At 44.1% G+C, this 72,089-nt stretch overlaps 1 protein-coding gene across 1 annotated transcript; it reads left to right on the forward strand.

Annotated features, from left to right (window-relative positions):
- Positions 1-1,416: 1,416 nt before the first annotated feature.
- On the forward strand, positions 1,417-39,766 carry p3h1 (prolyl 3-hydroxylase 1). The gene is made up of 15 exons (XM_048561252.2): positions 1,417-2,015; positions 8,375-8,527; positions 8,726-8,915; positions 11,840-11,971; positions 12,569-12,708; positions 15,087-15,176; positions 17,546-17,598; positions 18,952-19,073; positions 25,000-25,127; positions 26,288-26,383; positions 28,665-28,815; positions 31,069-31,186; positions 34,784-34,859; positions 35,471-35,611; positions 36,564-39,766. Exons 1-15 carry the CDS (start codon positions 1,569-1,571, stop codon positions 36,867-36,869), a joined length of 2,343 nt encoding a protein of 780 aa, XP_048417209.1. The 5' UTR covers positions 1,417-1,568; the 3' UTR covers positions 36,870-39,766.
- Positions 39,767-72,089: the final 32,323 nt, after the last annotated feature.

A 72,089-nucleotide genomic window follows, 5' to 3' on the forward strand; every position in this document is an offset into this window, starting at 1 on the left:
CAAGGAATGAAAAGCCATTTGGGGAAACCAAGCGGAGGCTTGGGGACCGCTTTGCGGAACACCTCCGCTCAGTTCGCAACAAACAACTGCACCTCCCAGTCGCCAACCATTTCCACTCCCCCTCCCATTCTCTAGATGACATGTCCATCATGGGCCTCCTGCAGTGCCACAATGATGCCACCCGAAGGTTGCAGGATCAGCAACTCATATTCCGCCTGGGAACCCTGCAGCCATATGGTATCAATGTGGACTTCACCAGTTTCAAAATCTCCCCTTCCCCTACTGCATCCCTAAACCACCCCAGTTCGTCCCCTCCCCCCACTGCACCACACAACCAGCCCAGCTCTTCCCCCCCACCCACTGCATCCCAAAACCAGTCCAACCTGTCTCTGCCTCCCTAACCGGTTCTTCCTCTCACCCATCCCTTCCTCCCACCCCAAGCCGCACCCCCATCTACCTACTAACCTCATCCCACCTCCTTGACCTGTCCGTCTTCCCTGGACTGACTTATCCCCTCCCTACCTCCCCACCTATACTCTCTCCACCTATCTTCTTTACTCTCCATCTTCGGTCCGCCTCCCCCTCTCTCCCTATTTATTCCAGTTCCCTCTCCCCATCCCCCTCTCTGATGAAGGGTCTAGGCCCGAAACGTCAGCTTTTGTGCTCCTGAGATGCTGCTTGGCCTGCTGTGTTCATCCAGCCTCACATTTTATTATCATGAAAAGCCACATGTATGTTTCAGTGGAGGCTCTCATCAAACTTTTAGGGTCAAAATGTTACATGGAAATATTTAAGGTTATTTGAAGTGGACAGAAGAGTCCAGTTTCTTCCACCCTTCTTGCAACAATGGGATTAAGAGATATGAATCCCTGCTTTATTTGTAAATTTTTTTTTGCACACACTTGAACTCCCACTATTGCCAGGTCAGCTAAAAAGAAAACTGAGTAGCTTACTGTGAAGGAGAGCAAAGGAATCTCCTGGCATCTAATGTACAGGAACTTAAGTTTTGAATAAAACAGGCTTGATTCCTTTAAATCAACTTAAAACTTTAAAAGCGCATTTACGATTGTGAAATATCCTGAGGCTGAGGGAATCTGACAGCAAGGGAGCATTCAGGGACAAGGGATATGGGAGACAACCAGAGAGATAGCTCTTAATGAGATCTGCAAAAGTGTATTGAAACGCTGAACCCTTTTCCTCTTCTAGCCCCCTAGCTCCGAACTCAGACCTTGAGTTTAGTTCAAGTTCTCTGAAGTGAGTCCTTGTTTCTCCACATTTCAAGAGATTCCATCACAAACCCGCCCCTCAAGCTTAACACTGACCGTATTACATGAACATTCTGTGTTGAAAGAATTTGTGAGCAGTTGTGACTGGCTACTGGGAGGAGACAGGTCTAGGCTCCACCTTCAGGGAGGAAGCTCTCTCTCCAGTTCAAATTTCATCTGAAACTCTGTTCCTCACAAGGCTGCAGTGCCTATGACTCTCTCTCTCTCTCTGTCTCTGTCTCTGTCTCTCCACCCCCACTTCTCCTGCTCTCTCTTTCTCTCTCTCTCTCTCTTTCCACAGACATGGCCCCCTGGCTCTCTTGGCCCATCTCCCTCACCCTCATCCTAGTCACTGGGAGCTGGGCCGAAAAGCAGGAGCAAGGCCAGGCCCCACTGGAACCATATGACCGTCTGTTCAGTGCTGCAGTGGAGGCATATTACCGCAACGACTGGCAAGGGGTCATCATCAACATGGAACGGGCCCTGCAGAACCAAGTAAACCTGCGGCAGATTAAGGTCCATTGCTGGACCCACTGCAACAACAAGACAAGGTTTGCCATCTCAAGCAGCGGGCAGGACTTCTTCTTCGACACTAATTTCTTCAACACTGTGCTAAAGAAGGCCGACTGCCTGAAACAGTGTGAGGAAAACAAGCTGGGGCCTTACTCCATGCATCAGATCTCTGAGGAGATGCTGCTAGAGTTCCAGAAGAGGACCCCTTACAATTACCTGCAAATGGCATATTTCAAGGTAATGTTAACCAGCATTGTCCAAGATGTTTTCAAAAGCATTGATGTCTCACTTTCTGGGATTGGTGCTGATTTATGCAGCCATTTTTCAATAACTGGTCATCTTGACCCATAGCCTAATGTAACAATTCCACCTTGTTTCTGAAATCCCACAACTATATCTTAAAGGTTTCCGCCGAACAACTCACCCTTTGCTCCTTCCTTCAATTTTAGCAGGAAATTATACATTCTTGTCCTCAATAGTGAGAGCTCCTGGTGTTGGGTGGAATGCAGGTTATATTTCCACATTTCTCTGTACTAATGCAGCAAGGTCTGTTTTAACAGTATGAAGGTTTTTAAAGAGAACTGGTTGCATTAGTACAGAGAAATGCAGGTTACATCTGTTACCAACTCCTCCAGCTTTTAAAAACGCCTTCAAGTTGAGTTGGAAGTTGTCACAGTAATGAAACCCAAATGTTTTCGGATACCCTGCCCAGCAGATTTAAGAAATAACTTATAGGCTAAAGTATGTTATTAATTTTATGCAGGTTCACTAATGGCCACTCAATGCTGAATGTCAAGCAAGAGAGAGTTCTCCTGCTCTGTGTTCTTATTTCCACTCCACAGATTATACAAAATGTTTTCAGTCCTGTTGTACCGCATAGGTTTGTGTCAGGTTCGATTCAAATGTCTGAGCTGCCACTGAACTTTGGCTGTCGTGGACACTAACATCTTATTCTTTTACAACTTGCTTGGTTTAGCATTGATAGCGGGTGCATTGTGTGGCTAGCCCCGGCCTCACTGTGTGCTCTTGATAGGTTTAGTCTGTTTTAATTGTGCCTTAGTGGAGAACTGCAGCTGGGGGCCTCTGTCCCACCCTGGCTCCCTCCCTCCCCCAGCCAAGCCCATTATTAGCCTGAGTGCCACGTAGAAGCTGCCTCTCAGTTGTAACTCTCTCTTACTGCCTGCAGCTTCCCTTCTGTAGTTTGCAAGTTCATTGTAAAATCCTACTAAACTTTGCACAACCCTTGACTCTATGTCTGAAAACAAACAGCTTCTATCTCCTGTTGTCAGGCCAGTTGTTGTACATTTCTTTAACAAGCTGGAATTTTATCGGCTTCCTTCTCCTGTTTAACGCATTGTTTTCCCTCACTTTCTTTTACACGGTCCTCAAATTCTTTATCAACTCCATCTGTTCTTCTCCCAGCTTTAAGAAATCGTGCCCTAACATAGAAAACTCCCACAAACTACTGTTGTATTCCCCGGAATTTTGAAGAGTTAAAGGACTGTTTGAATAAAAGTTCTCAAGTGCAGATTGAGATAAAGTATTTTTACAATCTTAGGGAATGTGAATTTAGGGCCATTGCAAAAAAAACAGTAAAGTCAAACCTTTCAGGAATGACATCAGGAAACCCAAAAGGTGGTAGATGGTTGAAATTTGCTTTCACAAATGGTTATTAACATGAAGCCAATCGTTCAATTTATGTCTGAGACTGAACAGATTTTTGTGAAAGTGAGGATATTATGGCTTATGAATTTGAGAAACTTCTCAGCCATGATTGAATGGTGGAGCTGATTCGATGGGCTGAATGGCCTAATTTCTGCTCCCATGTCTTATGGTCGTGTGAGGCAAAGGTATAGGAGCAGAGCCACAGGCCAGCCACAATCTAATTGAATGACTGACCAGGCTAGGGAGGTTAAGAACGATCCTATTCTCGTGCTCCTTCCAGTTATTTTAAAAATGATGTTGACTGAGGAATGATTATTAACCACGGCAGTTGGAGCACTTCCCTACACAGCTTCATAGTTACACATTGGGATCTGAACGAGAGACTTGGTCTCACAACCCTCTGAGGAAGTAAGAGAGCACCTTCGCCCCAGCTGATATCACCTTCAATTGCAGGAGCAAGTTACTATAGGTCTGCGCTGAAAACAAAGGGTGCTGGAAATCACAGCAGGGGCTGCTTCCACAGAGACAGAACCAGCTAATGCTCTGAGTCTGGATGACTCTTCATCAGAGCTTGCAACATTAGCTTGCTCTCTGTCCACGGATGCTGCCTGGCCTGCTGTGATTTCCAGCACTTGCTCAGTTGTTCTCAGTCACTTGCAATCATAGCAGTTACATTTATGTTATTTTTTTCTCCTTCAATTCCAAAGCTGCAAATTTGTTACAACATATCGCTGGGCATTTCTTTGGCTTCTTAATGTTGAAACATTTGAGCTTAACACACAGAAAGGATATGTATATAGATGTCCCCTAACATTTCAAGCCTATTTAATAAGTAAAACTACCCTTGACAGCTGATTGCAGTGTTCCGATGTCCATGGTTCAATCCCTGGTTTCCCTGTTGATGTCAGTGCCCTCAGGTTCCTGATGCCAGCTGGAAAGTCTTCTCTATGTGGGCACTGGTTCAAAATCGGGCTCCAGCTGTGATGTTTCCCTGTGGGTGAGTAATAGAGCAGTTTAGGGTCTTCACTGAAGGATGTGAGTTAGAGCAGCAACCTGAGGGAGAATTAACCCGAACCCTTAAGAGGGCTGGAAAGACCAGGAAGAGAGTGACGAATAGCCAGCTCTGTACCTGAGTGGGTCAGAAGAGATTTGTGATGGTGGCCATTTGCAATACAGACTGAATGAAAACAGGGCCCAGCACAGAAGTTTGAACTAACCAGTAGCCATCAAGGTGAAGATATGGGTGAAAGGTCAGTGATAATGGGAACTGCAGATGCTGGAGAATCCAAGATAACAAAGTGTGGAGCTGGATGAACACAGCAGGCCAAGCAGCATCTCAGGAGCACAAAAGCTGATGTTTCGGGCCTAGACCCTTCATCTGATGAAGGTTCCAGGCCCGAAACGTCAGCTTTTGTGCTCCTGAGATGCTGCTTGGCCTGCTGTGTTCATCCAGCTCCACACTTTGTTATCTTGGGTGAAAGGTCAGCCAGGTTTTGTTTCTGCCCTTGTCAGTAGTCCCTTCTGGGACAAATACTTTGTAGCAACCTTGCGAATCTAGGGGAATGTTAAGACACTCAACTAGAGAAAAGGCATCTGTTATCTCCCACAGGCTCTTCAGGTGCCAGGGCAGGTGTCAGAACGAGAGCCTCTTGGACTTCAGACTGCCTGCACCAACTGTTATGCAGCAAGGCACAGACACTCAGCCAGGCTGGGCATTGCCCCCAGCAGCAGGAACCTGTCCAGAGCCACCATAACTTAAACATTTCATTGTGGAAATTAGAAGTGTCCAGACAGAAGCATTAGTAAGAAATGAAACAGCAACGACACTGCGCATTCCTGTACTGTCCTAAAACTGTTCCATGTCCTAACAGAACATGAAATAGACAAGCTATGCCACTGAGTCGCATAAAGAAACATTCGGAGCAAAGCCTCCAGCTCAGGTCATTGGGTGAATGGTAGTTTTTGATCTAACAGTTTCATGCAAAGGGTATGCAACTGTGTGGTATTGATTGCACAGGAAAATTCCAACAATTCCAGCTACTTGGAACAAAAGCAAGGTTAAGGAAGGACATTTTAAGGAGTGTCTTAAGGGAAGACAGAGAAATAGAGAGGCAAACATACTTAAGGATTGGATTCCCGAGCATGGGATCTATGTAGCTGAAGACATGTTCATCAACGTTGGAGCCAAGAAAATCATAAATGTGCAAGAGGCTGGAATTGGAGGCACATACAGAGGTTTGTACAACTGGAAGAGGTTACAGAGAAAGGGACACTCATATGGGACTTAGATTGTTAAAGTAGTCATGAAAGCCAAGTAATGAATTGTTCCCTAAGCTGCTGACAAAATATATCCTTCTCTATTCTTCTATTCTTCTTTGTAATGATCTGTAGTTTCAATCAGAGCTATATAGTACAGTCTGGAAGCATGGGATTTGATCCTAGTTTGGAGAGGTCCCGGGTACTTAACACGTTGGAAATATTATATTTGGTGCATAACCTGGTGAGTTTACTACTGTCCTGCAGTGGTGTCATTTCAGTTACAAGGAATATACTCTATGGATGCTAACTTAAAACATTGTCAAGATGCCTGAGTGGTCAGCATCTTCCTGAGAAGTCAATTCCACACAGTTGCATGCCCCTTTCATGAGCAGTTTCATCAAAACCTACTGTTCATCCTCTGCCCTGAACTGCAGTCTTTGCTGCCAATTATAGAACACAGCTGCATCAGCATATCAAGCTTCAAGTGGCCCCTGCTAAGATAGAGTCCGAGACATGCTACAATATGGTGATGATACAAGAATATAAGAGGATTAGAAACAGGAGCGGGAGCAGGCCATCTGGTTCCTTGGGCCTGCTCTGCCATTCAGTAAGATCATGGCTGATCTTTTCTTGGACTCAGCTTTACTTATTTGCCCAGTCACCATGAACTTCAATTCCTTTACTATTCAAAAATCTATCTATCTTTGCCTTAAAAACATTCAACGAGGTAGCCTCAGCTACTTCACTGTACAGGGAATTCCACAGATTTATAGCCTTTTGGGTGAAGAAGATCCTCCTCAAATCTGCTCCCCCTTATTTTAAGGCTATGCTCTCTAGTTCTGGTTTCATCCACCAGTAGGAACAGCTTCCCTGCTTCTATCTTATCTATTACCTTCATAATTTAAGTGTTTCGATATTAGATGCCCCCCTTATTTTACTAACTTCCAATGAGTACAGTCCTAGTCTACTCCATCTCTCCTCATCAGCCAACCCTCCCAATTCCAGAATCAACCTAGTGAACCTTCACTTCATCTCCTGTAGTGCCAGCACACCCTTTCTCAATTAAGGAGAACAAAAATGCGCACTGATATCATGAGCATGTCTCTGAAAAGGATACTGCATACAAGCTGCGGAACATAACGCAGCAAAGTTCACTGCAGGTCAGGCCATGGATCAACAGGAGCCTTAGGCCTAAATACAATATAAATCTTGTCAGGAGTCAAGATAAGATTCCAGGCTGCTCTACAGCACACTATAATCTCTCACTGTTCTGCAAATGATTCAAATCAAGCGTAAACATGTTGAGTACAAACCTTTGGTCACTTTTTGGAATGAAGTTTAAATTGCCAAATATTCATTAGTAGTAAGTAAGAATTAGCCCATTATAATGTCAATCCAGAAGCCCTGTCCCCCAAATTCTCTCTGCTTCTTTACTGCCCAATTTACATTTAGAAGGTTCCTTGAATCCCACATCTTCAACCAATCCCTCAGACAGTGACTCATCGACATGGGAGTTTGTCTGTGCTTGATGGGCTAAACTTCTTCTCAACTGTAATCTTTCTATGATGTGTGCTGCATTTTCCTCTGTCCCCCACATGTTTGATACTAAAGGTGCTACAGAATGGCAAATTCTGTTTTTTCTGTATCCTGGGAATCTAAAGCTCCTTAAAGACATCGCTTGAAGCATGAGACTAACGTGCATGTCTAAAATCCCAATGGTTTTTCTCTTTTCTCCTCCTGCTATCACTGGTTGCTTACCAGAAAACTCTCCTTGCCTCTGGCGATCCCAAATAGCCAGCAATCATTTGTGAACATCAGCAATGAGAGTTACCACAGGGATCATCTGCGCAGAGCTCAATCCTGAGGTTGCCTGGCATGGGAAAACCTCTGTGGATAACCTCCATTTACTTTCCGAAACCAGGAATGTGGAATCCAATCAGAGAATGTCTTCCATCGCATCTATTAAGAAGGAACTTACTCTTTATCTTAGAGTCATAGCGTCATATAGCATAGAAACAGACCCTTCAGACAAACCACTCCACGTTGACTAAACTACTCCTGCCTGCCTGAACTTGTCCCATGTCACTCCAAGCCTTTCCTATTCATGTACTTATCCAATTGTCTTTTAAATGTTGTAACTGTACATACATCCACTACTTTCTCCAGCAGTTCGTTCCACACATGAACCACTCTCTCTGTATAAAAAGGTTGCTGGTCATTTCCTTTTTAAGTCTCTCTCATCCCTAAATCCGCAGAGGGCAATTGAATCGGCTTACATTGCTGCAGGTCTGGAGTCACACGTAGGCCAGACCAGGTAAGCATGGCAGATTTCTGTCCCTAAAGGATATTCGTGACCTGGATGGGTTTGTATAACATTGATCGCTATCATTTTTAAATTGATTCAAATTTCACTGTCAGTCATAATGGGATTTTAACCTTAGTCCCCAGAACATTGGCCTGGATGACTAGCTCAGTGGCCCATTAGAGTCCTGCTTTCTGAGCCCACTGTACTAGGCTGGGGATCACAGCAGGACATTCCTGGCTGTGAACCAAACATTGAGAACTATTTATCAGATCATCTTCTACTGAAAAACCTTACCCTAAATGACTTGCTGCATACTGTTTTCTACGATGCCCTTATGATGCTGTGTAAAATGAGGTTTGTGTTACAGATTAAAATGTTAGATAAAGCTGTTGCTGCTGCTTACACCTTCTACGTGGTGAACCCGGAGCACCTGGAGATGAGGCAGAATCTGGAATATTACAAGATGATGGCTGGCGTGAAGGATTCCGACTTCAGGGACTTGGAAGCCAAACCCCACATGGTAATAACTTGCAACTGACCCAACGTTACAACTGGCATTCTTTGTATCAGCACTAGTGCTCAGAGCTCTATGCCCGCAATGTACTGTACAATTAGAAATCAGACTCATATACAGGAACCCAAAGGCAGGCATATCTTGTGCGTGCTTTAGATTCTATTGATATTCTGTTGATCCCAGTTCTGTTGCCTCATTTCTCAGGATGTTTTCCGCACAGGAGTCCGATATTACACAGACGAGCAGTTTGAACCAGCAATTGAGTTTTTAGAAAATGCTCTGGTGGAATATTTCAAGGCAGACATGGAGTGTCGTGCTCTCTGTGAGGGCCCATACAACTTTGATGGTTACAGTTACATGGAATACAATGCAGACCTGTTTCAGGCTATAACAGGTAAGACTTTTATTTCACTCGGCAACAGTAAGAACTGCCGATGCTGAAGTCAGAGATAACACAATGTGGAGCTGGAGGAACACAGCAGGCCAGGCAGCATCAGAGGCGCAGGGAAGCTGAGGTTTCGGGTTGGGACCCTTCGTCAGAAATGGGGCCGGGCGAAGGGAGCTGGGAAATAAATATCGCGAGGAGGGGCGGGGCCGGGGGAGGGTAGGTGGGATGGTGATAGGTGAATGCAGGTAGGGGATAGTGGGGACTGGTCGGTGGGAAGTGGAGGGCGAATAGGTGGGAGAGAAGATGGACAGGTTGTGTCAGGTGAAGGAGGCAGGGGTGAGAGGGAGGATTGGGTGTAGGCTGTGGTCGGAGGTGGGGAGATTTTAAAACTGGTGAATTCAGTGTTAAGGCCATTGGGCTGCAGGCTCCTGAGGTGGAATGTGAGGTGTTGTTCCTCCAATTTGCCTGTGGTGTCATGGTGGCACTGGAAGAGGCCCAGGATGGTCATGTCACCTAGGAAGTGGGAAGGGGAGTTAAAATTATTGGCGACTGGTAGGTGTTGTTGATTATCACATATAGAGCGCAGGTGCTCCATGAATCAGTCCCTGACTCCCCGGTTGGTCTCACTGATGTAGAGGAGGCCACATTGGGAGCAGCAGATGCAACAGACCACATTGACGGACGTCCAGATGAACCTCTGTGTAATATGAAAAGGAGGTGAGGGGACAGGCGTAGGGGCAGGTGTAGCATTTCCTGTGGTTACAGGGAAAGGTGCCGGGGGTGCGGGCGGGGGGTTAGCGGGGAGTGTGGAGTGGACAAGGGAGTTGCAGCGAGTGCAGTCCCCACTAAAGGTAGATAGGGGTGGGGATGGAAATATGTCTTTGGGTGTGGAGTTGTATTGTAGATGACAGAAGTGGTGGAGAACGATACATTGGATGCGGAAGTTGGTGTGGTGATATGTCACATATCACGCTACCAACTTTTGCATCCAGAGCATCATCCACCACCAACCTCACCAGAGGAGCAACACCTCATATTCCGCCTCGGGAGCTTACAGCCTAATGGCCTGAACGTGGGCTTTAAAAACTACCCACCCCCCCGGCCTCATCCCACGTCCAAACTTACCTCTCATCCCCGCCTTCGTGGCCTGGCACAACCTGTCCATCTTCTCTCCCACCTCTCTGCCCTCCACATGCCATCAACCAATCGCCACTATCGCCTGCCTGCATCCACCTATCACCATCCCACCTACCTTCCCCCCGCCCCACCCCACCTCCCACTATTTATTTCCCAGCTCCCTTGCCCCAGCCCCATTTCTGAGGAAGGGTCCCAATCCGAAACGTTCACTTTCCTGCTCCTTTGATGCTGCCTGGCCTGCTGTGTTCCTCCAGCTCCACACTGCGTTGCCACTTTCATTTCATTCCCTCTATGGTCCAGGAACCCTTCGTTAGCTGTTCCAATGTCAGTTCATTTGGTAACACTCATTCCTGTGAATCAGTGGGTTCTGGTTCTACAGGTAAAAAGACAGTAGAGTGGGACTAACTGGATACCTATTTCACTAGAATTGTCATGATGGACTGAATAGCCTCTTCTGTAATGCAGCTGTGACAGATTTGGATAATGTCTCCATTCACCAGCCTGGCATTCACGAACAAACATTGAATAAGAGCTGATGTAATTGTGTTTGGAAAGCTGGATCAGATGGTGGTAAATCAGCAAGTGCTGCTCTGTTGGAGGTGACACCTTACAGCTGAGTGGCGAAACCGAGGTCTTTGCCCACCTTGGACGAGAATTTAAAGGATCACATGGCTGTATTTCAAGAGGACTGCTACTGTTTTCCTGGGTGTCCTAGTCAATCTGTATACCACAACCAACATCACTTATAACAAAAATCTCACCGTTATCACATTGCTGGTTGTGGGAGCTTGCTGTGCACAGTTGCGTCATTACTTCAATCTTTATATTTGTACACAATGGTGGAGTTCCACACAATGGAATCCAACTTCCATTTTCTGAAGAAGGGTCCTGACCTGAAACGTCAGCTTTCCTGCTCCTATGATGCTGCTGGGCCTGCTGTGTTCATCCAGCTTCACACCGTGTTATCTCAGATTTTCCAGCATCAGCAGTTCCTACTATCTCTATTTTTGGAATCCAGGTCACTGATGTAATCATAAAAATCTCTCCAGGTCATTTGGCCCATCAAGACCACAACGCCCTCTCCAAAAACATGCCACCCAGACCCACCCGCTTGTCTATCCTATCCTTGTAACCCTTACATTTCTCATGGCTAACCCAGCTAGCTTGCATATCCCTGGGCCATATGGGCAATTTAGCATGGCCAATCCACCTTATCTGGATATCTTTGGACTGAGGAAGGAAACCAGAACACTTAGAGGTCATGGAGAATGTGCAAACTCCCTACAGATAGCAGCCCAAGGGTGGAATTGAACCCAAGGTCCTGGCACTATGAGGCAGCTGTGCTAACTGCTGAGCCACGATAAGTAATAGATTCTCAAGCAAAGATTTTTGAACTTAGTGCAGGGTACAAACTGAATCAGGATTTTCTTGGGTCTGCGTGGCTCAGTGGAGAGCCCAAAACAATGGCTTTGAAGGATGCGAGTGAAATTTGCCCTCTGAGGTGGGGGTAGCCTCTTTTCTTGATAGGGCATGGGTAGGTGTTGTGAATGATAACTGTTTTTGAAGCATCCAATGTTGTCACTCACCATTCCTGCTTGGGATTTCAGTGTTGATACGGGATGTGGCCACAATTTCATGTACAGAATTGTACCAAATCTCCCCAAAGATTGGTGAAAAGTGTGTGAATATCTCTGGAGCAATCTACTGTTTCAGATTGGTAGAGATATCAATTGGTGCTTTGGAAGACTAATGTGTACATCTTACTTGCAAGTGCTATCCACTTTCACTTTCAGATCACTACATTCAGGTGCTCAACTGCAAACAGAACTGTGTGACAGAGCTGGCGAGTCGGCCTGACAGAGAAACACCCATCGATGACTTCCTGCCTTCCCATTTTGACTACCTTCAATTTGCATATTACAACAGTGAGTATCTAGGGTCCTCTGTAATACAGCTTAAAGGGACAGCGTCACCTCGCTAGGTGCAGGGGAGGGAGAAGGAGTTACCTTTGTGGCAAGTTGGGCTGTAGAAAGTTTCCACTTTCAAACGGTTGAAGTGTTGCCAATCCTGATGTTGTGGCTAAATTAAACACATCTGTCATCAATGAAAATGCCAGAAAACCAGACACCATGATTAAAAAAAACTGCATTGACATTTTATTAAATTTTATGATTAAAAAATATGTAGGTCTACAAGCAAAAAGACAGTGGAGCGGGACTATTGGATAGCTATTTCACTAGTACTGGTATGATGGGCCGAATAGCCTCTTTCTGTAATGCAGCTGTGACAGATTTAGATAATATTTGCATTTACCAGCTTAAAGTTCATGAACAAGCATTGAATAAGAACTGATCTAACTGTGTTTGGAAAGCTGGATCAGATGGTGGCAAACATTTTCTGTTTTACTGTTTACATAAAAGGAAAGGTTTGTTGAGTTTAACTATCTTCCTTTTCCATTTAAAACATTGATTCTCATTCTGGAAGCTGAGCTCTGAGCAACTTTATATCTGTTCCAATTCCAGCTGAAGACTACTCCAAGGCTATTGAATGTGCCAAAACCTATTTGCTTTTCTACCCCAATGACGAAGTAATGAACCAGAACCTACAGTATTACCAGGCAGTACTGGGAGAAGAACAGGCCGCATCTCTTGGCCACAGAGAGGTAGATCTGTTCTAGATATCGAGACTTCAGTATCTTGCTTAGATTAAATTAACTTTTCAACTAACAAACAAAAGCCAGTAGCATTTATATAGCACTGTTTACAACCACAGGATTGAGAGCTTTTCATTCCTCTCCCTCCCCAGTAGGGGCCTTCAAGAGTCTTCCAAACAAATTCTGACATCTTGGGCGGACCATTTGGCCTGACTAGTCGATGCTGGCATATTTTAGCATGTCCTTATTAATTCTAATTTCACCCTGTGTCCCAATCCTTTATCCCCTGTCTTCTGATGTATTTTAGGTGGGAGGTTCTAGGCAGGTACCCTGTGGAGATGGGCGACCGTCTCACTGTCAGTATGTGTGTTCCCACTCCCCAGCCCAGCTTGGTACTTTCTAAGCAGGACATCCGGACACCCAAAATAGACAGCGTTTATAAATTGAATTCCTGGATACCCCCTGAGTTGTGGCTGACCTTTGGAGTGTACGTGTGTGTATGTGTGTGTGTGGGTGTGTGTGTGAGTGTGTGTTGGTGGGGTAGGGTTCACTGCGGGATGTATGGGCTTAGGCAAACAGCACAGCAGAAATGCTAACTAGGACCAGAAGGTGTCACCTCCACATGCTAGCTCAGGGCAAATGATGGGCTTTTCCAGTGACAACACCTTGCCCTCACCAACCCCGCCACCCCCCCACCCCACCCAAAAATTCATATCACCTAGGGATCAGTGTTGGAAAGCTCTGGTGCACAAAAACAGAAATTGCTGGAAAACAACTCAGCAGGTTTGAAAGCAATTGTGGAGAGAAATCAGAGCTAATGTTTTGGGCCAAACAGTCACAGAATTGTACAGCACTAAAACAGACCCGTCAGTCTAAGTTGTTTATAGCAACTAGATATTCTAATTTAATCCCTGGCAACATCCTTTAAAGTCTTTTCTGCACCCTTTGAAGTTTAACATCTTCCCTTTATTCATTCATGGGATGAGAGCGTCGCTAGCTTGGCTGCATTTATTGCCCAGAGGGCAGTTAAGAGTCAAACACATTGCTGTAGTTCTGGTGTCACTTGTAGGCCAGGCCAGGGAAGGATGGCAGTTTCCCTCCCTAAAGGGTATTAGTGAACCAAGTGGGCTTTTCCTGACAATCAACAATGGATTCATGGTCATCATTAGATTCTTAATTCCAGATATTTATGGAATTCAAATTCCACCATCTGCTGTGGCGGGATTCAATCCCATATCCTGGGAATATTATCTGGGTCTCTGGATTAATTGTCCAGTGATAATACCACTAGGCCATCACCTCCCCTCCGTTACCAGGGTGACTAGAATTGAATGCGATATTCCTGCAGCAGCCTAATCAATGTCCTGAGGTAACACGGTGTAGAGTTGGATGAACACAGCGGGCCAAGCAGCATCAGAGGAGCAGGAAGGCTGACATTTCGGGCCTAGACCCTTCTTCAGAAGGGCACAGATCTCGCAGGTCCACTATGTTTTAATCTGATCTGGCAATTTCTGATCATTCCTGACGGAATATTCAGGCGTACATCAACAACTCATTGCTGGAGAAGGAGTTGCTGTATTTTGCCAAGGACATCTTTGGAGTTACCTTTATAGATCCAGTGAGTGACCCTTTTTCATTTTCTGAAGAAGGGTTTAGGCTCAAAACATCAGCTTTCCTGCTCCTCTGATGCTGCTTGGCCTGCTGTGTTCATCCAGCTCTACACCTTGTTATCTCAGATTTTCCAGCATCTGCAGATCCTACTATCTCCCTAACCAATGTCTTGCACAGCCGCAACATGGGATCCCAATTCCTATACTCAATGCACTGACCAATAAAGGCAAATGCCTTTTTCACAACCCTGACTACCTTCGACTTCACTTTCAAGGAACTATGAACCTACGCCCTCATGTCTATTTGTTCAGTAACATTCCCCAGGACCCAACCACTAAGTGTATAAGTCCTGCTCTGGTTTGCCTCACTGAAATGTAACACCTCAGATTTATCTAAATTAAATTCCATCTGCCACTCCTTGGCCTATTGGCCCATCTGATCAAGGTACTGTTGGACTCTGACATAACTCTCTTCACTGTCTACTACTTCACCAATTTTGGTGTCATTTGCAAACTTATAAACAATTCCTCTGCAGGGCCCGAAATGTTAACACTGATTTCCCTCCACAGATGCTTTCAGATCTGCCAAGTTTTTCCTTCAAATTTGGTTTTTGTTTCTGAATTCCAATGTTTCTTTTGATGCTTTATTTAGTAATGTTTTGGATCTTTGCATTCTCTGTGATGGCTGCTCTTGGAAATGTCATCACGTTCTTGCATAGATCTTGCAGGTGCTCTATGTTTTAATCTGATCTGACAATTTCTGGTCATTCTTGACAGAATATCCAGGTGTACATCAACAACTCATTGCTGGAGAAGGAGCTGCTGTATTTTGCCAATGAGATCTTTGGTATTACCTTTATAGATCCGGTGAGTATCCAGCCTGCTGCTTTGGCATATTGTGGGAGAAAAACAATTAGAACAGGATAAGGCCATTCAGCCCATAAAGCCTGCTCTGCCATGAATCTGAACATAGCTGATCATTTGCCTCAAAGCCACTTTCTCTAATTATCTCTCTATTCCTTAATGAATCTCCAGAAAGCTATAGACTTCTATTTTGAACCTGCTTAATGATTGAGCTTCCACAGTCCCTTGGGGTAGACCATTCCAAAGATTCACCACCTTCCTAGTGAAGAACTTCCATCTCATTGCAGTCTTCAGTTGCCAACTCCTTATTCTGAGAACATGCCTCTGATTTTAAATCTACCAGGGGAACGATCCTATCTTTCACATTCACGCTGTCTCACCCTGAACGTATGTTACACATTTCAACGAGATCACCTCTCATTCTTCAAAACTCTAGAGAACATGGGTCTAGTTTGGTTTCTAGGGCGATTGCAGATCTGCAAATGCTTCCCCATCAGTCTTGAATGCAGATTGTTCTCAAAATACACTGATACTTTAAGACAATGAGGACACTTGTCTGTCAGTCAATTCTATATTCATTAGCTGACAATGACACTTCTGTAAATAAGTTGGAGCAGAGTAAGTAAGATTTGAGAGATTAATGCATGGTTCTAAGGCTGATTTGGAAAAGATTCATGGTGCATTGGCACCAAAATTGGGGTAAGTGGGAACTGTAACATTAGAATGGCTTTTGCCTGAATTGTGCTCTGACCAGTGTTTCATGTGAGTGCATAACAAAGGCAGTAGAAGGGACTTAAATTAAACAGTGGCAAGAAGGCATCATGTGAGAGGAGATGTGGCAATGAGGTATAGCTGAGTAATGAATTGGAAACAGTTAAGGAGTGTGGTAGAAAGAGACAAGTATGACAGTAAGTGTCCAGTGCCCTTAGTAATGCAATCCAAAGGGGTGATGTGTGTCTAGGAAATGGATAATGGAAAACCAGAAATGGTGGAGCCGTATTTTGTGATCAGAGATAATGGGAACTGCAGATGCTGGAGAAACCAAGATAACAAAGTGTGGAGCTGGATGAACACAGCAGGCCAAGCAGCATCTCAGGAGCACAAAAGCTGATGTTTCAGGCCTAGACCCTTCATCAGAGCCGTATTTTGTGTCTGTTTTCATGATTGAAAATCTTGCAAAATTACTTCCACAACTGAAAGATGAATGGGAAAGTGGAATTTAAAACAATTACAATCAGCAGGAAAAATGTACTGTGAAAACCATTAGATTTAAAGTCTAACAAATCTCCAGGATCTGATGACTGGCATCAGAGGGTCTTAAAGGATTTGGCAGCGCAGCAAATAAATTTTTCTGAGTCTTATCTTGCAAAGCTCCATTGTTTCTGTAGGTGAAAGGAGAATGTTTTAAGAAGTTCATGAGGGGCAATGCTTTTACACAGAGAGGGGTTCATGTGTGGAATGAATTTCCAGAGGAAGTGGATTGGCAAGTTTAGGCGATGGCAAGTCAGGTAGAGAGGGGTAAGGTTTCATCCAGGTGAATTGTACCTGCTCCTCAGGAATTCATTATCAAACTATTGAATTGCCTTTTGAGCGAAATTGCAATTAGGTTACTTTTACCAGACAACCTACCAGTGTTTTTTTCTAAGCAGCCACTGGGATTGGCCAATTTTCAGGAATGTTAACCATAGGGTGATCATAGCACTGGATCACTTATTAATTTGAACACAGAGATTGGTAGGCTTTGATTAACAGTTGGATAAATAGAGGGAAAATGGAGTTAGGTCTGAGATCAGGCATGGCATCATCGACTGGTGACACAGTGCGAAGAGGTTGAATGACGCTCTCCTGTTCCACTTTCCTTTGAGAGAAAAACAGTGGGAGGCAGATATTAGAGAAGCAGCTTAATACTGGGGGAGGGGAGACGTGGTGGGAACGAAATAATGATTTTGGCCCATAATATAATGCTGGAGTTTTGAAGCCAATAGTGGTGAAATGAGATGCACCTCCCAAACACATGATTTACGTATACAAGGACAAGAGGACCAAATATATGGGTAAACTACCATCAGCCAGACCATCAAGACATCAAACACCTTCCAGATTTGAAAATATATCGCCTGTTTCTTCACAAATGTCAGTTCAAAATCCTGAAGCTCCGCCTCTAACTGCACTGTGGATGTCCTACACCACAATGACTATAACAGCTCACCATCCACTATCTCCGAGGCAATTCCTGTTAGCCTAGCAACATTCATAGCCTGTGAAAGAATTAATAGACAAGAGCAATGTGTAAAAGTGAGATCATTTTATATCACCTGACCCCAGCATCTCCAATGGTTCACTTCCAATGAACTTCTTTTTGTTCGTTTTAGGACAAGTGGACGCCTGAGGACGTGATGCCAGTTAAACTCAAAGAGAAGCAAAAGTAAGATTTAAAGTTGCACCTCAAGTCCAGTTGTAATTGTTGATTAAGTCCAGATCAGAAACCTGAGTTGCAGTTTGGTCCTATCCTGCTAAACGATCCTCATCATCAGACATCTTGCCCATTTTCCTCAGTTCAGAACCCAAGATGCTTTCCCTTGAGTTGTTATACGGTGGCCCCTCAGCGGTAACTGATGCTAGAAATGAGTGTAAGGAAGATCAGGGCAATGCTGGTGTTTGACACAGGGATAGTTCATTTTCTTTGGTAAAGGCAACTGAGGTAGTTCCTTATCTGACATTCAGTCTCCTTAATAGGATCCAGCCTTTCAGAAGGAGAAAGATGGGGAAATATAGTAAACTAAAAGTTCTTGGATAGACTCCTTCTACATTGGCCGCAAAAATAAGTCAAATGAAGAGCAGCTAGGGTTTTGAATGGCTAAAATACATCTGTCTGGGAGCTTGACCAACCAACTGTTGGTTCCTGAAAGGGCTGAAGTGACAAACATATGCCTGTAATGCATCGTAATTCTGAGCAGTTTACCTTGATTTGGGCAGGGATCTGGTTCAGAGCTAGATGTTACTCCAATGATGCTACTCCCCTTGTCTTTTGCCCTGGTTTCTTGGTAGCACACAGAAGGGAGGGCCCTATTTTCAGGCCATAGCCTAAGCCAGGCTAGCTGATATCATGTTTTGAGAAGATTTGTAGCTCAGGTTGAGGTTCTGGATGTGAGTTTGCTCGCTGAGCTGGAAGGTTAGTTTTCAGACGTTTCGTCACCATTCTAGGTAACATCGTCAGTGAGCCTCCGACGAAGCGCTGGTGTTATGTCCCGCTTTCTATTTATCTGGTTAGGTTTCCTTGGGTTGGTGATGTCATTTCCTGTTCTTTTTCTCAGAAGAGGAACAGGAAATGACATCACCAACCCAAGGAAACCTAACCAGATAAATAGAAAGCGGGACATAACACCAGCGCTTCGTCGGAGGCTCACTGATGATGTTACCTAGAATGGTGACGAAACGTCTGAAAACTAACCTTCCAGCTCAGCGAGCAAACTCACATCCATAGCTGATATCATCTTGACAGATGGTAAGACTTTGCAGTCCCTGGGCTACAGCGTGGGATTTAAGACGCAGTCTGGTCTTCCTGGAAAATGCTAATGTGTGGAAGTTAGGATAGGAAAGCTCTACACCCAACGATAATATCCACAGCTCAATCTCAAAATTCTCACCTTGAGCATTTGAATGTCAAAGCCAAAGTTACTGCAACATGAATCACTATCTCCAGAAGTGGAAAGAGGGATAATTTTTTAAGTATTTTCTCACAATTCATTTGTGAAAAAAAATGCAACTTTGGAAACAGGGTGGAACGAGAGACTGCAGCTCGCATCAGCAAAGAAATTGGAAACCTGATGAAAGAGATTGAACACCTGGTTGATGAGAAAACCAAGGAATCATCTGAGATTGTGAAGATGGTGAGAGAAGGTATGGGCACCGTGTTGATCAGATTTAGTCTTTGGTGATGGTTTTGCTTCTAGTGTCTAGTTAGCATCATTTCACTAACAGCCAGCTACCCTATAATTGGTGAAATTGTGGTTGTGTCCCTATAATTTACACTCAAAGCACAATCAATGACCAGTAAGAATTGGACCTTATCTGTCTAAGACAGAGAAGATTCCTCTTGCCAAGAATGCCCAATGCCTCTAACCTAGCTTCATTGTGGATCTCTGCCAATCAAACTTTCTCTCACATCAAAACCATTTTCAGAGACTTATAGAGTTGTAGGGATGTACAGCATGGAAACAAACCCTTTGGCCCAACTTGTCCATAGTGATAAGACATCGTAAATTAATCCAGTCACATTTGCCAGCATTTGGTCCAAATTCCTCTAAGTCCTTTTCATGTACCCATCCAGATGCCTTTTAAATGTTGTAATTGTACCAGCCTGAAGGGTGCCTCTCCCGCCCAAACTCCATTCCCCTTCAAAACCCCACTTACCTCCCTATATTTGCTCTCTCCGTGTCCTGATCGTGGTTAAAGTACAGATCCATAGATTCGAGCAATTTTTTTTTTTATTCATTCATGGAATGTGGAGGGCTGAGGCCAGGACTGCATTTATTGCCCATCTCTAATAACCCAGAGGACAGTTAAGAGTCAGCCACATTGCCGTGAGTCTGGAGTCACATATAGTCCAGACCAGATAAAGACAGCAGATTTCCTTTCCGAAAGGATGTTAGTGAACCAGATGTATTTTCTTCCAACAGGTGGCAGTGGATTCATGGCCATCGTTATACTCTTAGTTCCACATTTTTAAAAAAAATTGAATTCAAATTCCACCATCTGCCACGGCAGGAGCTGAACCCAGGTTCCCGGAATGTGAGCTAAGTTTCTAGATTAATAGTCTAGTAATAATGCCATGAGGCTATTGCCTCCCTATTCCAACTCACAGGCATCCTCTCAAATGGTCCTTTCTCACGTGTGATGCTAGATAATGGACAGCAATGTAGGACTTTGGGGGGGTGGCACGGTGGTGGCATCTGCAGTCATCTTGAGTCCACATGAATACACGTGTCATCTATTTTGCCTCTAGTTATTTCTGCTGCTATACAGACCTCTGAGTGATAGCAACTTCTAGTGCAGGAGGGCGATGCACTGTGAATGCATCTGTATGCCAGTTGGCTTAGATGGACCCTCCAAGCAGCCGTGCAGCTTATGGTGAACATTGCTTCTTGTTTGGTCAAAGGGTGATTTTGTGGTCTGGTGCTTACAACAAAGAGCCACAATGCCAAGGTTCATGGATGTGAGAATTAGTGCTAAAATACTGTAGCAGTGCTGAGCTAAAAGGTCATTTGGTAGCACAGAACCTGAGAATTGGGTTGGACAGCATTTGCTAAATAATCCAGAGTGTGTTAGGAATTATGCCAACAAAGAATTTAAGATTGTCAGCTGTGCTTGGAGTGTGGCGCTGACATTTGTATGCAATCTACATATATTAATACATGGCCCCCTGCTCTTTGTAAACAGAAAGGGCATGAATACACGTTGCTCCTGTCTCAATTCAACAAAACAAGTGACAGCCATTGAGGTAACAAGGTGTAGGGCTGGATGAACACAGCAGGCCAGGCAGCATCAGAGGAGCAGGAAAGCTAATGTTTCAGGCCTGGAAAGGATCTAGGCCCGAAACCTCAGCTTTCCTGCCTCTCTGATGCTGCCTGGCCTGCTGTGTTCATCCATCCCTACACCTTGTTAACTCAGAATCTTCAGCATCGGCAGTTCCTGCTACCTCTAAGTGACAGCCATTCTCAGGTTCATTTTTCAGAGTGATGCTTTGAGCAATTTGCCTGGTTCAAAGTTTAAATGAAGCTTTTCAGTTAACTGTCAGCAATCATCTAACTGGTGCATTCTCTATGACATCACCTCTACTGATGAGAGCCCACTTTTTTAAGAGATGTATGATGGCATGCAGACCTCACTGGTTCGACCAACAATTATTGCCCATCCCATGCTGCCTGTGGGAATAAAGTGGTGAACTGCCATTTTGAATGGCTGCAGTATATTTGCCATTGTTAGACTCACAGTGCTGTTAGGGAAGGAGTTACATCATTTTGAAGGACAGCAATGTATTTCCACATCTCAGGATGATGTGCAGTTTGGAGGGGAACTTACAGGCAGTGGTGTTCGCATGCCCCTGCTGCTTTGCCCAAGTAGATGGCAGTGGTCATGTGTTTGGAAGGTGCTGTCTAAAGATAAAAAAAACTTTTGCAGAGAATCATGCTGATAGTACACAATGTTGATAGTGTGCTATTGAGTGAGGGCATGCCTGTGAATGTCAAGGGGCAATGGTTAGATTCTGTCATTGTCTAACATTTGTACTGTGCAGACATTACTTGTTACTTATCAGTCCAAGGCTGGATGTTGTCCAGCTCATGCTGCATCTTTACATGGACTGCTTCAAAATCCGAAGATTTGTGAATGGTGCTGAGCTTTGTAGTATCATCAGCAAATATCCCCATATGGCTTCTGTGCTTGTGATGGAGGGAAGGTCACTGATGAAGCAGTCAAAGGTGGTTAGACCTAGGACATTGCCCTGAGAAACTCTTGCAAAAATGGTGTGGACCTTCAGAAATCAAAATCATCTTTTTTTGTGCCAAGTATAACTCAGTCCAGTAGAGAGTATTCTCTTTGATTCCCATTAAATCCAGTTTGGGCTCCTTGATGTTATACTTGATCACCTGCTATCTTGATTTCAAAGGCTCTCATGGCCCCTCTGAAGGTAAGTTCTTCTGTTTGTTTGAACAGACTGTCTTAAGGCCAGAGCCGAATGACTCTGGCAGCATGCAAACTGGATGTCAGTGAGCAGGCCTTGATAAGCAAGTGTTATTTGGTAAGATCCTTTGATCACCCCCTCCATCACTTTACTGATGATCGAGAGTAGACTGAGGAAGTAATTGGCCAAATTGAATTTGTCCTCCTTTTTGTGTACAGGATACAGCTGGGTAATTTTCCACCTTGTCAAATAACATTGTAGCTCTGTTGGAGCAGCATTGTGATGGACACAGCTAATTCTGAAGCACATATCTTTGGTACTGTAGCCAGAATATTGTTGGGGCACATTGCCTTTGCAGTGCCCCATGTATTTTGTATCAGCCAATTAGCACTCTCTTCTTATATAGATTTAAAAGGTAGCTTATCTTTTAAATTGGTAATTCTCATGAATTTTCCTGATTTGGAAATTATGCAACATGAAAAGCTTCAACAAAATAAGAGATAGTAAGAAGTGGAGTCAGAGATAACACAGTGTGGTGCTGGAGGAACACAACAGGCCAGGCAGCATCAGAGGAACAGGAAAGCTGACATTTCAGGTCGGGACGCTTCTTCAGAAATGGGCCCAGAGAAGGGTCCCGACCCAAAACATCAACTTTCCTGCTCCTCTAATGCTGCCTGGCCTTCAACAAAATGAGCTTTTTTTTCAGTAATACTATCTTTGTGTTGGTAGTGGTCTTGCCTCTGAATCGGAAGGTTTAGGGGATCAAGGCCCGCCCTGAGTTTTTATCATACATTCCTAATGTGACACTGATGGGCAATGCTGAGGGGAGTGTCGCATAGTCTGAAGTGTCAGCTTTCAGTGGAGAAGTAAAACCAAGGCCCCATCTATATCCTGAAAATGAATGAAAAAAATTCCAAGACACTAAAGTGCTCAGGTACATAATTCTTTGAAGATTGCATCAGATGTAGACAGGGTGGTTAAGAAGACATTTAGCATGCTTCCCTTCATTGCTCAGACCTTTGCGTATAGGAGTTGGGACACCAAGTTGAGGTCGTATAGGATGTTGGTAAAGCCTCTTCTGCAGTTCTTGTCACCCTGTTATAATAGGAAGAATATTATTAGAATGGAGAGGGTTCAGAAAAGATGTACCGGGATATTGCTGGAATGGAGGGTTTGAGTTATAAAGAAAGGCTGGATAGGCGGGGACGTATTTCATTGGAACGTAGGAGGTTGAGTGGTGACCTTGTTGAAGTTTATAAAATTACAAGGGGCATAGATAAGGTGAATAGCAAAGATCTTTTCCCTACGTTGGGGGAGTTCACAGAAAAGGGAACATATTTTTAAGATGAGAGGAGGGAAGTTATAAAAAACAGATGGGTTCAGCTTTGTCACACAGAGAGTGGTTTGTGTGTGGAATGAACTTCCAGAGGAAGTGGTGGATGTGGGTACAGTTACAATATCTAAAAGACATTGGATAAGAACATGAATAAGAAATGTTCAGAGAGATATGGGCCAAATGCAGGCAGGTGGGATTTGTTTAGTCTGTGATTATGGTTGGCATGGGCTGCTTGGATCAAAAGGTCTGTTTTTGGGCTATATGACTTTATGACTATTTTGAAGAAGGAAAATTCCCCTAGACTCTGAGCCAATATTTATTCTCAATCAGTGTTATCTCATGATTTACTTGATAAATTATCTTGTTACTGCTTGTGGAAGCTTGCTTTTTTGTCCTGTCTCTCTGCGTTCTTACGTTAACGCACATCAGCATTCTTGGGCCATGACGAGCAGTGGAAACAAGGGAATGTCATCTCCCGTAATTCTCCTCCAAACACTCAGGCTTTGAAATATGCCACCGGTCCTTTGCTGGGTCAAAATCCTGGAATGCGCCCCCCCCCGCCCCCAACAGCATTGTAGATCAGCCTTCAGCACATGGCCTGCAGCAAAAAGGCAGCTCCCCACCATTTTCTTAAGGGCAACTAGGGATGAGGCAAAAAATGTTGATCAAGCCAGCAGCACACACATCCAGTGAATGAATTTTTAAGAAAGTAAAGTTGGTCGTACTGAGCTCATAAGAGATGCTAAATAAGTACATCTTTTCTTTAATGCTTCCTTTCTCTCTGTTATTACAGATTCATGCAGTTTGGGGAGCAGGTGACCATGAAATCAGTCCTAATGTGAAAAATCTTATGAGCATTTAGAGCAAATCTTACTGTGTCAGGACAGGGGGTGCTGCTGTTTAATCTGTAGCAATCACAAAACAAGCTCAAGTCAGGGGTTTTACTATGTTCCCAATGTCACTTTGTTTTGCTTCTGTTTTAAATTGACTAACACCCATGTTCTACAACATTTATATGGACAGTTCTAGCTAAAGCATCTATAACTTGTTGAGGTGCTAGTTTTGATTGTGAAAACTTATACATGGAAATGATTGACAGATGGGTGTTGAAGATTGAGAGTCCGGGGACTGTTGTTATTCCCTTTAGCAGCTTTTTTTTCTGTTATGGGATTGATATTGGAAAGAAAGGCTGTTGAGTCATTACATTTGGAAGCAAACAGTGCTTGCAGGGGTGGCACAGTGGCTCAGTGGTTAGCACTGCTGCCTTATGGCACCAGGGACCTGGGTTGGATTCCATCCTTGGGCGACTGTGTGGAGTTTGCATATTCTCCCTGTGTCTGTGTGGGTTTCCTCCGGGTGCTCCAGTTTCCTCCCACAGTCCAAGGATGTTCAGGTTAGGATGGATTGGTCATGTTAAATTGCCTGTAGAGTCCTGGGGGGTGCAGCTTAGATGGATTAGCCATGCGAAATAGAGGGTTATAGGGAAAGGGTGAGGGGGCGTGGGTCTGGATGGGCTGCTGTTCAGTGTTGGTGGGGATTCGATGGGCCTGCTTCCACATTGTAGGGATTCTATACAGTTTGTGAACTCTGAGAAGGTAGAATCAGGAACCCTTACTGCATGGAATATAATTGAACCAATGTCAAAATGCTTTCTCAGCGCAGCCTCTGAGTGTTGCAGGTCACCAGTACACAGCCTTATTCTCAGTAGTAGTTCCATCAAACTTTTCCCATGAAGTTATACCTGAGTCAGCAATTCTTCCCAGTCATGTACCGTCTAAATATTCTGAATTTCCTGTGTCCTCCTGCAGGGGGCCCTTTGCTCTATAATGAAGTCAAGGTTTCAATGAACGCAAAAGTTTTGAATGGAACTCAGAGGGTGGTGCTTGATGGTGTGATCACAGAGAAGGAATGTGAGGAACTACGTTATCTCTCCAATGTGAGTACCAACAGCGCCACCATCATCCTGCCCATTTGATGCCATGTATTTGGGTGAATGGTCTAGAATTAATTGAGCATTTTAAGACGAAGGAAGATGGGAGGGGCTTCTGTTCTGGCTACAGCAGATTAATGGGCACGGTGTGGATGTCAGGAGCAAGATGTGTGCCCATCCAGGAACTGGAGACAGTCTGAAAGATTTGTCTGTTGCATAAAACCAAAATTTAACTGTGCAGAAATTCCAGGCATTTCAACCCTCATTCTACAAGATCTGATGCTTCTAAACTATTGTGCTTTTCCAATCCAGCCTCAGGACTGCTCATGCCAAACCTCTAATGGGGAACTCTCAACCTGTCCTGGCAAAGGATTGACACATCTTTTTCCCATCCAGTCCAGGAAGCTCTGCTCCCTACCTGACCCAGCCCAGGATTCAAAGTACCATACCTAACCCAGTCCCTATCTTTCCCAGCCCAAGAGTGACAGTTCCCTAACTGACTCAGCCCAGGAGTGACCTAATCATGACCACATTGGACAACATGGCAGTTTAGCCCATGGCCTGTGTCGAAGAGGTCACCGCATAATGTCCAATGCCAACTTAACTGGGTTACCTCCCATTGCTGATCATCTCCATGGAGACCACCTGTTTCTACAGTGATCATTCTCCCAGAATAATTTGTAATGTCTGCTGGGAGTGCGGGAAGTGGGGGGTTTGGGGATGTGTGTGGGTGTGGGTTGGTGGGTCAGAAGGAGATTTCCTGGACTTCCCTATCAACAAGTTAGCCTGGGCTTATACCTGTTCTGTTTATCATCTCTCCCAGGAGATCCCATCATTCCAGGCGGTAGGCAAAGCGTAGAAATGGTAAAGTGAGAAGTATCAGCTATTTGGTTGAACTAAAGGATCCTTTCCTTGTTTGCCAAAGGTCAAGTGATCCAAACTTTCAGAAAGCAGGAATTGCCGTTTAGAGAGGAGGAGAGTTATAAGCATGGGAATTTTGGTGCAAATAAGAAACAATATTTATGTGTACTGGCATTACATCAAAGGTTCAAGTGAAAATGTAACCTGTTTGACAGAAGAGTGATCTTCTCAGCAGTGAGGGGCTTGCAGGGCCTAAATGCCCTGACTATTTTTATATCTTTAATTTTCCGATCCTCCATTTCTAGGCTGCTGCGTCAATGGGTGATGGTTACCAAGGGAAACCTTCTCCTCATACACCAAATGAGCGATTCCAGGGAGTGACAGTTCTCAAAGCACTGAAGGTGAGTGACACGGAACAGTTATGAGATTAGTTGGCACAAGCTCACTCACAGGCCTCCTAGCACTATAAGTGCACCTTAGTGCAGTCTTATAGAGTCAAGGAGCCACACAGCACAGAAACAGACCCTTTGGTCCAACCGGTCCATGCCAACCATGATCCCTACTAAACTAGTCCCATGCACCTGCGCTTGGCCCATATCCCTTCAAACATTTCGTATTCATGTACTTATCCAAATGTCTTAGAGTCATAGAGATGTACAGCATGGAAACAAACCACTCAGTCCAACTCATCCATGCCAACCAGATAGTCTACATTAATCTAGTCACATTTGGCTCATATCCTCTAAACTTTTCCTATTCATACACCCGTCCAGTTGCCTTTTAAATGTTGTAATTGTACCAACCTCCACCACTTCCCCTGGCAGCTCATTCCATACACACACTACCCTCTGTGTGAAAAAGTTGCCCCTTACGTCTGTTTTAAATCTTCCCCCCTCTCATTTTAAACCTATTCCCTCCAGTTTTGGATTCCTCTGCCCTGGGAAAAGACCTTGGCTATTCAGCCTACCCATGCCCATAATAATTTTATAACCCTCTATAAGGTCATCCCTTATCCTCTGACGTTGTGACTGCACCCGCCTGCAACACTTCCTCTGGCAGTTCATTCCACACATGAGCCGCTGCCTGTGTAAAAAAGTTGCCCCTCATACCTTCTAAATTTTCTCTGCTTATCCGTCCCTTCTACCTTGTGTCAGAGCTGTACTTCCTTTGACTCCACTCAATACAAGCATTTGTTTTGTTTGACCTGGTGCTGAAACCTCCTGTTCTTTTCTCCTGTGTTGGTGCTTCCGCCGTCAGTTTTAAGCATTTCAAGTGCCCAGTCTTTTTGTCAGACAAGTCAATGTTCTATCCAAGAAGAAGACAGAAAATGCTGCAGAAACTCAGCTGATCTGACTGTATCTGTGGAGAGAGAAACAGAGTGGACATTTTTAGTTCATTATGATTCCTCTTCGAAGTGCTGAAGAATCGTACTGAGCTCAAATTTCTCTTTCCACATCTGCTGCTATGGTTCTCCGATGCTGCTTGCTTTCATTTCAGATTGTCGGCATCGGCAGGACTTTGCCGTTATGTTAATGATCTGTTCCAGTTATTAACCGGCACTGTACTGCTGTTCACTTCTGTCATTTCAGGCAATGAGTGAGCCAGTTTATTTGTAGATAATGATTGCCCAAATTTTATTGCCACCAGGTATTGCAACTTGGCTTGTCTTGTGACATTTCTAACTTGTGTTTACAACAAATGGCATAACACTTTTCTTTTAGTGTTGAACACAGATAATCCATGCTCACACGTCTGTCCATGCAAAGAATTAAATAAATATCGCATTGTGAGACCATGTCATTCAGGTTAAAAAGAAACATGAATGACAATCACACATAGAATACATTCCCTACACTGTGTAAGCAGGCCATCATGGCTACACTGAGCCTCTGAGGAGCGTACTGCCAGGACCCACCTCGACCATAACATTGCATTTACCATGGCTAATGCACCTATCTTCACATCCCGAGAAACTATGGACAACGTAGCATAGCCAATCCACCTAACCTGCACATCTTTGGACTGTGGGAGGAAACCAGGGCACCCAGAGGAAACCCACACAGACACGAGGGGAATGTGTAAACTCCACACTCACCCAAGACTGGATTCAAACCCAAGTTCCTAGAGATGTGAGGCAGCAGTGCTAACCACTGAGCCACCGTGCCTTCCTTTAAATAAACCAGTACGTTAAGTAACCATTGTTTCATTGATCCTAATATTTAAACTGCTTCAAGAAAAACTAATAAAAATTTTACAATTGCAACAGTTCCCTCTAGTCTTAACCTATTGTTTGATACATATTATATGAGCATTGAGTCCCACAAGTACCTCTTATTATCAGTCTGGAAATAATAACTGCACTGACGGCAGTTAAATGTCTACCACATTGCTGTAGATTCCAAACAGCGAACTGAAAGAATGGAGCAATATAGCAGCACTTAAGAGAAAAAGAAGAATGATGAGGAGAATACATTTCAGTTGACATATTTAAGTCTTTTACCTAGTTATTTGTTGCCATATTAGTCATTCCCAAACATTTAATACTTGCATGTTCTGGTGTTCCGGGTCACTTCATTATCGATCTTACAATACGTGTTGAGGACAAAAGCTCCTGTTTCACTCTGTGCACCAATTCTCTTTTTGAGTTTTCTCTTTTATTTATAACTATGTGTTCCCCGGCAGCTCAGTCAGCAAGGCAGGATCTCACTGAAAACATCGAAGCTGTTTTATGATGTCAGTGAAAAAACCCGCAGGATCCTTGAGTCTTACTTCAGACTGGAAAACCCCCTGTACTTCTCCTATTCACACCTCGTCTGTCGGACTGCAGTGGAAGGTGATGGGCTTTGTCTCAGCTTTGCTGTGTTGACGTGTCTTTGCACTTGCTCTGGACTTACTTGAGGTTTGTGATTATTTATGTTTGGCCTGCACTGGGGGCATCCCAATCTGCTTCAGGTAAGTACACACAAAGAACAGTGAGCAATTTACAAAAATAATTGTTTAAAAAACCCATCTGGCCCACTAATGCCCTTTGCAGGAAGGAAATCTGCCATCCTTACCTGGTCTGGCCTACATGTGACTATAGACCACAGCAATGTGATAGACATTTAATTGGCGTCTGTGCAATAAATGCTGGTTTACTTAGTGCCCTCTCAGGTTTAAAATAAAGACCTGGGTGCAGGGAAGGGGTGTACATTACAGGGAGCTGCTGCCAAATTCAAAGCATCTGGATTTTTTAGAAATTCACTCATAAGATGAGAGTTTCGGTGGCTGGGGCCCTACCTATTACCCATCTCTAATTGCCCAGGGGTCAGTTAAGAGTCAATCACATTGCTGTGGGTCTGGAGCTCCATGTAGGCCAGACCAGGTAAGGATGGGCAGTTTCCTTCTCTAAAGGACATTAGTGAACCAGATGGATTTTCACAACATTGATCACTAACTTTCTTTACAATTCAAGATTTTTAAAATAGAATTCAAATTTCGCTATCAGTTATAATGGGATTCCAGACCAAGCCCCCAGAACGTTGGCCTGGATTACTAGCTCAGTTGCATTACACTACACCAATGTCATCCCATGCAGTACCTGATTTCTGAGCTCAGTAAACTAGGCAAGGGTTCACAGCAAGACATTTCTGCCCATCCCTAATTGCCCAGAGAGCAGTTAAGAGTCAACCACATTGCGGTGAGTCTGAAGTTCCATGTAGACCAAACCAGATAAGGATGGCAGTTTCCTTCCCTAAAGGATGTTAGTGAACCAGATGGGCTTTTCCCCAACCATCATGGTCACCATCGAGTCTCAATTACAGATTTTCTATTGTATTTAAATTACACCAACTGCCATGATGGGATTCAAATCTGGATCCCCAGAACATTGCCTGGGTCTCTGGATTAACAGTCCAGCGATAATGCCATCAGGCCATCACCGCCCAAGAATAGCCCCTCATACTTCTGTTGGTGATGCCACAGAATGACTGCACCTTGCAGTCCAACTTCCCGACAGCTCTCCTTTACAGCTACCCAGCTGGACCTTGTCTCTGCAAGAGCTGATCGATGCTGGGACCACAGAGGCTTTCTGGACTGAGATGGATGGATTTTTTTTTGTGGTGGAGAGTATCCAGGGATGTGAAGCTAATGCAGTGAATGAAGTTGAGCTGTAAATCAAATGTGATCCCATTGAATAGCAGAGCAGGATTGAAGCATTCAATGGCCTCTTCCTGTTCCTAACATCTTTCTCTCCTCATTGAGGCAAGATGAATCACTATCTCACATTCTAAACAATGCATTTGGATGGATGTTAATGTTAGTACATTGTTGTAAAGGTGGAAGATTCTGCAGATACACAACGATTCTGTTAGCATCTGAAAGATGAAGTTAGAAAGACAAAGGAAGGAATGTTATTCAAACTCTCACATTTCCTCTATCCAGAATGACCTGACATTCACTGTCACAATGGCGAATGGATTTGTGAATGATTCTGGAAAGTCCATCCGAGACAGGAAATCATGGGCCTTGATGATGCTCCTTTCTGGAGCCCCGACCAGAGCTCAGTGACCACCGCCGCCCGACCAGAGCACAGTGGCCCGCCTCCCTGACCAGACCACAGTGACCCCATCCCCTGGTCAAAGCACAGTGACGCCGCCCTTAGCCAGAGCACAGTGACTCCACCCTGATCAGATCATGATGAATTTCCTAGACCCCAGGTCGCCAGGCCCTGATTTAAGCACCCTCCCAGCTCCTTGTCCGTCTCTAATTTCCACTGCTCTTTCCAGAATTCTAGTTGTTATATCAAGCCTTATTTTAGTCCTCTCCTAACTGATTTTGTAACTTTTCAATATATGGTCAGAGTATAATTTGAAGTAACAGGACAAATTTGACCTTGATAGCCTTTGTTGCTGTCCTATAAAGCTGTACGTTGGACTTTCTCCTTTCAGATGTTGTGAACTTGCCTTGTATTTGCAGTTTTTCCTGTGTGTGTTATAGATTTTCTGAAACCCCTTTGTTCTCTGGTCTCACCAATAAATTGTTCACAAATCCAGGTCTCTTGGGGCTATTAACTTTGAATTCTTGGTTTCCCCTTTCCACCTGTTAGGAACCCAGAGCAATCGTGATGATCTGAGCCACTCAGTCCATGTTGATAACTGCATCCTAAACGCCGAAGCTTTGGAATGTCGGAAAGAACATCCTGCCTACACTGAGCGGGATTACAGGTAAAATTGAAGATTTATGACGGTGCTTTCTGGACTGGCAGGTTCGAGTTACAAAAAGAGGCTGAATGGGCTGGAACTTCTTTATCCCTGGAACATAGGAGACTCAGGGGTCCACCTTGAACAGGTCTATAAAATCATGAGGGGCATAGATAAGATGGATAGCCAGCAGCGTTTCTCCATGGTAGGGGAGTGTAAAACTAGAGGGCATAGGCTTAAGGTGCGAGGGGAGAGATGCAAAAGGGGGGGGGTAAATTTTTTTCACACAGAGGGCAGTGAGTGTTGGGATTGGGCTACCAGGGGTAGTGGTGGGGACGAGTACAGTTTTGTCATTTAAGAAACATTTAGACAGGTACATGGATGGGATAGGTATGGGGAGACATGGACTAAACACAGCCAAATGGGACTTGATTAATTGTAATAACTGGGCAGCATAAGCAAGTTGGGCCGAACAGCCTCTTCTCATGCTGTAAATCTATATGATTCTATGAATTTACCCAGTAACACGCTTTGAAAACTCTTTGAGGGGAGGTGATGGCCCAGTGGTATTATTGTTGGATTATTAATCCAGTGAACTCAGTAACGTTCTGGGGACTCTGGTTCAAATCCTGCCATGGCAGATAGCAAAATTTGGATTCGATAAATATGTAGAATTAGGAGTCTAATGATAATCATGAAACCATTGTCGATTGTTGGAAAAAATGCCATCTGGTTTACTTTAGGAACAGAAACTACTGTTCCTACAGCCTGTGTGTGACTCTCGACCCACATCAATATGTTTGACACTTAACTGCTCTTTGGACAATTAGAGATGTGTAATAACATGCTGGCCAAGCCAATGATGCCCACATCCCGTGAATGACTAAAAAAAATTTATGCCAAGGGTAAAAATCACAATTAACAGCCTCCTCAAGAGCTTTATACAGAGATACTGAACTTTGGTTTAAACAACAGCAATTTGAATTTATATGGCATCTTTACCAAAGCATCCCAAGGTGCTTACCAGGGCATTTGGAATGGGCAGCCAAATACTTGGTCGAAGTAGTAGAAGTGGGTGGATGATGCCCTCACAGCACCTGGGACCCGGGTTCGATTCCACTCTCAGGCAACTGTCTTTGTGGAGCTTGCACGTTCTCCCCCTGTCTGCGTGGGTTTCCTCCGGGTGCTCCAGTTTCCTCCTACATTCCAAAGATGTGCAGGCTAGGTGGATTGGCCATGCTAAGATGCCCATTCTGTCCAGGCGGATTGGCCATGCTAAGATGCCCATTCTGTCCAGGCGGATTAGCCATGGGAAATGAAAGGTTACAGGGATAGGGTAGGGGCAGTAGGCCTGGGTGGGTTGCTCTCCAGATGGGTGATGTGGACTCGATGGGCCGAATGGCCTGCTTCCACCCTGTAGGGATGCTATGAGCTGTCTTAAAGGAGAAAGAGAGAGACTGAGAGGTTTAGGGTCAGACTGATTTGTTAGTATTATGTAAATTGTATTATTAAGGTTACAAAGAAATAGAATATTGATTGATTAATTATATTCAGTACATTTAAAGTTAAATCATCCCGTGGTATATTTGAGAGCTTCTGTGACTGGTGGGCTGGAGTGCATTATAAGCCCTGGGAATGATGTTTTAATTTCATCTTTTTAACATTTTCTTTGAAGATTTGATTCCCATTAAAATGCACTTTTAATGACAGTCACTAATTAATTTAGCTAAAACGACCATTTGCTTATAAAGTGTATAAAAACTGACACCATGATAGATAGAGGCAGGTTTTTGATTTGATTTTATTATTGTCACATATACTGAGATACAGTGAAAAGTATTGTTTTGCATGCTATCTAGACAAATCATAATTTACATAAGTACATTAGGGTATTAGAACAGAATGCAGAAGATAGTGTTGCAGCTACAGAGAAGTTGCAGAGAAAGGTCAACTTTAATATATGAGAGTTTGCTCATAAGTCTGAAAACAGAGGCGAAGAAGCTCTTCTTGAATCTCTTGGTACATGTTTTGCATATGTCATGCTGCACCCTGTTATAAAGGAACTATCGAGAAAAGGATTTGCATCTGGCTTCATACCTGAAGCCTATGATCCATTTAGTGTTGCAGACTTTGAAGATGGAGTAGTCATAAACAGAAATTTGGAAATGTTTGAAAAGGTCATGCAACAGTTTGGGGCTGAAGGAAGTTACAGAGATAGAAAGCGACGAGGAGATGAAGGAATTTAAAAACAAGCAGGAGAACGATAAATTTGAATGGTGGTCAACCGGGTGCCAAAGTCAGATCAGTGAACAGTGCGGCTGGTGAGTGAATGGGCCTTGCTACATGTTAGCATATATGAAGTAAACCTTTGAATAAACAGATGTTTACATCAGGAAATCTCACAGAGAGCTCTTGATTTCAGTGATGTTACTGTTTCTCAGTGCATGCGGCCACTTTTGGACAGGGAAGGAAAATTCACGAGGAACAATAGTCTCAACTTTTCCAACTATCATGTCAGCCCAATGTATAAGACAACTTTTTGGCATCCAAACAACCATGTTTTTGTATATACTCAACGTACCGCTGCCACCTCCTTTCTCAGTAACAGCAAGCACCAATTGCATGAGCTGTTAGTCTCAATCTTTCACCTATCAAATGTTCTACATACCAATACCTTATAATTGGGAGCAAGTGACCAAGCAGACTGCAAAGGCACATGGGAGTTTTGGACATCAACACACACTACACAGGGCCCACATGGCAAGCAACAAAGATGGTGGCCACCCATGCCAGCAGATCAGTTGAACCACCCCTTGGGAGGGATTTTGTTGAGATTTCAAGAGTCAACTTACACGCCAACATCCACATCACTCGCAGGTGGGATCGCTCACCTTCTGAACAGTATGCTGTTGCTTTCTCCCTGTGGGGGACTAGGAGATGGAGAGAAAGTGATGCCACATTCTGGTTCAGTCAATTTTAGACACTGAAGGGCCATTGGTGGAGTCTAGTGGAATATCGACTTTCCTGAGAACTGCAGAGGAATGGGAAGGGGTTTGGGAGGGGGTACTGGGCATATTCTCACAGAAACAGTGGTATGAGCAGGCAACCATGGTGCACTGACCAGGGAGCTACCTACCAGAGCACAGTGAGATAAGAAAGCTCATGGGACCCTTCAGCCTACGCGTGCCCTCTTGCTTGGGTGTGGTGGTTACCAATCCCATGGTTAATTCTTTCTACCTCATTTATTTTGCTCCAGAATTTCCAAAGTGCAGAATTTGACCACCAGCCCTTATCTCAGTAATAAATGTGCTAGGTGACATCGCCATGTGCCACCTCCTCAGTTACTTGCGGGTTGCAGCTGTAAGACATGTGAAACTGAAAGGCCAATCCCTGCTCTGTCCTGAATCAGCTAGTTTCAGCCATTGTTCTATTTTTGGCCTCAGTTCTTTCCAATAGGCACCTCCATTGGTGGCATAGAGAGTGACAGTCAATGCTAATGGGCAGAATAGCCAGCTTCTGTGCTGTACCATCTCTATGATGCAGCTGTGTACACGGTGTGGATTGTGAATGCTAACAAATGCTTGTTATGGATTCTTAATAATCAAACAATATTTTCTCTAGTGCCATTCTGTATCTAAACCATGATTTTGAAGGCGGAGACTTCATATTCACAGAAATTGATGCAAAAAATATTACAGTAAGTTGCTATTTATCAACCATTTTGATGATTTGTCGTTTACAAATAATTTTTAAGAGTCCTGCTCTCATATTTGCACATCCATTCCACTCCAGTAAATGAAGAGCCCAGAGATGCGCAGGTTAGCTGGACAGGCCATACGAAATTGCTCATAGTGTCCAGGGATGTGCGGGTTAGGTGAGAAATATGGAGTTACAGGCTTTTTGTAGGGTCAGTGTGGACTCAATGAGTCGATTGGCCTGCTTCCATGCTGTAGGGGTTCCATAAAAGATGGCAGGCAGTTCCTCTCTTACCGTTTCCATCAATGTTAGCGTATTGTTATAGCCAATGTTGTTCCCACAAACTCTGCTTTCACCTCACTCAGAGACATTGCACCATCTCCTTATGTCCTTCCAAAAGCCTGAGGAAAAGCTGAGCTCCCCTGTAGCTTTCATCTTCACCTGTAACCCACCCAGGAAGGCCACCCTCTGCTTCTCTATATATCGCAACCTCTCGTTTTCTCTTTTCAGCCTTAAGGTGGAATCCTGTTCTGTGACCCTTGACCCATTTGCCTTAGTTTCTCAGTAAAAGGACATTATAGAGATACCTTCCAATGATCTCTTCTTCCGCAGGCGAAGGTGAAGCCCAGGTGTGGCCGTGTGGTGGGTTTCTCCTCGGGCACAGAGAACCCACATGGAGTCCAGGCTGTGACCAAAGGACAGCGGTGTGCGGTGGCACTCTGGTTCACGTTGGACCCCCGGCATAAGGAGCGGGTATGGCACAGTGAACGGGGCGATGGGGTCTATGAGGGAAGCATGGCTGTTTTTTTTGGGGTGGGGCATGCAGTGGTAGGAATGACAGTGACAGGAAGGAAGCAACCTCTTGGGAGGTGGCACAACATCAGGGATGGGGCAGTGTCACAGAGGTGAAGGCACACTGTTGGGGGAGGGGGAGGGTATGCAATGTGAGAGGAGGGGATACAAGTCAATGAAGAGCAAATTCTGGGATAAGGAACAGTGATGGGTGAGAGGGGTTCACAGTGTTGGGGTGGGGTCACAGTGTCAGAGGGCAGGGTCACAGTGTCAGAGGGCAGGGTCACAGTGAGGGTGGGGGAAATGTGCTGGGCGAGGACTTATAGTCACGGAGGGTGGGCCTCACAGTGTCGGAGAAGGGAGCACAGTGTTGGGGGTGGGGCCACAGAGTAAGGGGCAGGATCACAGCATCATGGGGAGGGAGTCACAGGGAGTGGCCACTGTGTCTATGGGTGAGGGCACAATGTCAGGGGAGGGGGGAATAACAGTGTCAGGGGAGTGAGTTGATCGGGTTATTCAGTTGCATTGAAACATGTGCCTTGTGGCCCTGCGATGATCCCTTCCATCCCAGTTTGTGAATGTTCTCCTCTCTTTCTCCCTCTCTCTGGCCTTTGAGTGGGGTTGCTGTTTCCACACAGTCTTGGCAGCAGAAGCTGTGTGGGCCCAGGGAGCGGAGAGGTCCCCACTGAGTGGCCAAAGGCAGGCTACAACCTGGGGGCAACTGGCTCTGATTTAAACCCAGTGGCTTGAGGAGAGGCAGGAGTGGAGGGAGGGTGGAGGGTAACTGGAAAGGCGATCTGAGATAAATCAGAACTCCACCGTGCCACAGAACAAAGGCACTGGGGCCTAGTCTTTGGGGTTTATGGCTTTGGGTAGAGACCGTGCTACAGCTCACTCGCTCTGTGTCTGACAGGAGAGAATCGCGGCTGATGATTTGGTGAAGATGTTGTTCGGGGCCGAAGAGGAGCTGCAGCACGATGAAGATGTCCTCAGTGCCCCGGGGTCCGAAGACGCACCAACTGAGGCCTCGCCCGTCCAGTCTGCCCCCGAGCCACCCACTGCAGCAGCGTCAGAGCTGGAACAGAAGGAGGAACAGACACCCGTCTCCGAATCCTCCACAATAAACACACTAGACTCCACTCCAGGGACAACAGCTCCTACCTTAGATCAGAAAGACCAAGCCATTCCGAACATAGCCCCTGAGAAACAGGAATTGTAATGTAACTTACAAAGACTCACATTGGGGCTGCACCATGCAGTTCCCTGTGTTTTGCTCCTTTTTCAGTCGCTCGCAGTTATGGTCATCCACTTCTGGGCCTGAGAAACTGAGAAACCCAATACCTCATCCTGTTTTCTCTTCCCCCTGACAGTCCCAGAGCATGACATCTTCTGCTTTTGACCTGCCTGCATTGTCACATCTTGCCTACACTTCCAACCCTTCAGGTTTGGAGTCTTGCCCACCCACACAGCAATAGTCTGCAAATGTTCCTGTGTGAATAGTTGAAGTCTCTGATCTTTAGCGCACAAATGCGACAACAAACAAAAATGTAAATGTTGTCCAACCTCAACTGTCTGGGCTACTGGCACTCAGTATCGTGAACTGGATCCGCTCCAGTTTCTGCAGTGTTCACACATTTTTTTAAGGTAGTACATTTGTGAAAGAAAAATGGCTTCACTGTTGTCACTCAAAGCATTCGTAGACAACATCATTTAAAGAGGGTAGATAGTGACTGTATTCACTTGTATTCCTCTGTGCTTTACAGGGGTATGTGTATCGCGGAACACTCTGGTTCTGTTACTTCTAATTCCTCAATGCTATGTACACTGTCACTCAGGCACGTTCACTCATACAGTCAGATTTAAACAGCGATTATCTCATAGCAAATAAAAACCGAACGAACTGCGGATGCTGTAAGTCAGTAAACAAAACAGAAATTACTGGTAAAGTTCAGCAGATCTGGCAGCATCTGTGAAGGAGCAAACAGAGGTAATGTTTCGGGTCCGGTGTCCCTTCTTCAGAACAGTTCTGAGGAAGGGTCACCGGATCCAAAACGTAAACTCTGTTTTTCCCTTCACAGATGCTGCCAGACCTGCTGAGCTTTTCCAGCAATTTCTGTTTTGTTTCATTATCTAGTAGCAGTTAGGAAGCAGAATTCTCAAAGATGTTCCTACCTAGGGAGGCAAATATAACACTAAGAGAATCTCTCCTGGAGAGATCAGATAATGCAGCACAGGCTCCAGGTTTGACCTTGAACTATCCATGCTCACAGGTCAATGCTTTCCCCTGCTGAGCCAGTAGGAGGATTCCTGACCTGAATTCATTTCCAGTGAAACGGAAACCTCTGACTGTGATGATCTAGTAAGAACCTGGAAAGACTTCATTGTAGCAACAAGCTGCCTGTAGGTAAGTGCTAAGTGGAGAATGCTCCACGCCATTCATGCTACACTCCATGTCACAGACAAACTTTGAATGCCCACTCCCATGAATTTCTATAACGTTTCAAGTTGCCAGTGCTCTCGGCGTTCTCATTCACCCACTCAATAAAAACCAACAGTGGTTAACATCTCCTTTTCCAAAACTCCTGGACCACCTCGTGCCTGAGAGGTAGAAGTGAAAATCTGAGTGAGTTTTCCAAGGGACAGATTGTGGATTAGGCTGACACCAGGCTCTGTATTTCCTGATGTATCCCAGTAGTGGGACCTAGGTGTTTATCAATGGTGCTATTTCTATTGTCAGTGTTCCTTTAACAGCCAGTATTAATACCACACGCCCAGTCAGTTTGTCCCATATATGCCTTTTTTTTGGATTTACAGAATTTGTTTAATGTTTGATGGTATTGTTGATTGCCACAGGTACACATTTGTGTGACCCAAAATATGTCTTCAATGCTCTTCTTAGACTAGTCTTCCAGAAATCTGCAACAAGTAACTCACCTCCTGATTCCCCAAATCCTGTCCGCCCTCTCTAAGCACAAGTCAGGAGTGTGATGGAATACTCCCCACTTGCCTGGATGGGTGCAGCTCCAACAACACTCAAGACTCTTGACAGCATCCAAGACGAAGCATCCCGCTTGATTGGCACATTATCCAACTCTTTGACCCTTTCCATTGCCAACATATACTGTAGTGCCAACAGTGTATGATTCACATGATGCCCTGCAGAAATTCACCAAGCCTCCTTGACAGCACCTCCAAAACCTGTGACCTTTACCACCTAAATGGGCAGCAGAGACATGGGAACACCATGATCCTAAAGTTCCCTTTCAGGCTACTCACCATCCAGGCATGGAAATTTCTCTTCATTCACTGTCCTGGAAAATCCTGCAAGTCCCTTTTTAATAGAACTGTTGGGATATCTACACAGTCTGGATGGCAGCGGTTTAAGAAAGCAGCTCACTGTCTTTTCAAGGGGTAATTAGGGATGGGCAATAAATGCTGGCTTAGGCAGTAATGCTTACATCCTACAAATGAATTTTTAAAAATCATTGTTTAGAGGATACAGTGCTGTTTCCAAGTCCGTAGACACCCAAAGGGTTAAAAATTGACCTTGCAGCATCTACCAAAAGCTTTGTATTCCTTGGGGCCCCAAGTACAAGTGCAACATAGAGGTAAGTAGGGTTGGTAATGATGGTCTCTGTCTATTGAGCAGGCTTCATTGTCATGGTCCTGAGGGTGAATGATTTTGCAGACATGAGGGATAACATGGAATTTAACAATGCATCAAGTTTTCTCAAATTTGTTATCCATTATGAAAGTAACCCACATAATTCCAAAACAAGGTAGAGTTCCAGCAGCGTGTTCCACTGGGTGTAGATATCAGGCTGCAGGTGTTCACCAGCCTGGTATCTCCCAGCAATAGGATATTTCTCACACTGCCTTAGCTGAATATAGAAAACATGTCAACATTCGCTTGACCAGCTCTGTGCTGCTGTCCCTCAACGCCCCTGTTCCGATGGCCTTATTTATACTAAGTTTGGTTTTCAGTAACACCAAGTCAGACACTAGTCTTTTATTTTAAATCTAAATATTTCAATGTTCAGGTACATACCGTCAAGCTTTTTGGTGCTGAACACTTCGTGGAGTTTTATCCACAAATAAATTGTACTATTTTCATTGTGTACTTCCACATGCCTCCAGTTTGTAACTTGTTTGCACTAGTTTGACATCTTAGAGGAGCAAGTGATCAAAACCATGTCATAGAATCATAGAGCTCCACATCACAGAACAGACCTTTCAGTCCAACTCATCCATACCAGCCAGATATCCCAAATTAATTTAGTCCCATTTCTCAACATTTGGCTCCTATCCCTGCAATCCCTTCCTGTTCATTTCCCCATCCTAATACCTTCCGAATGTTGTAATTGTACCAACTTTGACCACTTTCTCTGGCAGGTCATGCCATACACACACCTCCCTCTCCAAGAAACAGTTGCCCCTTAGGCCCCTTTTAAATCTTTCTCCTCTCACCTTAAACCTTTGCCGTCTAGTTTTGGTCTCCCTAACCTGGGGAAAAGATTTGGGTTATCTACCCTATCCATGACCCTCATGATTTTATAAACCTCTATAAGGCCATCCTGCAGCCTCAGATGCACTAGAGAAAATACTTCCAGCAAGTTCAACCTCTCTGTCCATCCCTGGCAACGTTCTTGCAAATCTTTTCTGAATCCTTTCATGTCTCACAACATCTTTCTGAAAGCAGCAAGATCAGAATTGAATGCAGTATTCCAAAAGTGGCCTAACCAATGTCCTGTACAGCCATATCATGCTCCCAACTACACTCAATGCACTGAACAATAAAGGAAAGGGCACTAAACACCTTCTACACTATACTTTATACCTATGACTCCATTCTCAAGGAACTATGAACCTCCATCCCAAGGTCTCTTTGTTCTGAAACACTCCCAGGACTTTATCATTAAGTGTATAAGTCCTGCCCTGATTTGAATATAGTTACTGTATTTCTGCTGATGAGAGGACATGACAGGGTGGATGAAGAGGAGATATTTCCTTTGGCGGTAAAGTCCAGTTCAAGGCAATGTAAATATAAAATTAGAACTATGTATCCCATTGACACTTCCTCACACAACTGGTAGTCAAAATCTTGACCTCTAACGAATAAAAAATATTGACGAGACTTGGGGTTAATTGAACATTTTAAGTATTAGACCAGAGGTATTTGTGAGGCCAAATGGAACAGTCCCTGCAGATTGGAGGGTGGCTAATGTCACTCCAATATTCAAAAAGTGAGCTAGGAAGAAAACAAGGAATTATAGATTGGTGAACCTTACATCAGTAGTAGGGAAAATTCTCCACTCAGTTGCCAAGGATTTTATAGCAGAGCATTTAGAAAGCAGTGGCAGGATCAGACAGAGTCAGCAAGGATTTATGAGAGAAATAATGCTTGACAAATCTGTTGGAATCCTATGAAGATGTAACTAGTAGAGTTGACAAGGGGTACCCAGTCGATGTAGTACATTTGGACTTTCAGGAAGCGTTTGACAAGTCTGACGTAAGAGATTAATGTCCAAGATTGAAGTGGATGGAATTGGGGGAAGTGTATTGAGATGAATAGGAAACTGGCTGTCAGAGAGGAAACAAAGAATAGGAATTAAGGGTCCTTTTCAAATTGGCAGGCAGTAACTAGTTTGGGTGCCACAGGGATCGGCGCTGGGACCCAGCTATTCACAATATACATTAATGATTGGATGAGAGAACAAAATGTAACATCTCAAAGTTTGCAAATAATACCAAGTAGGGTGGGAGGGATTGAACTATGATAACAATACATCAACATAATCTCAGCAGTTTGGGTGAGTGAGCAAAACAATGACAGATGCAGTTTAATTTGGAAAAATATGAGGTTATTCACTTCGGAAGCAAAAACAAGAAATAAGATCAAAACCTGAATGGCTGTAAATTGGGAGATAGGAGTGTGCAGCAGGACCTGGGTGGCCTTGTACACCAGTCGCTGAAGGTGCAGCGGGTGGTAAGAAAGGCAAATGGGATGTTGGCCTTCATTGCGAGAGGTTTCAAGTACAGGCGCAGGGATGTGTTGTTGCGGTTGTACAGGGCCTTGGTGAGGCCACACCTGTGTGCCGTTTTGGTCTCCTTTTCTGAGGAAGGATGCTCTTACTCTCAAGGGAGTGAAGCAAAGGTTTACCAGGCTGATTCTGAGGATGGAGTGTCTGACGTATAAGGGTGGATTGACTAGTTTGGGATTATTTTTGCTGGAGTTACAACAAATGAGGGAGCGGTCTCATGGACACTTATAAAGTCTAACATTGGCTGGACAGGATTGATACACAATGATCGATGGTGGGCATGTTCACAACCAGGGGTCACAGTCTGAGGATTTTGGGTAGAAGATTTAGGACAGAGATGAGGAGACATTTCTTCACCCAAACAGTGGTGAGCCTGTGGAATCCATTACTACAGGTAGTAGTTGATGCCAAAACATTCAATGTATTCTAGAAGTGACTTGGGGTCAATGGGATCAAAGGTTACAGGGAGAAAGCAGGATTATTTTATTGAGTTGGAAGATCAGCCATGATCATGAAGCATATGGATAATGATGGGATAGTGTAGGGGGAGGGGCTTAGATTAGTTCACAGGTCGGTGCAACATCGAGGGCCAAAGGGCCTGTTCTGCGCTGTATTTTTCTATGTTCTATGAATGGCAGAGCAGGCCCGAAGGGCCAAATAGCCTCCTCCTACTCCTATCTATTATGTTTTTATGGTCAGGTTGTGATATAAATTAGGTCTAATTGGATAGTGGACTAGGCCTGTACATAAATCCTTAAATCTGATGGTGCTGGGATTGCACAGCCTCTCTGTCAGTGCTTTCATTACTGAGTGTTTCTGACCTCAGGAAAGATGCTGCAACAGAACTGTGAGGGGGCTGAGTGGGTCACTTTATTGAGTGGTGAAAGAAAGCTTGAAGACCTGCAGTAAAATAAAATCTTCATCAGATTTGACCCTCAATAGAGCAAAGTATCCCACAATGTTTTGTCCATTGAAGAGGAGACATGACCCAAGGGAAATGGGTAAACCAGCCAAATGTTAAGGGAGATGACTGGAGGAGTGTTGTGTCAGCAACTGGGAGAGGCAAAGGGTTTTGGGAAGGGAATTCCAGATTCTGGCAAGTTGGCATGTTCAGGAGCTGGTGATGGAGTGGGGGAGGGAAGGATACAATCAACCAGGGGAGGTCAGAGAAATTGGAGCTGAAATGTAAAACTAAAGAAGTTTTTGGACTGATGTGGGTCTCAGAAACATTCAAACTACGAAGCAGTCAACACCAGAAGAAAGGTAGCATTATTACTAAGACTTCTTTTTGCATTTCCAGAAAAATATATCCTTTAAGCACTAGCTCTATGGTCAATCTTAGTTAGAATCCACTCAGAATTATTTGGCTCATTGTTGATTGTTGGCTGATTAAGCCACTTGATTCTACGTTGAAGGTGCTATATAAATGCAGGTCACTGTTTGCTTGCTCACTGCTGTGAATGACTCTCCCATGAGAAGTAACTCCACAGACCTGTTCATGTTCTGCTACTTGACTGTAAATGCCAAGACGGTGAATTCAGATCTTTGCAATGAATTGTCAACGTGTTCAAATCCAGTTTGAATTCATGTGACAGATCCGCTCATTTTATAGCTGACCCGAAATGTGCTGCGAACAGCCTCATTGTGCCTGACTTTTACTTTCTCCCCAGCAACCATTTGATTGAACATCTGAAGTCTCCCTGAATTTATTTTAAACTGGCTTTATTCACAGAAATATAAAGGCACAAATATGATGTTTTTACTGAAGCAAGTAATTGAATAGAACCCCGTTGATTCCAAGGAGCAGCAGGAGAAAGGATTATATTCCTGTGAACTCCTATTTCAAAGAATTACTTTAGATGTTTAAAATGCATAAAGTTGTTATTTTTACATAAACCACATGGGGGTACCAGTGAGTCAGATGGAGCCTTGTCCTCTGGAGGGCAAAAGCCTTGATCAACTTCAATGAGAATGTATTTGCATTTATGTAGCACTCCACATCCCAAAGTGCCCTACCGCCAGTTAGGGATTGTAATGTCCCAAAATTTGTGGCAAATTTGCACAAAGCAAGCTCTCACAAGCAGCAAAGAGGTTAGCAATCTGGGTGACCAGCTGACTGATATTTGTTGAAAGCTAAATCATATGACGAGGACACCAGAAATCTTCTCCATCCGCGGAATTTCACAAAGCGGGTCTTTTGCATTTTGCCGAGGGGGCAGACAGGAGAATCACGTCAGAGGTGGGAAGAATAATCATGGGCCTTCTTTACCAAATGAGGGCCTTAAATGGCCAATCAGGGACTAACCAAGGGCCTTAGCCCATGGCTGGGATTAACCTGACTGATTGTGGGCCTATCATGTGGATCAATGTGTGCGGACAGTTTATCACCTCCTGTGGTGCGCAGAGGTATTGACAAGTCCCTCTGTCAGCCGCAGTCAGAAACTGAGTGATGGACAAGGCATAGAGAGCGAGGGAGCATGTTAGCCACACCTCTGTCCTTGCTTTCAAACCTCTTGTAATCTTCTCCCCGATTCCCTCCAGCTCAACATGCGACCCATTTCCTCCACAAATTACTCGCCTCACTCCTAGATCCTCCACCACTGTGGAAGTCTGAGGGATATTCTTCCAGGAACCCGAGGGGTTGGGATTCCAGACCCTTGCCACTGCCTGATTGGTGTGTGCCAATCGCTGGGATGGTGGTTCGGGTCCCACAGCAGCTCTCCAGGCAGATCTGGAAGCATCCACCTCTCCTCAACAACTACCCCTCCAGCAACAGCCCACCCCACCCCATCTCATGACCCGCTCAATAAGAGTAAAGCTGCTCCTGCCTTGCCCTATTAAGTGGTCAGCTCCAAGATCAGAAGGTTCGTTGTCAACTGCACCAGTACGCAACTTCTTCCCTGGAGTCGCAGTGAGAGTGCCAAACTGCGGCAGATTGTGGGCATCTGTTATATCCATCAGGAACTAAGTCAGGGATAACAAGGGTTAGAGCCAGATGAACATAGTGGGCTAGGCAGCATCAGAGGAGCAGGAAAGCTGACATTTTGGGTCTGGGCCCTTCTTCAGAAGATTTCTTGCGTCAGCTTTCCTGCTCCTCTGTTTGGTCCGCTGTGTTCATCCAACTCTACACCCTGTTATCTCAGATTCTCCAGCATCGGCAGTTCCTACTATCTCTGAGGAAGTAAATCAGGATTACTCATTTATAGTGCACTGCAAGCAGAGAGAACCTTCAACCATCAGTCAGGTCTCTAAAGCCAGCTGAGAAATCTTTATCTTGGTTATCAAAGTAGAACGAGGAGCTCAATCTCCAGGTCACTAATGCGTGCCACAATTGTGTTGCCCGTGTGACATTATTTGAAATATAAATGATCCAACTCACCAGGAGGCAAGAGAAGAAAGAAAGTACGACAAAACATGCAAGTAACACCACAAGACGGGCTCTAGTATGATCACTACATTCATTTCTGGGGTATGGCTGGTTCTCGACTGGGTTTTCTCGCTGGCTCGGGCTAAATTAACAGGACTATGAGCAGCAAAGGTAGGCAGTGGCCATCTTAGGGCCCACTGTGGCCTTGTGGTAAGGGGAAGGCAGGAGCCCTGAGAGCCTGCAGTATAAAGCCTCAGAAAATGTCCCAGCAATTACTGGAAAGATAAGGAGCACGCTCTGTCTCAAGGTCCTCTTGGCTCCCAAGATGTGTAAATGAACCCCTTTCACTTCATCCCACGTCTAACCTGTGAGCTGCGTGTACGAGGCTGTTCAGGGTTCACCGCAGAAAATTACATTCTCACCTTTTGTGGCCCGTTAGTGAATTCCTCAGGGAGGTTAGTGGGCTCAGAATTAGACGCAGGCGTTTCCTCACTCCTGCCCTCCCTTTGAAACCTGGAGCATGCCACGGAGAAGTCAGGATTCAGGGCATCTCTTCAGGAAAGTGAATTTTAAATTGGACCCATTCCTGCCTCTGTCAGGATTGAAAATGCAGCCTCTTGTGTCAAACCCACCTACAAGCCAGTTTACCAATTTAGAACAATAAAACTTGATGGGCCGAATGGCCTGCTTCCACACTGTAGGGAGTCGATGATTCTAAACATTTTGGGATAGGAAGCGTGACTGAAAGTCATTAGATTTAATTTTTATTTATAACATTATTGTATTACGTTTTCTTGCATGACAATTATACCTGCTTTAACCTACTCAATTGACTTTAAAGCAGTTTGGGATATAATGAGATGATTAAAGGTTCTAAGTAAGCACTAACCTTTCTGTAATTCCTTGATAATATAAATTAGAATTTGTTTTCTAACAGTGCCCTTTTCTCTAGGACTTTGAAAGAAGTTGTGGGTGATGACATTGTTAAATAAATGAATGTAAAATTATTTCATTTGATTTTGCCTGGAAGGTGTCTATATTATAATAAGGTGTGACTGTGCCCTGAACCAACCAGTCGAATCAGAGCCACATACCATTGTGGGAAAGGATTCTAAATCTGCTACTTCTGAGTTAAATATCACTAGCTCTCATGCTAATATTGGATGACCTTACCAAGGTGTGGAATGTCGTTAATGGTGTTTCCGTTCTGCAGAGTCTCCAACACTACCATTATTATTTCTTCCTTATTTTGATCCCCTCATAAAAGATTCCTGGTACAGTTTGACAGGCGTGAACTGCATTCCAGCTCATTGCCTGTGGTACATTTTATATTCGTGGAGCTGTGCTAAGGTAACACTCGTTTCTATGCGTAAAACAGATTTCGTTCACAATGCTTTAAAATGCCTGCTCCATGCTCCAACTCTAACGTCCTTTTAGCGGACTGTTTTACCTTTTTTTGAGTCCACACCCAGCCTTAAGCCAATCAAACACAGTGAGCATCAATAGTAAGCACACCGTTAAATTATTGAACGTTTTATATCTGAGCCTAAATGAAAGCTGTTGGCAAACTGCACCTGTAAATGTCACACGAGCTCTGCATTCAGGCACCCCTTCGCGTTAATATGGGGCTTATCAGGGCATCTAAAAGTAATGTTCCACCTAATTTCTAGTTGCAGTGTACAGACGCCCTGCTCCACTGTACAGTCCCTTTAAGATTGACAGGTGGCCATCCATGCATGTACCGTAATGAGGGTTTCACACATGCATGGCCTGCTTGCTGTGCGGGAAATTATCCATTGCCCCACCCCTATGCACATGTGCAGCATAGCCTGAGAGATAAAAGCCAAAAGGATTCCGTAAATCAGGAACAGAAACAGGAGATGCCGGAAAAGCTCAGTAGGTCTGGCAGCATCTGTGCAGAGAAAAAAAAAATCAGAGTTAATGTTTCCCAGAGGAAAGGTCAACAGACTCAAAACGTTAACTCTGATTTTTTTTTTCTTTCTTCACATTTGCTGTCAGGCCTGCCGAGCTTTTCCGGCATCTTCCGTTGTAGCCCAAGAGGATAGCGGCTGAAAGGATGTTTGCTTCAATAGGGGAGTCTAGAACTAGGGGGCGCAATTTCAGGATAAAGAGTCTCTCTTTTAAAACAACTAATGCAAAGTAGTTTCTTTGCTTAATGGGTCATTAATTTCTGTACACTGACAGCAATGGAGTCTGGGTCATGTGGGATATATTCAAGGCTGAGTTAGACTTTTGATTGGTCAGGAAAGGGTTGTGAGAGGCTTGCAGGCAAGGTTTATTTATTCATTCATGGAATGAAGGTGTTGCTGGGTAGGCAGCATTTATTGCCCAGAGAGAGTCAACCACATTGCTCCCCACCTACACTTACCTTTACTGGCTCCATCCCTGCCTCTTTGACCTCTCTGTCTCCTCTCACCCTATCTTCTCCTTTATCTATCTTCTATTCGCCTCCCCCTGTCTCCCTATTTATTTCAGAATCCCCTTCCCCTTTCCCCCATTTCTGAAGAAGAGCACCGACCCGAAACGTCAAGCTTTCCTGCTCCTCTGATGCTGCTTGGCCTGTGGTGTTCATCCAGCTTCACACCATGTTATCTGGAAACAAAATCCCCTTGTTTCTCTGCAGAGGGCCTGGAGTCACATATAGGCCACACCAGATAAGGATGGCAATTTCTTTCCCTAAAGTACACTAGTGAACCAGATCGGAGTTCTCCAACAACAGATTCATGATCATCATTAGATTCTTAGTTCCAGATATTTATTGAATTCAAATTCCACCCTCTGCCATAGCGGGATTTGAACCCAGGTCCCCAGAACATTATCTGGGTTTCTGGATTAACAGCCCAGCGATAATGCCATCGCCTCCCAAAAGCAGAGTTAAGACCGCAACAGATCAGCCGAGAGCATTTTGTATTCACTCATAAAATATAGATGCCACTGGCCGGGCCAGCAATTGTTGCTTGTACAAAGTTACTCTCAAATATATGGTGGTGATGAGCTTTCTTCTTGAACCACTGCAGCCGTGTGCTAATGGTAGACCCACAATGCCACTGGGAAAGAAGTTCAGGATTTTGACCCAGTGATAGTGAGGGAATGGCGATGTATTTCCAAGTCAGAATAGTGGGTGGCTCAAAGGGGAACATGCAGGTGGTGGTATTCCCATGTACCTGCTGTCGTTGTTCTTCTAGATGGTCGTGGTTGTGGGTTTCGAAGGTGCCGTCTAAAGGTTTTGTGAAAGATGGAACAGTCTGAATGGGCCAAATGGCCAACTCCTGCTATTATATCTTATGATCTTGGAAAACTATGGGAGCTAATTTTGAAATCAGAGTACTGTTTTCGCAAAGGAGATGAAGGTTAAAATTCTATATTTAGACTTAAACTGTTTTCAGTTAATATGTAGAGGCCAGAAAAGCTGGGAATATTCTCCTTAAGATGGAAGGAGAATTAAGCAGAGATTTAATAGATTCACTCAAAATTATGAGGCACCTTTGCAGAGAAACAAGGGGAAATTGTTTCCAGATAACACGGTGTGAGGCTGGATGAACACAGCAGGCCAAGCAGCATCAGAGGAGCAGGAAAGCATGACATTTCGGGTCAGTACCCTTCTTCAGAAATGGGGGAGGGGAAGGGGATTCTGAAATAAATAGGGAGAGAGAGGGAGGTGGATAGAAGATGGATAAAGGAGAAGATAGGGTGAGAGGAGACAGACAGGTCAAAGAGGCAGGGTTAGAGCCAGTGAAGGTGAATGTAGGTGGGGAGTTAGGGTTACCTATCCCCTCCTAACTCCCCACCTACATTCACCTTCACTGGCTCTAAGTCCACCTCTTTGACCTGTCTGTCTCCTGTCACCCTATTTTCTCGTTTATCCATCTTCTGCCCACCTCCCCCTCTCTCCCTATTTATTTTAGAATCCCCTTCCCCTCCCCCATTTCTGAAGAAGTATCTTGACCTGAAACATCAAGCTTTCCTGCTCCTCTGTTCTGCTTGACCTGCTGTGTTCATCCAGCTTCACACCGTGTTACCCCAGATTCTCCAGCATCGGCAGTTCCTACTATGTCTGGGAAATTATTCCCGCTAGCTTTGGGTTCAGAAACGAGAGAGTCAGTAATCAGAGGGTGAGTAATGAGGGGTTCAGTGTCTTGAGGATCAGTAGTCAAAGGATCAGTAACCAGGGATCAGTAACAAGAGTATCAGTAATCAGGAGATTTGTGCCCTCTGGTTACCAATGTAAGATAAATGACAAAAAATTCAGCAGCATGGTGAGAACAATGTTATTTTTGGGCATGTTTTGACATAGAACACTGTGTAAATATTGGTGGAATCAGATTAGACAGTAAAATTCTAAAGAAGAGTGGTTTTTTACACTATGAAGAGAACGAGATTGTCGTGCTAGGGGGAAGGAATAGGAGAGTGGGGAAATGGGGATAGATCTTGTGGAGAGATGTGAACAGCTGAACATCCTCCTGCTGTCCCGCATCACGTTCTGACTGTAGGGATGATGCATGCTTCAAGATATCGCATTAAACTACGGTTCATCTAAGGTGAAAGATCCCAGTTTATTATTCAAACAATAGCTCATGGGTTCTCCCAGAGTCCTGGCCAACACTCAACCCTCCTTCAAAGTGGGTTTTTGAAATACCATTCCTTTATGGGGTATAGGTGTCACTGGCTAGGCCTATCATCCATCCCTAGTTGCCTTTGAGAAGGTGATGGTGAGCTGCTTCCTTTTGTTTCATTCATTCATGAGATGTGGGGGTCACTGGCTAGGCTACTATTTTTTGCCCAGAGGGCAGTTAGGAGTCAATCATATTACTGTGGGCCTGGAGTCACATAGAGGCCATACCAGGTAACAATGACAGTTTCTGTGAATGACAATGCATTAGTAAGCCTGGCAGGCTTTTCCAACAATTGACAACGGTTTCATGGCCATCATTAGACTCTTAATTCAAGATTTTTATTGAATTCAAATTACCCATCTGCCATGGTGGGTTTTGAGCCCAGATCCCCAGAACGTTGCTCGGGTAATAGTAAAACAATAATACCATTTAGGCCATCACCTCCACTGCTTGAACAGCTGTAGTCTGTTTACAAAAACAGAAATTATTGGAAAAACTCAGCAGGTCTGGCAGTATCTGTGAAAGAGTTAACGTTTCGGGACCAGTGACCCTTCCTCAGAAGTGACAGTAGCTAGGAAGAAGCTGGTTTGTATGCAGAAAATAGGATGGGGCTAAGGAGTAAATAGTAGGTGGGATTAGAGCCCAAGGAGAGAGGACAGTTGGACAGACAAATGAGTGGGTAACAATCTGGCTGGGGGGGTGAATAACCGTTAATGGGGATTGTTAGTGGCTAATAATAGGTTTTGTGTAATAGCAGACTATGCGATAACAAAGCCTGATGCATGAGATAGGCGTTAGGAATGGGAGAGTTCAGGCCCTAAAATTATTGAACTCAATATTGAGTCCAGAGAGCTGCAGGGTCTCCAAATGAAAAATGAGGTGCTGTTCTTCCAGCTTGTGCTGACCTTCGCTGGAACACTGCAGCAAGCCCGAGACAGAGACAGTCCATTTACTGGTTGTTCCGTTCACTTATGTTTGTGGAACGTTGCGATATCAACTCTAGTTGCCGCATTTTTACAGTGACCGAATTTTGTTGACTGTGAACCTTTGTGGTACATCCGGAGGATTTTCTTCTATTCACCAGTGGGACGTGTGTGTCTCTGGCTGGCCAGCATTTATTATCCATCCCTAATTGCCCTTGAGAATTTGGTGGTTTGAGCTGGCGACTTGACTGTTGCTGTGCATTGACCTGCACTGCTGTTAGGGTGGGAATTCTAGGATTTTGAACCACCAAAAGTGAAGGAATGGCAATATGTTTCCAAATTAGGATAGTGAGTGGTTTGTAGGGGAACTTGCAGGTCATGGTGATCGCATGTATCTGTTGCCCTTGTACTTCCAGATGAGGTGGTCATGGGTTTGAAAGGAGCTGTCTAAAGTTTGTTGGTGAATTTCCACAGTGCGTCTTGTAGATAGTACACACTGCATCGGTGGTTGATTGAGTGGATGTTTGTGGAAGGACGCTATAAAAATGTACATTATTTCTTTGGAAAATATCATAAGGAAAACAAGTTTGAATTGTAAAAGTCATAGTATTTAGAGCTCAGTAAATCTTTCTTCATGTAAAGAACGCTCAATATATTGGACTACTACAGTAAGTTGGAATCCTTTACAAATCATATGACTTGAGGGTTAGAGCGGATCAATATAATTGCAAGAGCTGAATGGTCTTCCACAACCAGAATAATCCTCTGAATTTTTGATAAAACTTGGTTGATAATTCTGCTTTTTCTTAGTGTGCGATGTCAAGACAGCACCATGACTGGGATTACACAACACATACTGAGTGAACACAAAATTTCTAAATGATTGTAATTAAGTCTTAAGGATAACAACAAACACTTAAACTGAAAAGTTTTGGAACCCAAAACACCGAAATATAGCGGAGTATTTACAGTAAGTAAAAATACATAGAGACCAAATCTATTTGTTGCTTTTTTGATGTTTGGCACCAAGCATAGAAAGTAAGTCAATTGCAAAATTGTTCACAAAACCAACAACCAACAAAGGCTAATTTTGGCCTTTTAGAGCTGATTATACTTTAGAAATTGTCAAACTACTTGGATAAATCCACAGATATAAGCCCCTACACTACCAGTTGCCAGGGAGATGGGCCCAGCATGTGCTTATGCTTACTGAAGGATAACAGCTCACTTAGTAGGCCCCAGACTCCTGAAATTTGGAATGCAGAGCACAAAGAGAGGCTATGATTGAGATACATGGCATTCCAGGGGGATAATTGCCAGGATGAGAGCAGGTGCCTGTGGTTCATTGCGGCTGTGTCTGGCATTTTCAACAAAGGAGATTAATTTGTGTCCAGATTAATCTATTGTTGCAGGACCATAGGAAATGTTTTGGGAATGGTGCAATCACTTCATGGACTGTTGCTCCTAATGCTAGTAGCTTCATTTCCCTTATTTTACAGTCTGTCGCTTACTCTTCCAGCAATATTCCCTGTCAATTTATCAGGTCTCTATAGCATTGCTTGTTCCTCCTTCCACATTAACATTTTGGTTTTTGTGAAAACTTGCCTCAATTTTTATTTTTGTGTACCTGCCAACCCTTCCTACCTCAATTTCTGCCACTTTCCTTTATTAACGGCACTGTGGTAGCATGGACATGGCCCATAAAATGCCCTGGCCTCATCCAAAATGTCACCTGGAAGCTTTTTAAAAGAAGCTACGGCAACCTGACTACTATAGTAGACTACGTGAAAACAAAAATATAGAACTGCCAGAGCAACCCGTCTCCTTCATTACAGAGAATCAGCTTGGCAGTACATAAAGTCACAGTTTGACATGAAAACTTAATGATGGGGAATGTGACTGTTGAGCTATTTTCCAATCTGGCCTGAAGATGTTAATACTCAGGTCAACATTCGATGTATTTTGAGGCCTACTGTTTTTCAAGACAGAAAAGCTTTTGGAAGGATTAGCGTTAATTTGAAATGAAAATAAAGGATTTGAAGTAGCTTTTGAAAGGCACTTGGCAAACATAAGCCCACCTATTTTTTCAGGAGAATCTTATTAGGGGCCTGTTGCTTTCAGTTGGAAACTGAACCCAAAATCTTGTTAATTTGAAGAATGAAAGCTTTCATAACCTGTACCAGCTGGATTGTAACTGAGGAGAGAGGGTATCGGTATATTGCCAGTTGGGGGTCAGGTAAGGCTGACTCTGAGAGGCGACCAGTTCAGAAACTCAGCTGTCACTCACTTCGATTTACAAATGCAGACGCATTGTTTGCCTCATTATTTTTTGATCTCACCTCATTAATAAGCCCTGTCCGGATTTACCACCCACTGGATAGAAACCAGATGCCAAGAATTCCAGACCTGGAGGTCAAAGCAGTTACCTAGCAACTCCAGCTTCTGATGGCTCCTTCAGATTTTCAGCTTGGACACCAGACACCAACGTCCCAGGGCACTCCCTTTAAGCGGCAACTACATTCACACTGGGTCCATGGGCAGGGGAAGACTTAGACGAACAGGTTGAACGGATACTTGGGGAAATGAAAAGACTGTGGTGAGGGCTGAAACAAGCAGGATGTTTATGTTTGAGGCCACATCAGGATGGAGTGACTCACTTTTTGAGGAGGGGCTGCAGGTGCTGTAAATAATGAAGGGCACAGAAGGTGATGAAAATGGCCATGCCCAGAATGGGCAGGGTGCTTCACCCTGGGAGTAGGTTTCATGTTCGAGCAATGAGACTGATCAATGGGCAACGCCATTACACAGTCTGTCATGCACTGGAGCTGAAACCCACCTGGAGCTGGCACATGCTTTTCAAACCTCAGGCCAACAGACAGTCAAAAGGATCACCTCAACATTAGAACATGGGACAAAGACTACTGAACTGTGTTTCTGACTCTTCCACTCTGACAGCAGCTGTCCGTTGCCCACCTGTGACAGTAAGGAGCGCTTATAAGGGGGTTAGAGTTTTAGTTGGCAGTATTATATGCCAGTGGTTTATAACTATTTAACTCTCACTGGAGCCTGATTAAATACAGACACTTAGATCATGCTTTCTAATAACCTGGGTCTGAATGTCAGGTAAATTGAGGAACTTTACGTATTTCATAAAATTTTAACTTTGATGGCAACTCTGGGAGCAGCAGGGCTCATTTCCGGCATGTTACCACTGAATTGTCACTCTATCCCTACACTCAGTTGGAAGTGGATGAGGGAATTGAGTTATTCTGAGAGGTAAGATCAGTCTGAGCTCTTTGAGGAATCCAGTACTTGTTGTATGAGCGTGGTTCACCATAGAGTGTCATGCTCTCGAAAATGCATTATTGCTTCCCAAGCAGTAGACTTCTGGCCACTTCTTTCAGGGTGGGATATATATGGTCTGCTTAGATTGGTCTGGTAGAGCAAAACAATTTGCTTGTCTAATGAGAAGGTTTTCGCATGTTTGAAGCTAAAGTACAAGTTCACTGACAGGATTGACATTGCAGTGGAGACTATGACAACCTAAATGTTAGATTTTATTCCTTTAGGAGCCTGAGCTGCTCTACCCCCAGGTTCATTTGACTTCATTATTGTGTACCACGCTAAACTCGGCATTAACCCTTTCAGAGCCACTCACCTTTCCCAAGTCAAATCAAGTCACCATAGTCTTACCAGAAATTGGGCTGCTCTCTCCTTAGAGAGGGAGAGTTAATTGGTGGTGAGTTAATCTGAGGGCCACTGTATCTCAGTCAAGGGGAGAGGTTGAGAAGGAGAGTCCTTCATGGTAACCTCATCCTGCATGGGGTTTGAACCCATCCTGTTGGTGCTACATAGTTTCCTAAACTGACCATCCAGCGAATGGAGCTAAACCAACCTCCACCCACTTTTCTACAACAGAAACAATGAACAAATGTGACTTCACCAGTATAACCCACCAGTATTACACACATTGCTCAATATTACTGAGTCAGCTGCACTACCAGGCGCTCAGATCATACCCACATCTCAAAGCACTGATGCATTCAGTACCAGGGGCTCAAGGATCGCGTGAAAAAGACCATTTTATCTCCCACCAAGAGTTTTTCTAAGGATTTAACAATACGTGCAGACTTTGTATTTTTCAAACATTTAATCCCAAGGCCTTGGAAAACATCCAGTAAATAGTATATTCAACTAATTAGAGAGCCAGCAGCTTTGGTTGGAGTGGCTGTTTGGCTCTGCTTGATGTACAGCTTGGAGTCGGTACGACCAAGTGCTCTGATAAAGTGAAAACAGTGTGGTTCCTAGAACCAACAAGTTTACTCACACAGAAACTGCTGTGACCATTATCAGCACTTCATCACAGAAAGCTCATGCACTTAGAGTCATAGAGTCATACAGCATGGAAACGGACCCATTGCTCAACCACATTCCCAAACTAAACTAATCGCACCTGCCTGTTCTTGGCCCATATCACTCCAAACGTTTCCTATCAATGTACTTATCCAAACACCTTTTAAACATTGTAACTGTACCTGCATCCATCACTCCCGCTGGCAGTTCATTCCACGCACAAACCACTTTTTGTGTAAGAAGTTGCCCCTCATGTCTTTCTTAAATCTTTCTCCTCTCACTTTAAGAATACACACCCTGGTTTTGAAATCCCCCACCCTGGGGATAAGACCCTGTTATTCACCTTATCTATGCACCTCATTATGTCATAAACCTCAATAAGTTCACCTGTCAACTTCCCCAGCTCCAGTGACAAAGTCCTAGCCTTTGCAGTCTATTTTTATGTCTCAAACCCTCCATTCCCGGCAACATCTCTCCAGTTTACTAATACCCTTCATAAAACAGGGCAACATGAGCTGCACACTGCACTCCAGATGAGGCCTCACTAATGTCCTGTAAAACCTCAACATGACATCCAACTCCTATACTCAAAGATCTGAGCAATGAAGGCAAGTGTGCTAAATGCCTTCATAACCACCCTATCTACTCGGACCTGCAAATTTTGAACAATTATGTACCCAAACCCCTAGGTCTTTCAGTTCTACAACACTACCTTGGGCCCTACCATTAGTTGTATAAGACATGTCCTTGTTAGTGTTATCAAAGTGCAAAACTTCACATTTATCCAAACTAAATTCCATCTACCACTCCTCAGACCATTGACCCATCTAAGATCTCTTTATCATCTTAGATAACCTTCTTCACTATCCACTATGCTACCAATTTTGGTGTCATCTGCAAACATACTAACCATGCCTCCTATATTCTCTATATAAATGACAAACAAAAGTGGACACAGTACTGATCCCAGTGAAACACAGCGAAGGGCATTGTGGACATGCTGTTTCCTAAGCGGCCTGAAAAAGAAGAGGTCTTGTTGCGCCTCCTTGAACATTGCATCTGTGAGGGATATCCAGGGCAGATTGTTGGTTATCATCACTCCTCAGAACCTGACTCTGAAACATGCTACATTTAATTTCCACATGCAGTAGTAACTTTTGGTTGGAAAACTCAACACACAACTTGCTGCTGTTAAAACCCAACTCCCCTTTATTCCTGAGTGTCTTGATCCTATCCAGTGCCACTTCTACATGCAAGAGTTTGTGTCAAGTTTCATCTTAGAGTTGGAATGTTTTGGATTTGCTGCTTAGTCTATAATCTGAACCTATCATGTGGGCTGTCACTTGATCAAGGCTACAACTGCCTGGTCAAACAAAAGCTTCCATGAAACAATTGGGAGAAGGCCACTAACATGGACAGAAACAGGCCAACATCTATCACTAATTTGTTTCTTGCGTGATATTGCTGCGTTCAAAGCAACTCTATCTTCACAGCAACTACAGTAAAACTGTTTTGAGGGTAATAGAAGACCAGAAGATGTGGGAGCAGAAGGGGACCATTCGACCCATCAAGTTGACTCCACCGTTCAAAGAGATCATAGCTGATCAGACAATCCTCAACCCCACTTTCCTGCCTTTTCCCCATAACTCTTAATTCCTTTACTGATTAAAAATATCTCATTCTCAGGCTTGAAAATATTTAATGACCGAGCTTCAACAACTTCTACAATAAAGAATTCTACCATTTCACAACCCTCTGAGAGAAGAAATTTCTCCTCATCTCTCTATTAAATGTGTAATGCATGATAAATCCTTTTATAAATACAATTTCTTTCTTCCTCGTGGCATGAGTTTCAATGGAGTTCTGCACCTTAGGACATGACCTTCAAACTTACATCCTCAAAATAAAAATGCAAACCCTGCTTGTCCTACCAGGAGCTTTCTGAACTGAGGGATCTGTACTCTTCTGGCTCTTTGGTTAATCAGTAAGCTCCCTTGTGCTGCAGTTAACATTAAGCACTCTTGACTGAGATTGCCACATTCAGCTGGCTTGTAGTCAATCCTAATTTGTGGGTAGATTGTGTATGATATATTTGTGAGTGTCAAATAGTAATCCTGTCCCCTTGCGTTAAGTATTATATGGGTCAGAGAAGTGTAAATCTTAAACTGCGTTGTGCATTTCTGTTTTGTAAGAGATAAACCCTATTAGACAATAATCTGCCCTTTCAGAAAAATAATGCCTACTCTTGCCAGACCATTGTGGTCCAGTTAACATTACAAAGAAGTCAAGTGACATTCCACAGTTCATACTTCATTGCTGTTAAACCTCGAGCTTTATGCATGAATGTTACACCTGCAGAAATAGGAAAAAGTACTTTCCGGATCCTACAAGGGCTATTCCCACGCTTTCAATGGGGGCTGTTCTCAAAGTGAGTAGATCTAGGGAATTGTCTGGCGTGAAAACCAGATTATTGTGATTTAGGACAGAACACAGTAAAAAGACCAGTAATACTTGGAAATGAACATGCCTGTACTACTGGAGCTCCATCTTCAGGTTTCCAAGCTGAGATGGACCAGTAGGTGTCATTCCTAAGGTTTACTGGTTTTTGTTCTGGATGCTAGCTCAGTTGTTGCTATGAATTAGGTTAGGATTTGAGTATCAGAAACCCAGTTGGGGTAGTTCATACAGGGTCCAAAGTCTGCAATAAGATCACGGCTCAACCCCACTCTCTTCCCATAGACATTTATTCTCTAGGCATCAAATTTCTATTGATCTTAGTCTTGAATTTAGTCTTCTAGTGAGATTCCACAGCCCTCTGAGGTAAAGATCTGCGACCCTCAGAGAAGAAATTTCTCTCACCTCATTCTGAACTGGCAAACTCAGTTTGAGATACATCAGCCTGGGGAAACAGCATCCATCACATCAATACCTGAGAAGAATTCTCATGTTAAAGTCCCATCCCAGACTGAGGAGTACCGAACCTAGGCTGATATATGAGTGCAGTACTGAGCAGGTTACTGTACTGGTGGGGGACATGTGTTTCATCTACCAAATTAAACCAAAATCCCATCTGTCACCTCAGGCAAATTCAGAAGTTTCTATGGCACCATTTCGGAGAAGAGAAAGGGTGTTCCTGGGTGTCCCAAGCAATGTTCATTCTTCAATTAACATTGCTAAGGAAGAACAGCAGTCAATCACCATTTTGCTAGCTGTTGGAGCTCTCTGTCCACAAATTGTCTTCCGTATTACTACAACAATAGTGCATTTAAACATACCCCATGGGTTGCAAAGTGCTTTGCAATGTCATGAGGTTGGAACAGGTGCTATATAAATGTAATTCCTTTCTTTCTTTGACAGTTTATAATTTCCAGAGGTATGCTCCTCTCAATGGATAGTGTCAGATAGTGGATTCATGCCTGTTGTAATTGCACTGAGGGAGGTTTAATTTTTAATTTAGGCATTGCCTTATTTGGATAATGGTAATTTATATATTAACTCAGTGATACATTCTTGCCTCAGTGTTGCTGGTGATTAGAATCTGTTAATGGATGAGCTAATGGATCCAGAACCATATGTGGTGAGGAACTGCTTCAACATTTAAGCTTTAACTTCAGGTTCAATCATCATACAGTATCTATGTGTAGCACTGTATACAACAACAGCTTGCATTTATATCACAATTTTAACACATGAAAATATCCCAAGGCACTTCCGAATACGTTATTAAATAAACTTTGTGTCACAAAAGATGGTAGCAGGCGAATGACAAAAGCTTGCATAAAAAAAATTTACTCGTAAGGTCATATGGGACCTTTCTTATGTATCTTCTGCTGGACATAGAACTGAGCAAAATGCACAGAGGATCATTGAGTTGTTTAAGCAAGGCTTAAGACTCCGATATTGCACCATTAAACATGCTGGAATGTTCATTATTACCATTAGGAGAATGGATAGCTTTAAGCATGTGTGCCATTACCATGCATTAACCCCAGTGGTGACTGGAATGACCGCTTTATGTACTTATTAATGCAATGTTAACCTCGGGCAAAGTAATAACCAACTAGCAGCATTATTAGAAACTATGATTCCACAGTTAAACACTCTAGCTGATGGGCCAGGCACTTTGCTGTGCTATTCATAGAAAAATTACAATGGTATTAAGTTGGTATTTCTTCAAAAAATTCTGTGATAATTTAAAGCTAACGCATTTAATTTTGGTATCATGCCTTCTGTTCTCCAACTACCAGGGCAAGTAATCTATTCAGATTTATGATGGAGGAGTCCTGCACTGTTGGAGATGGTGTCTTTCAGGTGAGATATTAAACTGAAACTCTGTCTGCTACCTCGGGTAGATATAAGTGGACTTATTTCGGAACTGAGCCTTGGAGTTCTGCCTGATGCCCTGACCAATATTTATCCCAAATCATCATTAAAAGCACATTTTCCAGTTTTTTTCACATTGCTCTTTGTAACTTCTTGCTGTGTATAGTTGACTGCCACATTTTCTCATTGTAACAGTGACTACATATGGTTACAAAGCACTGTGGAAGCACCTGAAGCAGTGAGGACATCGTATAAGTTTGTTTGTTCAAGATCTTTCTTTTAACCATGAAATCCTTGATTCAGTTTTACAGCCTGCCACATCACAAAGAGTTATTTTGCATGACTGGAAGCTGATGATACTATATGCCATTAAATGTAAAATAGAGACAAGAAATGCTGGAAACAATTATCAAGTCTTCCAGTTTTGTGCAAAGAGAAACAGATTTAACATTTCAAATAGAATGTGACTTCTTCAGAAGATGTGATGTTGAACAATTCTTCGAGGAACTTTCCCAAAACTCAATCAGTTTGCATCTCATTGTGAAGGGGGTGTCATTTGTTTTGTGTTCAGTCATTCTGTGTTTTATTGCATGTGTCTGTAAACTTTGTGCAATTAAGTTAATCTGGTCAGAAGTCACAAGACATCAGGTTCTAGTCCAACAGGTTTACTTGAAATCACAGGATTTTGAAGTTCTGCTCTTTAATCACCTCTGAAAGCTTGTGATTTCAAATAAATCTGTTGGACTATAACTGGTGTCATATGTCCACCCCATTCCATCACTGGCACCTTACACCATAACTTGGAGATAATGGGAACTGCAGATGCTGGAGAATTCCAAGATAATAAAATGTGAGGCTGGATGAACACAGGAGGCCAAGCAGCATCTCAGGAGCACAAAAGCTGATGTTTTGGGCCTAGACCCTTCATCAGAGAGGGGGATGGCGAGAGGGAACTGGAATAAATAGGGAGAGAGGGGGAGGTGGACCGAAGATGGAGAGTAAAGAAGATAGGTGGAGAGAGTATAGGTGGGGAGGTAGGGAGGAGATAGGTCAGCCCAGGGAAGACGGACAGGTCAAGGAGGTGGGATGAGGTTAGTAGGTAGATGGGGGTGCGGCTTGGGGTGGGAGGAAGGGATGTGTGAGAGGAAGAACCGGTTAGGGAGGCAGAGACAGGTTGGACTGGTTTTGGGATGCAGTGGGTGGGGGAGAAGAGCTGGGCTGGTTGTGTGGTGCGGTCACTTAGAAAAGGAAATTAAACTAGGCAAGCTGCTGTAAGCATGAGAGAGCAGACATTTGAAGGTGTTGAGTAAATCTCCAGTAGGACCTGGACTAACATATACTGTATCATCTCTGGTATGGATTTCCCTCCCTAAGGATGTTTTCTTTGATGTGATGTAATTTCCAGTAACAAGTCATGGATGATGTTATAAGATTCCAACAGACCCTTATTACAGCTAACAATTATGTGCAAATATTTTTTTGTTTCAAAAATATACTTTATTCACAAAAACTCATCTATAAGTATACACAAAGATTCTAAATCAGTTCTGTGCAGGCTTTGAGAGAAAATAAAACAAACAACAACATTGGAATTTAGACATTTTTCAGAGTTGCAAAAACAAAGGCATTTGCTATTCATACAGGAAACCATTTACAATCATTTTGAGGCAATTAAGTCTGACAACTGGGTGGATTCCCCATTAAACTTTGGCAGGAAGCTGTCAGACAGTGGTCTTTCCCCACTGTGCCTTGGCAGCAGCTGCCCCAAGCTTTAGTGTGTCCCTCAGCACATAGTCCTGGACCTTGGAATGTGCCAGTCTTCAACACTTGGTCAAGATCAACTCTTTGCTCTGGAAGACCAACGGACATTGGGGAGATCAAAGAGCATCTTTCTCCGAGTTGATGGCCCTCCAGGCGCAGTTGATGTCAGTCTTGGTGTGTGTCTCAGAGAACAGACTGTAGAGCACAGAGTGCTGTGTCATGAAGTAATTTGGGACGAACCTCAGCAAAAACCACCGCATCTCTCTCTGGACTTCCTTTGCAAAGACACATTCCAGAAGGAGATGCATGATAGCCTCTATCCCACTACAGCCACTTTGAGGGCAGTGTGCACATAGAGCCCAGGTGTACATGAAGAACCTGATGGGCAGTGCCCTTCTCACCACCAGCCAAGCAGTGTCCTGGTGCTTGTTGGAAAGTTCTGGTGGTGAGGCATTCTGCCAAATGACTTTGACAGTCTGCTCAGGGAACCACGTGATAGGATCCACCTTCTTCTGTTTCCACAGCGCCTCGAGAACGCCATGTGCTGACCACTTCCTGATGGACTTGTGGTCCATGGTGTTTTCCTCTGCAAATTTCTCCACAAAGGACAGGTCGTACAGTATGGCCCAACTATTTTGGAGAGTTCCACAGCCCCAAGGCTAGACCCATCCTTTGTAATACTGGGGACAGGTAGAATCTCAGTATATAGGCATTTGATAAGGTTCCCCACGGTAGGCTCATTCAGAAGGTCAGGAGGAATGGGATACAGGGGAACTTAGCTGCTTGGATACAGAATTGGCTGGCCAACAGAAGATAGCGAGTGGTAGTAGAAGGAAAATATTCTGCCTGGAAGTCAGTGGTGAGTGGGGTTCCACAGGGCTCTGTCCTTGGGCCTCTACTGTTTGTAATTTTTATTAATGACTTGGACGAGGGAATTGAAGGATGGGTCAGCAAGTTTGCAGACGACACAAAGGTCGGAGGTGTCGTTGACAGTGTAGAGGGCTGTTGTAGGCTGCAGCGGGACATTGACAGGATGCAGAGATGGGCTGAGAGGTGGCAGATGGAGTTCAACCTGGATAAATGCGAGGTGATGCATTTTGGAAGGTCGAATTTGAAAGCTGAGTACAGCATTAAGGACAGGATTCTTAGCAGCGTGGAGGAACAGAGGGATCTTGGTGTGCAGATACATAGATCCCTTAAAATGGCCACCCAAGTGGACAGGGTTGTTAAGAAAGCATATGGTGTTTTGGCTTTCATTAGCAGGGGGATTGAGTTTAAGAGTCGTGAGATCTTGTTGCAGCTCTATAAAACTTTGGTTAGACCGCACTTGGAATACTGCGTCCAGTTCTGGGCGCCCTATTATAGGAAAGATGTGGATGCTTTGGAGAGGGTTCAGAGGAGGTTTACCAGGATGCTGCCTGGACTGGAGGGCTTATCTTATGAAGAGAGGTTGACTGAGCTCGGTCTCTTTTCATTGGAGAAAAGGAGGAGGAGAGGGGACCTAATTGAGGTATACAAGATAATGAGAGGCATAGATAGAGTTGATAGCCAGAGACTATTTCCCAGGGCAGAAATGGCTAGCATGAGGAGTCATAGTTTTAAGCTGGTTGGTGGAAAGTATAGAGGGGATGTCAGAGGCAGGTTCTTTACGCAGAGAGTTGTGAGAGCATGGAATGTGTTGCCAGCAGCAGTTGTGGAAGCAAGGTCATTGGGGTCATTTAAGAGACTGCTGGACATGCATATGGTCACAGAAATTTGAGGGTGCATACATGAGGATCAATGGTCGGCACAACATTGTGGGCTGAAGGGCCTGTTCTGTGCTGTACTGTTCTATGTTCTATGTTCTATAGTGACACTTGGTGTTTGCGTACCGAGAATCAATGCACAGCCTAATACAGACACACACAAAGGTGGCCATCAGGATGAGGCCCTTGTTAGATACATTCTTTCCACTTATTCAGAACTTTGTACATGGTGGCCCTTTGAATGCAGTCAATCTTTGACTTTCAGATGAAGTGGTAGGTGGCTTGGCTGACCACCGAGGCTCAGGTTTGGAGAATGGGCCACATGCAGTAACACTAAGTGTACCTCACATTTGATTGGCCAGGTTTTTACCTGCCATGGAGAGGGAGTGATACTCCCATAAGCCCGGTTTCTGCCTCACCTTGGCAATAAACTCCTTGCAAGTTATTGGTGCCCTCTGAAACATATTCCTAGCACCTTCAGTTAGTCTGGCCTGACAGTGAAGAAGATAAAGGATTGGTCAGCCCAGTTCATTACATTCTTCCAGCATGTCCAGCTGGTCTAATATTGAGAGATTAAGTTACAACAGAACAGCATGCTTCCAGAACAGCATCATGTCTCATTTGACCTGAGGTAAGATGGAGGATGAGAACTTTAGTTCCCTTTGACCTCATGGCTCAATCTACGATGTTGTGATGAAATCATGAGCGTGGCTATTAAGGGCATACTGACATGGAGGCACAACAATCTCTGAGGCATAAAACACAATGGTTAGCAGAATATTTAAAGAGATCCTGCTGATTGAAATAATGAAAATTGCTGAAGGAACTCAGCAGGTCCAGCATCATCTGTGGACAGAAAGCAGAGTCAACATTTTGAGTTCTGTGAGCCTTCATCAGAAATGCTGTTGATTGAGTTCAGCTAGAGCTGGTAGCCCAGGAAGGCTGTAGATCTCACCCTTGGTACGCATTGGGTTAGCTGATCTCATTGAGAGGAACGTTGTTAGAGTCGTAGAGTTATACCGTATGGAAACTGTCCCTTCGGTCCAATTTGTCTGCAAAAACCAGATGCCCTTACCTGATTTAGTCCCATTTGCTAGCATTAGACCCATATCAATCTAAATCCTTCCTATTCATGTATCTTTCCAGATGCCTTTTAAATATTGTAATTGTAACAGCCTCCAACACATCCTCTGGCAGCTCATTCCATACACACACCACACTCCGCCTGAAAATGTTGCCTCTAAGGTCCCTTTTAAATCTTTCCCTCTAATTTTGGACTCCCCTACCATACAAAAAAGTCCCTGTCTATTTACCCTATTCCTGCCCCTCATGATTTTATAAACCTCTATAAGGTTACTCATCATCCTCTGATACTTGAAGGAATGAAATCCAAAACTTTCAGCCTTTCACTATAGCTCAAACCCTCCAACCCTGGCAACACCCTTGTAAATTTTTTCTGAATCCTTTCAAGTTTAACAACATCTTTCGTATAGAGACCACAATTGAAAGCAGTGTTCCAAAAGTCCTGTACAGCCACAACATGATGTTCCAACTCCTATACTCAATGTAGGAGTAAATTACTGCAGATGCTGGAGTCTGCACTGAAAACAAAATGTGTGGGAAATCACAGCAGATCAGGCAGTATCCATGGAGAGAGATCAAACTAATGTTCCAAGTTTAAATGATTCTTTATTAGAGCCAAACTATACTCAATGCACTGACAATTAAAGTCAAGTATACCAAACGTTTTCTTCACTACCCTGTCAACCTCCACCTCCACTTTCAAGGAACTATAAACTAGCACCTCATGGTCTCTGTTCAGCAACACTCTCCAAGGCCCTACCGTTAACTACGTAAGTCCTGACCCTGGCTTGCCCTACCAAAATGCAACACCTCACATTTGTCTAAATTAAACTCCATTTGTCAGTCTTTAGCCCATTTCCCCATTTGATCAAAGTCCTGTTGAAATCTGAGATAACCTTCTTCACTGTCCATTACACTACCTCTTTTGGTGTCATCTGCAAACTTACTAACCATACCTCCAATATTCACATCCAAATCATTTATATAAACGACAAGAAGTAGTGGACCCTACACTGATCCTTGTGGCATACCACTGGTCACAGGCCTCCAGTCTGAAAAGCAATCCTCCACTACTCCAAGATAATAAAATGTGAGGCTGGATGAACACAGCAGGCCAAGCAGCATCTCAGGAGCACAAAAGCTGACGTTTCGGGCCTAGACCCTTCATCAGAGAGGGGGATGGGGGGAGGGAACTGGAATAAATAGGGAGAGAGGGGGAGGCGGACCGAAGATGGAGAGTAAAGAAGATAGGTGGAGAGGGTGACACCCTCTCCACCTATCTTCTTTACTCTCCATCTTCGGTCCGCCTCCCCCTCTCTCCCTATTTATTCCAGTTCCCTCCCCCCATCCCCCTCTCTGATGAAGGGTCTAGGCCCGAAACGTCAGCTTTTGTGCTCCTGAGATGCTGCTTGGCCTGCTGTGTTCATCCAGCCTCACATTTTATTATCTTGGAATCTCCAGCATCTGCAGTTCCCATTATCTCCTCCACTACTCCCCTCTGTCTCCTACCTTCAAACTAAATTTGTATCAATTTGGCTAACTCCCCTGGATTCCGTGCGATCTAACTTTGCTAACCAGTCTACCATGTGGAACCTTGTTGAAAACCTTGTTGAACTCCATATAGACAACATTTACTGCTCTGCCATCATCAATCTTCTTTGTCACCCCTTTGAGAAACTCAATCATGTTAGTGAAACACTATTTCCCTCGCTCAAAGCCATGCTGACTATCCCTAATCAGTCCTCGCCTTTCCAAATGCATATAGATCCTGTTCTGGCCCTATTCCAAAGGACAGTGTGAGACTTATTTCCAGTGTCCTGACCAATACTGGTCCTACAAACAACATCACGAAAACAGATTATCTAGTCATTACTGAAGGATTGCCTGAGGGTTTCATGCATTACAACAGTGACTACACTTCAAAGTTACTTACTTGACTGTAAAGTGATCTGGCATGTCCTATAATTGTATAGAGTACAGTTAGCTGGTTGGTGATACAGAGTGATGCCAACAGGGTGGGTTCAATTCCTGCACTGGCTGAGGTTGTCATGAAGGACTGTCCTTCCCAACCTCTCCCCTTGCTTTGGGCATAGTGACCCTAAATTTAAACCAGCACCAGTCTGCTCTGTATGAGAAAGAGCAGAAATATGGTGACTTTACTTTGACTAAGGCACCTCACTTATTGGAAATCCATGCCAATGGGAATTTGGCCTTTGAAGTTGCCATTGCTCCATTAGTGTCTGATACTTGGTTTCTGGTTGAAGGTTGGCTGCTTGGTGGAGGTGCCACACGATGGCAGACATCTGTGAACAGCATCGAGCAAAAGGAGTGAATGAAGAATGTCACGCCCTGGTGGAGCTACACAATCATTTCAGTCATTGGCTGACGTTTGAATCAGTTGAAGAACTTGTGGTAATGAGTTGCCTTAATGTTGCAGCTTTCACCTTGTTCCAGGCGTTAATAACTAACAGTAATGTTGAAACAGAGCATTTGGAGCCCAAAATTTAAATGTGTCTGGTTGATCTTAATGTGCAATTGAGCACATTTCATTGACTGAGACACCTGGCACTGTACTTCTGCTCTCACCGAGGCCAGAATTTTATATTTACCTTCCTCAGTATCACAGTCTGACTTGGCCATCTCAGTGTGTTTTGAATCTTACAGGCTGTACTGAACTGCGGGGAGAGGGTTGGGGGGGGCGGTGGGCAGCAGTCCCAGGTTCTGTCCCCTGCTGAGTTATTCAATGTTAAAGGGAGCAGTGGTAGGAGAGAGATTCTACTGTTGGACTCAAAGTGCCTTCGGGACAAGGGAAACAAGTTAGTGCCACCTTGCTGTGAAAAACCAGTGCGAAAGCATTTGGGAGGCTGTGATGCCCCCCAGGACAGAATGGCTTCATAACAATTTGCTGTCGAAAGGTTTACTTCCTTGTGACACTTGTATTCATTAATGCAGCAGACATCTGTGTACATGGGGTTTGGGGAGGCTTGGGAGGTATGGGGTGAAGGGTGGTGAAGCAACATGCCCAAAGTGAAATTTAGAAAAAGAAAATTGGGGATTGAAATTTCAAAGGACAACTTGAGAAGGGGCAGGAAGTAGAGTAGGGAAGGGAGCCCAAGGAAGGAATTGGGATTTAGTCTTGAGTTCTGATGTTTATTTTGCTGTTTGTGAAAATTCTTTGAACACTAATAATAGCACCAAATCGTAAGACATAAGAATCAGTGGAAATATCAACGCCTATTAGTCTATTGCAGATTTTATCACTCAGGGTGTTACTCTTGGCCCTGTTACATTCCATTGCATGCTATTTCAATGCAATCATTAACCTGCTTCAGCTTCCACATCAAAGGCTGTTCAATGAGAAGAAAAATTGAATCCCAATGTGCAAAATTGCTCCTAAATGAGGTCAGTTATGCACCAGACTTCACACGGTGGTATGACCCTCCATTCTATGTTACGCATTATGAGTTCAACACCCACTTCTACATTTGGAATCCATCTCCTCGGTTAACGTGTTGGTACTGAGAGACTCTACATTGTTGTAGGTGCTGTCTTACAGTGAAATTTTGAACAAAGTCTCAGCTATCCTGTCAGTTCCATGTAAAAGACCCTGTCGCACAATTTGATGGAGAAATAAAGAATTCTCACTGCCATTCTGGCCAATATTTATCACCTGACCAGGAGTTGTAGATAGAAATGATCTAATCATTTATTCATTGCCGTTTGAGACCTCGATTTGCAATTGTGCAATATTTTGTAGAAAATACTGAAACATAAGATGTTGAGCGAGGAATGCAGTGTTTTCAGGAAGTGAATGTGATAAATTGCAGGTGAATGGCCCATATGGCTTAGTTCATTAAAATTAACCGAATTACCCAACAACTCCTCTTGGTCTCCTGCTCTCCACCACTGAAGAAACTGACTTGTGACTAGGAATGGGTGCTAGGTGCTCAACTGCACTAAACAAACTACATAGAATCTCTACAGTGTGGAAGCAGGCCATTTGGCCCATCAAGTCCACACTGACCCTTCAGAGACCATCACATCCAGAGACTTCCCCTACACCTGTAACCTTGCATTTCCCACAGCTAACCCACATACTGTCAATCCTTAATAAAAACTGAAAGAACTGCGGATGCTGTAAATCAGGAACAAAAACAAAGTTGCTGGAAAAGCCCAGCAGGTCTAAAAGCCCAGCAGACCTGCTTTTTCAAGCAACTTTGTTTTTGTTACTGTCTATCCTTCCTGGATGAACTTCAACGACCATCTCCTCTTCTGATTGTTCTCACCCTCAAACTTTCTCGCATTGTTCAGAATTTGAAGGATATTAAGTTGCAATTCCTTAACCAGAGGTGTATATGACACTTCTCACTGGATCTCTATCTTCCATCTGACAACACCTCAAACTCTTTCACATCTCTGGCAATCTCAGTCCTAGTTTGAACCAGGTTGTGTGCTTTGTGTTCACCCAAGTGTGCAACAAAATGAATTTGGGACTAAAAATGTTGGCTCGGAATTCACAACAGACTCAGGTCACAGTCTAGTTCTGCCCCTTCGACAAAATTACTACATGAGGGCGATAAATAGATTTCACCAGCACTTTTTGTCTCCCCAGCAAAAGTAACCTATTCCATCCACTTTGTTCAATTAGATCATGGCTCACCAACTTGAATATTAACTCCATTCATCAGCCTTTGCTCTTTGATACTCTTGCCTAACATTTTAGTCATTTTAGTCTTGAACACTTAAGTAGTTCCTGTATGCACAGCTATTAGGAGACAAGATCTCCAGATTTCCACATTACATTGTGAGAAATGTACTTCCTGATTCAGTGTAAAATGGATCAATAATGACAAATGCTCAGGGAGCAGTGGTGCTTACTGAAGCCCGAATGTTATACTATTTTTGAAACCAAGGCAATTTTAACCATGTAATGCACAATATGCTACTCTTCTCATCTCTAGATTTTTATAATGTACTGCATCCCTTTTAAGTCATAACTGCGAAATCAGTGTAAACCTTCCTGATCTCATGGAGCTCTGGAACGTCAGTTACAGATTGATTGATTAGCTTTTCTGAAATGAATTGCGAAATGTTTCCTGTTGCTGGGAAAATTTATTTACGTGTAACAAATAATGGTGTTATCTGTATTTACCAAAAAAGACTTTAAAAAAACACTTGTCCAAATAATGAACTATTTATTATTCTGAAAAGTCATACTGCATTCCTCTCTCCATAGTTGCTTCCTGACCTGCTGAGTTTCTCCAACAACTGTTGCTTTTGTTTCAGCATGTATTATTCTCTTGCTAACTTGATGATTTGTACAGTTATGTACCTAAAGTCTCGTAGCTGTTTATTCAATGCTGGGTGATGTCGGTGTTAAAATGTTCTCCAGGTTGCATTTAACAATTCAGGCTTTACTTATTTAAGTATGATTGCTAAGGTCACTTAGAGAATACAGGCCACCTGGCTACAGTGTTAAATGACTGCTGTTGCTCCCTTATTTTGTTTCAAGTGGCAACACAGTAATTCCTGCAGACAGCCAAAGTGGGAAGGAGATGGAAAAAGAGACGGCTAACGGACGAAATGCACACCAGCATTTTGACCCAAATATTCTGCAAGAATTCTCCCACTGTGCTTGCTTAGACTTTGCCAGGAGATGTTGCAACATCTAGAGAAAAGGTAGAGTTTTGCAAGTGATACCATTCTTGTGGAGAATCCTAATGTTGGTTATCAAAGTAATGGTCGGAGTGTACAACACAGTAGTGTGTTCAATACGAGGACATTATTGAAATAAAGCTTAAGTTGTCGGCCTACAGCATATATGCCTCACGGTAGAGGTCGCATGACTATGGAAGACCAGAACAGACAACTGTGCATGATTCCAATTCAGTCCAGCATTCCCCAAATTGGACAAAACAAAACGTACATTACCAAGTTGCAAACTGTGCAGACTATTTATCTGAGATAATGGGAACTGCAGATGCTGGGAAATTCCAAGATAATAAAATGTGAGGCTGGATGAACACAGCAGGCCAAGCAGCATCTCAGGAGCACAAAAGCTGACGTTTCGGGCCTAGACCCTTCATCAGAGAGGGGGATGGGGAGAGGGAACTGGAATAAATAGGGAGAGAGGGGGAGGCGGACCGAAGATGGAGAGTAAAGAAGATAGGTGGAGAGAGTATAGGTGGGGAGGTAGGGAGGGGATAGGTCAGTCCAGGGAAGACGGACAGGTCAAGGAGGTGGGATGAGGTTAGTAGATAGATGGGGGTGCGGCTTGGGGTGGGAGGAAGGGATGGGTGAGAGGAAGAACCGGTTAGGGAGGCAGAGACAGGTTGGACTGGTTTTGGGATGCAGTGGGTGGGGGGGAAGAGCTGGGCTGGTTGTGTGGTGCAGTGGGGGGAGGGGACGAACTGGGCTGGTTTAGGGATGCAGTAGGGGAAGGGGAGATTTTGAAACTGGTGAAGTCCACATTGATACCATTGGGCTGCAGGGTTCCCAAGCGGAATATGAGTTGCTGTTCCTGCAACCTTCGGGTGGCATCATTGTGGCAGTGCAGGAGGCCCATGATGGACATGTCATCTAAAGAATGGGAGGGGGAGTGGAAATGGTTTGCGACTGGGAGGTGCAGTTGTTTGTTGCGAACTGAGCGGAGGTGTTCTGCAAAGCTGCGAACTGAGCGGAGGTGTTTGCAGAACACCTCCGCTCAGTTCGCAACAAACAACTGCACCTCCCAGTCGCAAACCATTTCCACTCCCCCTCCCATTCTCTAGATGACATGTCCATCATGGGCCTCCTGCACTGCCACAATGATGCCACCCGAAGGTTGCAGGAACAGCAACTCATATTCCGCCAGGGAACCCTGCAGCCCAATGGTATCAATGTGGACTTCACCAGTTTCAAAATCTCCCCTTCCCCCAACGCATCCCTAAACCAGCCCAGTTCGTCCCCTCCCCCCACTGCACCACACAACCAGCCCAGCTCTTCCCCCCCACCCACTGCATCCCAAAACCAGTCCAACCTGTCTCTGCCTCCCTAACCTGTTCTTCCTCTCACCCATCCCTTCCTCCCACCCCAAGCCGCACCCCCATCTACCTCCTAACCTCATCCCACCTCCTTGACCTGTCCGTCTTCCCTGGACTGACCTATCCCCTCTCTACCTCCCCACCTATACTCTCCTCTCCACCTATCTTCTTTACTCTCCATCTTCGGTCCGCCTCCCCCTCTCTCCCTATTTATTCCAGCTCCCTCTCCCCATCCCCCTCTCTGATGAAGGGTCTAGGCCCGAAACGTCAGCTTTTGTGCTCCTGAGATGCTGCTTGGCCTGCTGTGTTCATCCAGCCTCACATTTTATTATCTCAGACTATTTATCTCATGCTTTAGCAGTTCATTATTTCTACCAGTCAATGTGTATGCACTGCACAAACAGTCCTTAAATCGTCCTAGTCTCTTAAAGACCTGCATGTGTTGTCATTAACAGTTCATCTGGATAATGCTGTTTCACTAGAGAGTGTTTTAATAGAGTCATAGAGTCATACAGCACAGGAACAGACCCTTCAGTGTTCTGTATTACTTGCTGTTCTTTACCTGTTATTGGGTTGCTGTGGGCCTCTGCATTTCATGGTTGATGTGTGTCCTCTAGCGATGGTGAGTTGAACCCTTCTGATCTGTCACCTGTAGCTGAGCAATACCTTTTGCTTTTGGGCCTATGCATCTGGGGTTGTGATGGCATACATGGCCCTTTCCTGCACTGTGAACGATCAAAGTGACAACTCCTCCACGCAGGTGTCAAATTGCCACTCTGTCTGGCTTTTGTTCAAATTGTTGAATGTTTGAACCCTGACTGATGGTCCAACTCTCAGCTCTGGAATGCTTTCTCAGTCTTGTCGAAATGAAATTTCACTTTCTGCCATTTCACAGGTGGGAAGAATTGATCTGCAGAGATTTCAGTGGAATGATCCATGAATCACTGATGGAAACTTATGGATTTCTGCATTCAGCTGATCATGTGTGGATTCAAGACAGTTTTGTCAACTGCAACAGTAGTAACTGTTAATACTGACAGCTTTGTCACTAATCCAGTTTAAAAATCTGGGCTAACCTAACTCTTGAAAAAATAAACTGTAGTCAAAATCCTGAAACTCCTTCCCTATTGGCATCGTGGGTATACCTATAGCAAGTGGACTTCAGCTGTTCAAACAGGCAGCTCATC

This window comes from Stegostoma tigrinum, chromosome 28 (assembly GCF_030684315.1).
Source record: "Stegostoma tigrinum isolate sSteTig4 chromosome 28, sSteTig4.hap1, whole genome shotgun sequence".
Classification (NCBI taxonomy): domain Eukaryota; kingdom Metazoa; phylum Chordata; class Chondrichthyes; order Orectolobiformes; family Stegostomatidae; genus Stegostoma; species Stegostoma tigrinum.

What these genes read in the sequence shown, in the direction of transcription:
- p3h1 (XM_048561252.2), top strand. Translation starts at nt 1,569, where the DNA reads ATGGCCCCCTGGCTCTCTTGGCCCATCTCCCTCACCCTCATCCTAGTC. An exon ending in TGGAAGCCAAACCCCACATG is followed by an intron (nt 8,528 to 8,725) that starts GTAATAACTTGC and finishes CTCATTTCTCAG; the next exon opens with GATGTTTTCCGCACAGGAGT. An exon ending in TCAATTTGCATATTACAACA is followed by an intron (nt 11,972 to 12,568) that starts GTGAGTATCTAG and finishes TTCCAATTCCAG; the next exon opens with CTGAAGACTACTCCAAGGCT.